The sequence below is a fragment of the Stylophora pistillata genome, chromosome 2 (assembly GCF_964205215.1).
Source record: "Stylophora pistillata chromosome 2, jaStyPist1.2, whole genome shotgun sequence".
NCBI classification, from domain to species: Eukaryota; Metazoa; Cnidaria; class Anthozoa; order Scleractinia; family Pocilloporidae; genus Stylophora; species Stylophora pistillata.
In genome coordinates, this window is record NC_142520.1 from 21,846,135 (window position 1) to 21,912,264 (window position 66,130).

The 66,130-nt window shown below is 38.4% G+C and overlaps 3 protein-coding genes and 4 pseudogenes across 4 annotated transcripts; 5 read left to right on the forward strand and 2 right to left on the reverse strand.

Annotated features, from left to right (window-relative positions):
* Window positions 1-14,357: 14,357 nt before the first annotated feature.
* On the forward strand, window positions 14,358-15,002 carry LOC148737761 (uncharacterized). The gene has a single exon (XM_088749338.1). The coding sequence runs from the start codon at window positions 14,376-14,378 to the stop codon at window positions 15,000-15,002; it is 627 nt and encodes a 208-aa protein (XP_088605464.1). The 5' UTR covers window positions 14,358-14,375.
* A 4,699-nt stretch (window positions 15,003-19,701) lies between these two features.
* On the forward strand, window positions 19,702-21,694 carry LOC148737762 (uncharacterized; annotated as a pseudogene).
* An 8,287-nt stretch (window positions 21,695-29,981) lies between these two features.
* LOC148737763 (uncharacterized) lies at window positions 29,982-31,898 on the forward strand (annotated as a pseudogene). The gene is made up of 2 exons (XR_015996787.1): window positions 29,982-30,801; window positions 31,497-31,898. The product of XR_015996787.1 is annotated as an uncharacterized LOC148737763 (transcript).
* On the forward strand, window positions 31,898-32,961 carry LOC148737764 (uncharacterized; annotated as a pseudogene).
* A 1,565-nt stretch (window positions 32,962-34,526) lies between these two features.
* LOC148737765 (uncharacterized) lies at window positions 34,527-38,769 on the forward strand. The gene is made up of 4 exons (XM_088748243.1): window positions 34,527-35,474; window positions 35,811-35,913; window positions 37,858-37,957; window positions 38,513-38,769. Exons 1-3 carry the CDS (start codon window positions 35,268-35,270, stop codon window positions 37,902-37,904), a joined length of 357 nt encoding a protein of 118 aa, XP_088604369.1. The 5' UTR covers window positions 34,527-35,267; the 3' UTR covers window positions 37,905-37,957; window positions 38,513-38,769.
* A 642-nt stretch (window positions 38,770-39,411) lies between these two features.
* Window positions 39,412-56,162, reverse strand: LOC148737766 (cubilin-like). Its single transcript, XM_088748231.1, has 5 exons — window positions 56,093-56,162; window positions 53,779-53,845; window positions 52,595-52,924; window positions 41,526-41,774; window positions 39,412-40,830 (listed from the first exon to the last, which is right to left on the reverse strand). The coding sequence occupies exons 2-5, from the start codon at window positions 53,822-53,824 to the stop codon at window positions 40,703-40,705; spliced, it is 753 nt and encodes a 250-aa protein (XP_088604357.1). The 5' UTR covers window positions 53,825-53,845; window positions 56,093-56,162; the 3' UTR covers window positions 39,412-40,702.
* LOC148737767 (uncharacterized) lies at window positions 46,021-47,159 on the reverse strand (annotated as a pseudogene).
* Window positions 56,163-66,130: the final 9,968 nt, after the last annotated feature.

The window sequence follows — 66,130 nt, forward strand, 5'->3', positions numbered from 1 at the left end:
GGTAAGATTAAGACTATTTCAACTAACTGCTTGCCTGGAACCTAGTGTTTATATCATCGCACAGTACCACATCACGCCATGGATACCTGGACAGGTTATATAAGTTAAATGTTTGTCATTTTTATGCAAAGTTTATCATCAGACAGAATACGTGGACGTCAATAATTATTCATTAACGATAAAGTGGAAAATTTGAACGTGAAGAGTCCTAAATTAGAGAAGAATGAGTCAAACTTAGCCTACAAGAGTTCGTAATTTCTGAGATAGCGATCACGAACTGGAGATTATTCAAATATAACTGAATCAGTTCACTTTTTTTTATTCAAGTTTGCATATCCGACTGTCAACGGAATGTCACTGTCAGGTTATATTTGTAATGCACCCGTGCTTAATTATTTCTGAGATGGCAATAAAGATGAGGAAGGAATTTATTAGACTCAAATAACTAGAGATTACTCAAATACAACTGAATCAGTTCCCTTTATATATTCACTTTTACATGTCGGACTGTCATCGTCGGACTGTCATCGCGCAACGATGACTCCGCAGCTTTATTAACTTTCCCGAAAATAATATCCAAGAAGACCCTGGCAGATAGATCGTTTAGTTGTGCCGCCCCTAGACTTTGAAATCTGCTTCCTACCACAATAAGATCTATTTCCAGTTTAGATATTTTTAAAATTAGACTTAAAACTTTTTTCTTTAATAGGGCGTTTAATTACTTACTATAGTTGTTATGATTAGATTGCATTATTGATGAATTATTTTATTTATTTATTTATAGAATTTTAGAAATGTAATTTTGAACTTCTATTTTATTTTTGATTTAATATTTATTGCAAGGCGCAGTTGAATATTTTTATAGAAACTGCGCGGTATAAGTTTAAATTTAATACTAATAATAATTAAGGGGAAAAGGGTTATTGATAGGAAAGGAGGAAGGATTATTGATAAAAAGAAAGCAATCTCCATTTATAACTTTTATGGACAGGTGGCTGCAGGAGAGGAAAGGATATAGGTAGAAAAGTAGCGGTCTTTATTTCTATTTTCCTTCTTGATAGGTGGCTGTAGGGGACGTGATGAAACACTATGTTAGGGGTTTTGAATTATAGATGTTTAATAAAGAGAATATGGAAGCGTCAACTCTTTTTCTGTGAGTTTTGGCGATGTTTACATCTAATTTTCTCAACCACAAAAGTTTGAGACAAATGGAAAGAACATGGCTTTGAACAAATGTTATCTTATTAGCAATATCCTGAAGAGAGCTAACACTTCTGGCTGTCCGCTTTTAATAGAAACTGATTAGCTCTCATGTAGGACTACTTGACCTAACTACAAACTTGTTTCTTAATTCAAGTAGATAGAATAAAAAAAACTAGTTGCCTTAGCTATTTGCCAGCACATGGATTTTGTAGAAGAGAGTCCAGTGAACGAATTCATAGTGAAGTTCGTTTCCTGCGGCTCAGTATATCCATTACCGAAACTGCTTTGAAAAATGGCAATTTTAGATCAGTGGTCTTCAGTATAGAGGCTGATTTTCAGTTTAATAAATCTCTTCGTTTGCTGCAGCAACAAAAACAACAAGATCTTCTCAAAAATGTAAAAATTCTGCCATATACACCATTAAAGAAAAGCAGCGTGCTAATCGGGAGCCCTTTTCCACTCAACACGGAGAGAAGTGCGGGTTGCCTGAAGTTTTTAGTCTTAGTGTTCAGTGAATTGTTCCAAGTGAAATCCTGCCGAGTTAAAGGCTATACATAGAAACTTGCAAGTTTTTTCACATGATAAATTGGAGAACAAGATGCTCGAGGCGTGTGTTTTATGAATAGACGACAGCTACAAAATATGCGAGTTTTTAGAACATTAAATTTCCAAGGGGCAACTATCAGACCGATAGTTCCGAGACATAAACACTCTATCGATTTTATTGTTCACTACTAAATTTTCTTCCGCGCCTACAGCTTGTCACAAATGTCAATAATTCGCAACCGTACATTGGCTAAATAATACGTTATACCTGTCAGAATTGAAAAGTCGCTGTTTTTTTTTAACTGCCTAACTTCACGGCCGTCAAACTATTCAAAACTTTTCACGGATGAGTACTATAAATCCAGGTATTTTCCGCGGACGGGCACTATCCATCCGGCTATTTTCCGCGGGCGGGCACTATGGGCTGATAGGGTCTCTCCACGGATGAACACTATCGCGTCACGTGATCGATTTAGTCCAATAATAACCGAAGAAAATTTAGTGGTGAAGTATAAAGGCTGATAGTTCGTAAAGAAACCGTTTGGGGCTGCGTCGGTGGGGTAACGAAATAATTTGGATATATGAACAAAGTTGAAATGGTAAATTGGCCACCGTAACGATTGCAAAAGCTGACGTTTTGAGCGTTAGCCCCTCGTCGGAGCGACTAGAGGAATTATGGGTTGTATGTCCTTTCAAAGGCAGAAAATGGAGCCACGTTATTGGTGGGAACATGGCAACGAGAAAAACACGAATAAATTAGTGGAATGAAAAGCGTTCGTTGATACCTGTGGGATTTAGACTGCCGGTTTGAAAGATGAGCTTTTGTTGAAGAGTTTTACGGCTTTCCGTGCTACCTAAGTATAAGGAAAGACCGCAGATTGCCATATGTTGCTTAGAATGATTATTACGAGAATAGTCTGGCAGTGCATTCCACTGCTTAGCTGAGAAGTAAGAAAAGGAATTAAGACCAAAGGTAGTTGTTTTAGGTTTACTAAGTGAAAGAATTTAGTTACGATGAAGATCATAGGAAGAGGACCGAAGTGAAAACATATTCTTCATATAAACAGGAAAATGAGCGAGAAACAAACTCTTAAAATAACAGTATGAGGAAATCATGAACGCGCTTCCAAAACTAGTGCTTATAGCGTATAGATTTTGAAAATAACAAGAGTTTTGATGGTTCTCATTTTTTGGTTCGGCCGGTGGAACCCTAATAAAATTGACGGCGTTTGTTTAACTGAATTACCAGCCTTCAAGCTTTCACAAACTGGACAAGGCTAAAAAAGATGTGAGGCTTTTTTGATATTCCTATTGGTTCCAGAGAGAATCGATCGATAGTGAAGTCGGAAAAAACAAAATATTTCCACCAATAGTCCGCCAATTCTCGCCAAAATCTAACAAAACTACATACCCTTTGAATTCGTTAACTGAAACAGACATCAAGTTTGCGGCCTCCAAAGAAATTTAGTTTAGGTTTTTGTCGAAAGTCAAGGGTAAAGTGTCAAGGGTTCAAGAAGAGTAATCGCTCTCTATTATCTATTCATTTAAGTTTTTTTCTTATCTTTACATTTCAGAAATGTCCGAAAGTTAACTCGCGCGTGTCTTCTTTTCTACTTGCACATGTTTCAGTGCGTTATAAAGTTCGAGGGGAAGGATTTTTGTCAGTGTGTTACTGTCTAATTAATCTTTGTTTCGATCTGTTGGATGTCTTTTCAAAGCTGGCATGCTAGATATTGAAAAGAAACTGGAGAATTTTGGGTCTGAAGTGACATTCAATCCGCCTGAATACGGAGATTGCTTCTATACCTCGGCTGCACAGACTCTGGGCATTGAAACCCAGAGATCAGTTAAAGAACATGACTCATATCTCAATGTTTTGGGAAACGTGATAAATCATGATTCCCTTCTTTTGTGCGGTGCAATACAACTGTTAACGAAATATATAAATCAAGGTCTTAGAAGAAAGTCCGGGAAAACCCTCAGAAATTGCCAGACTCAGTCCTAAAAAAGAAAACAACGTTTCACTGCAAACGCATCTCCGAGTTTGGAATTACGTTTGTTCAAAAAAAAAAAAAGAGGAAGAGAAATCAGTGAAATATTGTATATTTTTAGGACTGACTCTGAAAGTTTCCAATAAAGTAAAGACGAAACTAGAGGAGAGCGATACAAGTTATCCACGCTAGAAAAAGTTTTATCTCATCCATTACCGCCGCCCGTTTCATCTGTCGCCTGCTCATGAACACATGTTTCAGCTTCGCAAAAGGCTGTTATTGGGGAGCATTTGACCTATTTCGCGGTCTACATTACAGTAGAGTCCACATTAAGCTGATGCGAAAGATTGAGTGATATCAATTAACGATTATCTTCAGCAAAGCAGAAACTACTGTGACCAAGACGAATTAAACCAATTCACGTAATGATAAATGCGCCCGAAACCTACTTAACTCTCGCTTTTATTTACCCAGTTAAAAAGGAATCATCAAGTGAGAAGATTTAAAATGCGCTGTTACATAAAGCTTTCAACTTGCCCCCACCTCCTCTCCTCCCTCGCTTTCTTTAACGCAAATAAAACTTGTTTCTATCACCACTTTATCCTCAACTTTTTACAGCTGAATCTGCACAAGCTAATAATTTCTTAATAAGTTGCCACTCTTATAAAGCACCCTCATTCCGATAAGCTCTCCATAATTCATCCAAGATTTTGAAGAAGTGCTCAAGCGTTTATTCGAGGAAGTGCCTTAAACATAATTGGTTGACCAGGTTTGAAAGTAGCCATGCAACTTCTAAAGATAAGATTCCCTGATAAGATTAATATATTTACAAATAGGTCAAGATGTCACTGACTTTTTGCAACGCAGTTTGACACATTTACGCTTAAGAATTTTTGAGTAAATATGCCAGAATCACGCTCGATCCTCTGACCACGGTATTATACAGAAACTTATGCCGGTATGATTCATTTGAGCCTATCTGTGATCGTCAAATAGCTTGAATTAAGGTCTTTCAGATCTCACTATTTTCACTGGTCGTTAGTTCTGGATCTCAAAGACTCTTTTGATCTGAAGACTGCGTGGCCAGTCTCCAAATGTTTCTAAATATGCTAACTTTAAAATCATTCCTCGCCCAAACGCACATTTCATTTAGAAACACACCGTCTCTTCGCTTCTTACAATTAGAGTTTTCTCTGCCTAGCATACGAGAGAATCGCTCAGACTGGGTGTATATCATCCCCTCTGCGAATAAAGTGGCACGTATATCTGGGATATTAAAAGAAACGTCTTGCTATCTAATTTTTATTTGAATTAGCACTTTGCTAGGCTCAAACCGAAACAGTCACGACGGACAGCTTCCAAGAATCAAATTATAATTTGTTTCCTCTCAACTTTATAATTTGGCGATTAGCTACACCGTCCATAAATTACTTCTGATATCGCATGAGTTCGTTTCCAGTTTACTCAATAAAACTGCCGTTCCTAGTCTGTTACAACGCTGGTGACATAGCAAAAACTGCAAAGCTGACCTCGGGCAATTTTCGTGCCTGTGGATATTGTGTATCCGATACCAATGCGCGGGGTAGGATTACCTAAATGCAACTCTTTTTTGTGAAAACACCATTTCACAGGAGCGGTTTTGGAAATTGCTTGCTCCGAAGATCGAGAGTGATATGTCGGACACTGAAAATAGAATAGTTTTAAGCCGTTACCATGGCAGTCAGCCGCAAATGAAGTCCTTTCTCCTGTGTAGCTCTGTGTTACAACGAGCTGAGTTCCCCTAAATGCTAAAGCTCATTCCAGATTGTGGACTGTTGGGTTTTTGAGGCCTTCAGGATGTTGATACAACCATTTTACACACTGACCCACGCGCTCCTGTTCGAAGGTTGAATATTTCGTTCACAGCCAGATAGATTTCGTCGAAGTTAATAGGAAACAATCAATTTGAAGAAAGGTATATCGTGTGTGTAATTGACACTTCCCAATTTGGCTACACGTATTTATGTCTTACTGAGCAAGCGAGGCAGTAGCCAAGCTTTTAATAAGGTAACCTAGTCTAAAAAGTGTGAGAAGAGTAGTATTGAGAAGTGGCGTTTGAAACTTATATGCTGAAAAGGACCCCAAAACGTCTTTTTAAAGTAATAGAAACGCATTTGACACATTTACGGTAAAGAATGTTAGTATTCATACCGGAAGTATGTTAATCATTATTCCCCAAATTATGCCGGTAAAATTTATCTAAGCCTATCGGTGACCTTCAGACAGTTTCAATTCAGGTATTTCATGATCAGATCTCAGTATTTTTACTGCTCGTCACAAACAGTTCTAGATCTCGAGGACTCTTTGGATCTTAGATATAGAGAGTTAACCTCCAAATGTTTCCAAGTATACTTAATTTAAAGTCGTTCTCGGTATTATAATTTTCGTCCGAACGTATACTCTGAAAATGTTAAATGGCTTATTTCATTGAAAATGATCGGGAAACACATCATCTTTTCACTCCTTATAATTGTAATGTTTTCTTCGCCTAGCATATGAGAGAATCACCCACACTGGGTGTATATCATCCCCTTAACGAATAGCCGGTGACGAGTGTCTAGGATACTAGCTAGCTAGGATACTAGCTGGGAGGTCAGTCTCTAAATATGCTAACTTTAAAATCATTCTCCGTATTACAATTTTCGCCGAAACGCATACTTCATTGAGAAACACACCGTCTCTTCGCTTCTTACAATTAGAATATTTTTTGCGTAGCATATGAGAGAATCGCTCAGACTGGGTGTATATTATCCCCTCAGCGAATAAAGTGACACGTGTCTCTGGGATATTAAAAGAAACGTCTTGCAATCAAATTTTCAAATTGAATCAGCTCTTTGCTAGATTTAAAATCCGAAACAGTCACGGCGGAAAAATTCCAAGAATCAGCAAGATTCTTTTTGTAGGTTTTCTGATTTTAGCAAACAAAAGGCTCTAACTAATATTTCGTTGGTGATGGGTGTCAATCAGCCACAGTTTAAAAACCAGGCGGCGACAGTGTATTATGAAGGACAATGGAGTTACCGGCAGTTTGAATTCTCCGTTCTATTACCTCAAATCGCTTCTATACGAATTTGTTTCTGGATAAATGGCGATCGCTAAAAGTGCGAGAAAAACTCGTACAGATGTAGTTAAATGAAAAACTCTGATCTTTGAAGCCCAGTCTAAGACTTCAAGGGATCTCACCGTCAGGTTATTTTCGTGCGGCACCCGAACTAAATTATTTCTGAGATAGCGATCGAGAACTAGCGATTATTCAAATACAACTGAATCAATTCACCCTTTTTAAGGCCTTCACATATCGGACTGTCATCGGAATTTTACTGTCAGGTTATGGTTTTAGCCAGCCATATGATTCAATTTGGTTTAAACCAGTCCTTCTGAGATATGGCCAAGAAACAAACAGTTATTTTTATAAAAATCATACGAATAGAGTTAGGCAAGGTGAGAAAATGATCCACAGCCCTATCAAACCTTCAAGGTGTTGTTTTTCAAAATCTGTACGTCTACTTAAACGGTATTTTTCGAAATTCCTACGCTGGACATTTAGTTTCACATAGAAAATAGTGTCTAACAGATTTCACTTTCATCTTATTTTAGAGTTTATTGGTATTTCAAGGTGTTAATGATAACGATCTGGAATAGGGTCGTAAAGGTGGTTTTAACGTAAAACGTTTCTAATAGAATAGGAAAGTGGTTAAGATAGGCACTCGTCCTCTAGTTTCCCGCCTTTCGAATACGAGCATGCTCCTTGTTGCATACAATAACTTGACTTTTATCTCTCTTTGGTCAATATTGGCGGAAATTCTTTACACGTGGACGTGCTATTTCAGTGAAACAACTGTGAAACACGCAAGAATCTCTGAGTAGGGTGACGCTTGAGGCTCCGATTGGGTGGTTTCAATACGGAATAACCGAGGAATATCGCTCACAAGTTCAAGATTACAGAGTAAAGCTCGAGTCTTATACTTAACAATTATTCGCCGAAGGCGAGGTGAATATCGTCGAATAATCCCCGAGACGGAGTCGAGGGGTTTATTCGACATTATTATCCAACTAACCTAGACGAGTAAAAATAACGCCATAGACGAGTACAAATATCACGCGGTATTTGTACTCGTCTACTGTAGTACCGGTTAAACAGGTTTTCTCGCATCACGCAAGCGAAGAATGGGATTGTAGTTACGAAAAAAAAAAAAAAAATGGCGGACAATTTGAATCATATTTCCGACGACGAAGTGTCAGAATGGCTGAAAAATATAGGTCCAAGTTCATTAGATGAATCGAACGAAGAAAAACATCTTGACGACCAGAAAATTTCTTCATTTAATGAGGAAAATAGAAACAGCGACACAACAACGCGCCAATTCCGGTCCGCTTCGTATGATTCTGTCACGCACTCCCCGTAAATAAATATCTGCGAAATACGCTCTCACTGAGATAGCAGTTTGGCCTATTGGGTAATCATTATTTGTATTTTGAACCGCCCTATGGACTCGTCAAAATACGGCACAACTCGTAAAAATACTCAGCGATACTACATAACAAAACGTCTAATAAGATATATATATTCACCGAACCTAAGGCGAATAATTGTTTTAGTATAATTTCAAGGCTGAACAACAGAGAAATTTCTAAAATCATAACATTTTAGTAGCATTTATTAACATTTTATTTCAAAATTTTATGTAAACCGCGTGGAGCGGTTTATATAGCGTCATCTAGGGAACCGCTCGACCAATCAGATTGCTGGAAACCCTTTGCTCAGCTCTGAAGTTATACTAAAAGGTGTTAATCTACACCAGGTATTATGGAACATGATTCCTGTTGTATTTTCAGTTTTCAGTGTTTAGGAGATCAAATTGCTTCAGAAGCTGATGGATTTTCATATCGGTAAGATCTGAAGCAAGGCTTTTAGTGGACTCTGCAGGAATCAGACAGAGTAAAAAATTCCACTCTTAATGTGCAATCGACAAAGACACTGATCCACGCTTTTGTATCTTCGCAACTTAATTACTGTAACTCGCTTCTTTTTGTTCTAACTATATATCAGTTTCGCTTCGACGAAGGGCTAACGCTCGAAACGTCAGCTTTTGTAATCATTACGGTGGCCAATTTACCATTTCAACTTTGTTGATATATCCTAAATATCAGTTTGATCGTTTACAGAAACTTCAGAACGCCACAGCTGGGATCATTTTCTAGATTACGAAATTTGAACACATTACACCGGCTCTCATAGACCTACACGTGCTACCTGTATCATTCAGAGTTCAATTGAAAGTCTGCTTCTGTCTGTCTTTAAGTCGCTAGACAATCTGAGATCTGTTATCTCTAAAACCTGCCTCCAACTATGCTCTTGATTAGTCTACACAATATCATCTGTTCGTTCCACGGTCACGTGCTCTAGACTTGGGGATCGCACTTTTGCTAATGCTGCTCCTGCCTTATAGTACTTGTTGCCATGCGTTACCAATCAGATCCTTTAGCCACCTAGCTACTTTTCAGAAAGAACTCAAAACCGTTCTTTTTAGGAAAGCGTTCAGTACCAGTTTATAATACACGATAAAGCGCTTTTAAATGTATGCATAGTTTTTAGCAGCTATTTAAATGTTTTTTTTTTGGTCTATTTTATCAATTATAAGAGAGAACCCATTTACGATACGGGCAGAACAAAGCTCATCAGAACAAAAGTTTGTTTCACGCCTTCCTGCTTCTTTTCCTTCTTCTTTTTCGCTACTTTTAATGGATTTGTCGATGCGCCAGTTGGCATGTGGTTGTCTGCAACTTTATAATTTGGCGATTAGTTACGCCGCCCATAAATTACTTTTGATACCGCATGAGTTCGCTTCCAGTTTACTCAATAAAAGTGCCGTTCCTAATCTGTTACAACGCTGGTGACATGGTTACGACTGCAAGACTGAACTCAGACAGTTTTCGTTCTTGTGGATATTGTCTATCCGATACCAATCCGAGAGAAAGCACAATTAAGAATGGTGTCACTCATCTCAGGAAATTAGGGTACCAGGAGAGGATGCGATGAAATCAACCCGACATTGACACACATCAAGAGTGGCATTAACAAGAGTTGTGAGCTCATCTACCCAGTGTAATGGTTCATGTCCTTCGTGAGAATGCTTGTCACTTGACTTGTGCTAACCCTACTCTAACCCAACTGTAACCCTAACCCAACTGTAGCCTCAACCAACTGTAACCCTAACCCAACTGTAACCCTAACCCTAAACCCCAACCCTAACCCTAACCCTAAACCCTAGACCTTAATCCTCAGCGCTTTCGCTCAGGTATGTAAGGGATGATGTTTTCACTCAGTTTTGTTGGGGGTCCAAATCCGCTTAGAGGGTGGATTTGGACCGGGGGGTCCACAGAATATTGACCATGATTGGGTCATTTCCGCCAGGTAGTTGGGTCACTTGCATTTATTGGGTCATTTTTGCTAATGGCCACATGTCAGGTTCTGCTGTTTAAAAAAGTAAATGTCATTTGAAATGACTGGGTCATCTGAAACAGTTAGGTCACTGGAACAAATTTGGTCGTTTGAGGCAATTTAGTCATTTCAGGCGGTTGGATCATTCGAGGCAGTTGGCTTTAAATGACTGACTGGGTTATTAGAAGCAGTTGGGTCACTTAAAATAAAAGAAACAAAAAGCCATTTACTATAGTAAATGGCTTTTTCTTTACTATCTTATTGAATATAAATAATTTTTTTATTTGACAGAAAATGAAATTATTTCCTAAAGACAGAGTTCTCAATCGTATGTAGATCGGGAGTCGAAATAGAATCCAGTGCAGGAAGAGTGTTCATGGAGATGACCGATGTACTTGTGTTTTGGTTTAAAGCCTGCCTTTGTTCAACTTCCTTCTAAGAATGGCTGCTTCAAGATACAACTCCTACTTTTTATAGCAAACAGCATCTCAGTGAGCTATACCACAAGTACCCGAAGTTAATATTTGCATCACATCGAAGACAGCTTTATTGAGAGCTTCGAACTAAGGCTTCTTGTCCCTCTTTGCTTCATAGAATATTCAGGAAATGATTATTTTATTGAAAATATTTACTCTCTATGATCTTTTCGGATGCTCATTAGCATACAGAACAACGAGTAAAATAACGATGTCAGCTCTGTTCGTTTGACCCGACCCTGTTTTGAACTGTTGCAAGATATCCATACAATGTCGCCTTAACGTCTAAGTTTAAGCGAGAAAGCTTTCTTTTAATGAAGCATTATGCGGTATTTCTCTGGCTTATTGGAAACTTATCGCAGAAAACCTTGTGAAGGGCGAAATTTACCAGTGCAGTTGACTTGGTAAAGAGACTAATAGGAAAGAGGGGAGTGGTCTAATGGAAATGCTTTCCCAGCATTCTTCTCTTTACAACTGTTTTCTTTGATAATGTATGTAACGAACAGCAAATTTTCCTGGTCAAATGCATTTTTTATAGAGAATGTCCTAATCCAAGGGTTAATCAAGCTTTATTGGGTTGTAGAAACCACACTCTTAAACGCCTGTTTTTTTTTTCTGGTAAAGAGGGTCAGTTTGGCAAGAAAGTTTTTTTAATGTAGGAAAGAAATGAAAGTTACCTAGGTGAGGACTAACACCCGATGTTGAACTGAAGTAGCTAGAGGTGGGGACAAAGGAAAGGCAACATTTGTACCTTGCAACTGTTTTCATTTGGAGCTAATGTATCGCTGCTGTGATCTGCTGCTATTCTTAACAATACGAGTTGGATTCGAAGCATTCATTACACTTGTATTTTAGAATAATCCAAAATGTTCCTGAATGTTCCGTTGTTTGCATGGGTAGAGAGTCATAATGGTGCATTTCACGCACCCCTCCCCCTTCCTCAATTTTTAAGAAATCATTACAATTATTGCTTTTGTTTGTAGCTGATAAATTGTTGCCCTGATCTCCCAGTATTCTCACAAATGCGATATGCATTAGACGCGTTCCTTGCACAAATATAAAAGAATCCAAACTTTCAGCCACTGCAGCTGGGTATTGTTACTGAAAATGTCTGAGGGTAATTTCTTCAACTTGTTGTCACTCAATTCCCTACCAAAAATAAATTAAATGTAGGATCAATTGCATGGTTTTCGACAACAAAATTCAGAAATAAAGTATGCTTGAAAAAGTTGTATTTTTTTTTAACCTACTGTCATAAAGGACTAAAGTATGCACGTTATCAAACTAATGTTGTCCAAGAAGTCTTGTTATCTTTTTGGTTTGACATGTAAAGTCCCCGGAGAGGATATAAAACTATAATTTGGGAATAAACTAAATGAGGCACACTGGGTATGAGGCGCCAAAGTGGACAAAAATATGAGGCGCCAAAATGGACTAAAATGCCGTTTAGCAATTTTTCTTTCCAATTACATAAATATGTTTTAAACTCAAGATTTTGTCCTCAGTTTACATATTAGATGCTAACTTAGTGAAATATTTATACTCTTTTTCGCATTTATTTTCTAAACTCTTCAGTTGCATTCTAATTGCAAAGAAAATGAGTTACAAGTACAGAAAAAAATGATTCTAATTGAAATGTGTTTTAGATGTTCTAATGTTCTTATTATATTCTATTTTAAAAAATGAAGTATTCTAATAATGTGCTTTTCATGCAAAGTTTGAAAAAAACTCTGTACATTAGAATGATAAATTATCCTATTTTCAGTCAGAAAATACATGCCAATTGCAAAAAATACGTTGTAATTAGTATGCGAATTATTCTCAGTTGAACTTTTTCGTACTAATTAGAAGAAGCTTCTAGTTAACATGCAAATTTATGCTACACAAAGCGGTTTTGGACAAGGGATTCACGGACGCCGATGTAATTGACATTTACCCCTTTTTGTGCTAATTTTAAAGCTTTGAATTGAAGCCTATCTAGAAAAGGTACGATATGCCTTTATACCGTCGAGGAAGAGGCGACATAGAGATAGCTAGAGATATTCTTAGAAAATACTCAAGCAGTTCGCGGTCATATTGCTAGCTTCAGTACAATGGGAGACCCAGAATACAAACCTGGACGACTTAGAAAACGCTGTTGATCGAGTGACCGAGATCTGTACAACGTTTGGCGTTCTTCCACAGAGTGTACCCACTTACAGCGCTGCAAATAATTCAGTCTATTTACCTCATTATTTCGCGGACCCTCCAGTGCTGCACGTGCTGACCTCTGCTCCTCAATGCACCTAGCGTGCGACTCTGGCCAATATTGGGAGTAAAGCGATTTCACTGATTGAACGACAGCTGTAAGGTTGCTCTCTGAAATCTTAGTAAAACCGTCCGTTTCGAGTCTGTTACGAAAAATAATGTTGCGTGACATGCATGACCTTCTGGAAGGTTCGCGAAAGGTCATGGCCTGTTTATTTTAGTCAATTATGTAATCCTAATAAGCAAGGGTTTCTTAAAACTTTTGACGATAAAAATGAACGGTAAAACACGACGTTTCGACCGTGCTTCGGTCATTGTCAAGTGAATGGAATGAAATACAGTAAATATATGTACATATATACGTACGAAATATAAAAATTTTTTTGCAGGCGTAAACAAACAATAAAACTACAAAGAAAGTGCTAGTAAAAAGCTTATTAAAAACCTTAGCACGAATTGAATCAGACTGTACATTGAGAGCAGGTCTTAGCTTGTGAATAAAAAACATCTCATAGACGAGACAGTCAAATTTGTTCCTGCACTTCATTAAGGTGCTAAAGTTCTCTGTAAGATCCTTTGGAGTCAAAGAATGTTTGTCGCGAAAATGTTTTGCCAATTGACGAAGAGGAGTTTTTATGTTCTTCAATACGTTGGTGTAGATGACGGCGTGTGAAACCAACATAACCTGCATCGCACAGGTCACATTGAAATTTGTAAACAAGGCACTGTTGGTTCACAATCGGCGGCTTAGCCAAATTGCGAGCAGCAATTTTTCACCAAACGTGCAGATTTTCTTTGAACAGCTTCAATTTGATTTATGTGTTTGTCCTTCCAGGGATCCCAGACTGTGCTTGCATACTCGAGATGCGGTCGAACTAAGGATTTATATGACAGTTCTTTGATAGATTCAGGACATTTTCCAAGATTCCTTTTTAAGAAACCCAAAGTTCTGTTTGCCTTATTAGTCTTTATATCAATATGATGACTCCAGTCTAGTGAACTTGACAATTCACCCCTAGGTATGGATAGTGTGACGCAGACTCCAAAGTATGACCCATTAGCTTGTAATCGAAAATTATTGGATGAGATTTCCTGGTAACCCTCATAACAAAATGTTTGTTGGGGTTAAATTGCATGAGCCATTTTATTGCTCCTTGTTCAATTGTAGAAAGATCAAGTTGGAGTTGACCAGCGTCCAGAGTCGACTCAATGATACTATAGAGGATGGTATCATCAGCAATAAATCGTATAGCAGAATTGCAGTTATCCCCAATATTATTGATACAGAGAAGAAACATTTGTTAGTCCAATAAAAAGTTAGTCCAAGAACGCGATTCTTTAAGTTTTGCATTGCAAATCGTATCCAGAGAAGCAGGTACTCAATGCCGTTCAATGAGTAACACCTTTAACGAACATACCATTGTCCAAAATATGGATGAGTCAACACCTTGCGCCAACAAAGAACAAGGCTTCATTGTGAAATCAAAGAACAAAAGAAAGAAATCGAAAGGTAAAGGAGGTCCTAATAACACCCTGACAGGAAAAGAATCCGAACCCGAAAAACAACCAAAAGAGCGCACAACCCTGCTCATAGGAGATTCGATGATCTCAAGAATACCTGGAAAAGATCTGGGAGAAGCAGTTGGCCACAGGATTATAGTCAAGCCTTTCTCGGGCGCTACGACAATGGCCATGAATCACTATCTCAAGCCAAATCTGAAATCTTTGCCCAATGAAGTGATTTTACACATTGGGACTAATGATCTTAAAACCAGGGAACCAAAGGCTGTTGCGGAATCGATTGTGGATCTCGCGAGACAGATCGAGGGCACCTGCGATAGTACAGTTACGCTGTCGGAGCTTGTATGCAGAAAAGATAAGCTGGACCAGGCAGTGAAAACAGCCAACAAGCATCTAAAGAAGTTCTGCGATCAAAATGGATGGAAATTAATCCATCATGAGAACATATCTCATAGTGGACTCAACAAAGGTGGACCGCACTTAAATTTTAAAGGTAAGGAGCAGTTTTATAATAATTTTAAATCGCACCTAGAATGAGATAATGTGCTGTCCGTCAATGCCGTGCGGGATCAATTAAACAACCAAAAGGCCGAAAAATCTGTCTCAATATTGCCTCCTTTGCGCGGTTTTAGAATGGCATCACTCAATATTAATCAATTAATTACTCATGTAGACGAATTAAAAATCATATTAGCAAACAATGATATCGATATTGTTTCCATAAATGAAACGAACCTGAACGAGAGTATTCGAGATCAAGAAGTTCATATTCCGGGATACGAGATAGTTCGCCGCGATAGCCTAACAAAATGCGGCGGAGGGGTATGCTTCTATGTAAAAACTTCAATCAACTTTACAGTACGAAATGGCCTACACATGGATACACTAGAAAATCTTTGCTTGGAAATCCATAAGCCAAATTCAAAATCTTTTGTGATTTTTACTTGGTACAGACCACCTGACTCTCCTATTGGCATTTTTTCACCTTTTGAATCCCTAATTGGGAAACTGGATAGTGAAAATGTAGAATTTTTTGTACTGGGAGACATGAACTGTGACATGATCACTACTCGATATGACAATAACACATCCAAATTAAGGAGTATTGCTGATGTCTATGGACTCGAGCAGCTTATCTCTGAACCGACGAGGACAACACCCACCTCATCAACTCTAATTGATTTAATCTATACCAACTGCTCGGATAAGATTGCATGTTCGGGAGTTTGTCATATCGGAATAAGTGATCATAGCATGGTGTATGTATATAGAAAACTTGCCCTGAATGGGATGTCTAACGGACATAATTCTATTACATACAGAATCTTCCGAAATTTCGATCGCCAAAAGTTTCGTTATGATATTCTATCTCAATATTGGGATAATGTATACGAGTCTTCCAACCCAAACGTGATGTGGCCGCAATGGAAATGTACATTACTGGCTATCGCTGACAAACATGCCCCACTGAAAACGATTCGCGTTCGTTCACGGAGTTCTCCGTGGATTACCTCTGAGTTGAAAGACCTTATGCATAATAGAGACATATTAAAAATCAAAGCTAGCAAGACGAATGATCCTAACGATTGGGCATTATTTAAGAAACAAAGAAATATAGTCAATAAGCAAATACGCTCAGCTAAGCAAGTGTATTACCAAAATAGTTTTAAGAAGCAAACCAGCGACTCCCGAAAGACCTGGCAGACTATAAACGAGCTAACTTCTCGAAAATCTGGGAAAACGCCAGTGGCGTCACTAAAAGTGAACGGATTAACGATAACTAATCCGTTGGAGCTATCAAACGAATTCAATAACCACTTTGCTAATATTGGTCCAAAACTTGCCAGTGAGATAAATTGTGATAGTGGTAGCTATCAAAGATATCTTACCGCAACAGATAAACGATTTAAGCTCCAACCCACCAATCCAACTAAAGTATTTTCACTTTTAAATAAACTAGACAAGTCAAAGGCAACAGGCCTTGACAAAATATCTGCTAGGTTTATCAGGGAATGTGCTGATCTTATTTGTGTGCCGATATGTGATATTCTCAATCAATCTATTAGCCAAGGGACGTTCTCAGACGACTGGAAATATGCAAGGATTACCCCTCTTTATAAACAGGGTGACCGCGGTGATGCTAACAATTACCGCCCAATATCGGTGATTCCAATAATGGCTAAGGTGTTTGAAAGGATAGTTTATGAACAGTTATATGCCTATTTGGAAGAGCACGATATTTTATGTCAAAACCAATGAGGGTTTCGTGCTAATCATTCTACTGTAACAGCTTTAAACAACAACAAACATATGAAACATATGTATGAACTGCGGTTATGAAACGTATATATGCACGATCCTTCGCAGTAAAGCACTATTTGAGCAATAGTGAAAATCAGACCTGAAAAAAATTTCAGGCCTGTACTGGATTCGAACCACTGACCTCTGCGATACTAGTGCAGCGCTCTACCAATTGAGCTAACAAGCCAACTGGGAGCAGGCCATCAAATTAATTCGACATAAACCCGTAGAGGATAAATCAAACAACAACAAACATGTGAAACATATGTATGAACTGCGGTTATGAAACGTATATATGCACGATCCTTCGCAGTAAAGCACTATTTGAGCAATAGTGAAAATCAGACCAGAAAAAAATTTCAGGCCTGTACGGGATTCGAACCACTGACCTCTGCGATACTAGTGCAGCGCTCTACCAATTGAGCTAACAAGCCAACTGGGAGCAGGCCATCAAATTAATTCGACATAAACCCGTAGATGATAAATCAAACAACAACAAACATATGAAACATATGTATGAACTACGAAGTTCATACATATGTTTCATATGTTTGTTGTTGTTTGATTTATCATCTACAGGTTTATGTCGAATTGCTCAAATAGTGCTTTACCGCGAAGGATCGTGCATATATACGTTTCATAACCGCAGTTCATGCATATGTTTCACATGTTTGTTGTTGTTTGATTTATCCTCTACGGGTTTATGTCGAATTAATTTGATGGCCTGCTCCCAGTTGGCTTGTTAGCTCAATTGGTAGAGCGCTGCACTAGTATCGCAGAGGCCAGTGGTTCGAATCCCGTGCAGGCCTGAAATTATTTTTCAGGTCTGATTTTCACTATTGCTCAAATAGTGCTTTACTGCGAAGGATCCTGCATATATATGTAACAGCTTTGTTGGAAGCGACAGATTCTTGGGTATATAATATTGATAACGAGAAAATCAATGCAGTCATTTTTCTAGATTTGAAAAATGCTTTTGACACTGTTTATCATCAGATCCTTGCATCGAAACTAAACTATCATGGTATACATGGAAAATCTTTCAGATGGTTTCAGTCATATTTGGAAAACCGAACACAAAAATGCTCTCTCAACGGGTCGCTGTCCAGTAGCTACTCGTTGACTTGCGGCGTCCCTCAAGGGACCATCCTCGGTCCATTATTGTTCTTATTATATATCAACGATCTTCCAAATTGCTTATCAAATTGTAAACCGAGAATGTATGCCGATGACACGCACCTCACATATGCGGAAAGCAGTCTTGAGAACGTTCAGTTTTGTCTAAATGAAGACCTAGAAAACGTCTGCAACTGGCTACAAGCGAACAAACTCACGTTGAACATGACTAAAACTGAATTCATGCTAATAGGGTCGAGGCAGAGACTGAATACTCTCACAGCTTCACCAATAGTTAGAATGAACAATACTCAAGTGAGCCAGGTTACAGCTACAAATTCGCTTGGTGTGACAATGGACGATAAACTCGATTGGCATAGTCACATCGGAAAACTAACGAAAAAGATCGCCTCTGGTATCGGGGCCCTAAAGCGAATTAGGCACCTGACCCAGCATCAACCTTACATCTCATCTACCAAGCTTTAGTAAAACCTCACTTTGATTACTGTGACATTGTTTGGGGTAGCTGTGGGAAAACGCTACGAGACAAACTGCAGAAATTGCAGAATAGAGCAGCCCGTGTGTTGACATTCTCTAACTATGATGCTGATGCAACTGAGCTACTCGAGTTTTTAGGGTGGAAAAATCTTGCACGCCAGCAGGAAATCCATAAAGCAACCATGATGTTTAGATGTCTGCACGGGCTAGCTCCAAGGTATCTATATTCAAAGTTTACGTGGCGTGACTCTGCTTATGACCTTAGGGACTCTGAAAATAAGCTTAATGTTCCGCTAACGCGCACTAATAATTACAGAAAAAGCTTTAGCTACAGTGGCGCCACATTATGGAACAGGTTACTTCGCGATATGAGGAACACAGAGTCTCTGGGGTTATTCAAACGTAAGATCAATGACATTCTTTAAGTCTAACGCACGGCATTCACGGAAAACAGCTTTAGTGTTATAGTATGAGGTTTTAATTTTAAGTATCTTTGCGTATGAGATAGCGTATGTGTATTTTCATAGGCTGATGAATTGATCGTGTCTAAATAAAGATTACAATACAATACAATACAATACAATACAATTAGGGGACCTAGGACTGTCCCCTGGGGAACACCAGATGACACATGGACTGCAGGAGAGGATAGTAGGTCAGCCTTCCCAAGACTGTCAGTCACATCAGACAAAGATACATGAGATAATCAGATACATGAAATAATTAGATACATGAGATAAAGCAAATCCGTAACAACGCGGAGCAAGAAACCGTAAAGGCGATCATGTGCTTCCATGAACGTGAAATCGGTGGTTTTAAGACCGAAATAACGCAAAGAAAACGAGTCAAAACGGCCGGAACACTGAACACTAAGAACTGCAGTACGATCGAATCAGCGCGCGTGGCGCAAGCTGAACGATCGAGACAGTCAAAAATATAGCTGTTAATCTCCAGGAAGAAATCGCTCAGTTAGGCAGTAGGATGAAAAGATTAGGAACAGTGGAGAATAAAGAATTTGAAAAGTTTACACGTATATTCTCTGATTCCCAATACAAACATGGGGTCAAAAAACGAATTTCAAAAGCCAAGCGGGTAGCAACTAACAAGCGCAGGGAGCGCAGAAAAGTCAGACGCCAAACACGTTCAATTATCAAAATAGAGGCGAACAAAACGCTCATTAAAAAACCTCTCAAATAAAGAACTTACAAACGACCAGATTAATTTACTGGCAAAAGGGCTCAAATTCATTCCAACATCTGTTACAAAACAAAAACAGAACAGACAACAACTATTGCGTGACTTTAATCAGTTCGCAAGGAGAATGCGTCTGATTTACATATTCCGAGGGGAGGACAAAAAAACACGTCCCTGCCACGTCAAATCTGCATGGATACCACCAATACAAAAATCAGTCGCCCTTGAAAGCTATTTAGAAGAGGTTAAAAGTGACCTTTCAGAAATAGAAATAACAAAGCCAGAAGATAATTTCCTTCCGATCGAACGCAAGGCGCTCAGGGCCTTGAAACGCGACTCTGAGATAAACCTCAAAAAGGCCGACAAAGGAACAACGACCGTAGTCATAAACAAACGCGACAAAATTTTAGAAGGCCAAACTCTACTAGATGAGAAAGATAACTACAGGTCTCTTGCATCACCCATGGTTAAAGAGACGGACCATAACATCAGACAATTTATTGCAGACCTCTACAACGGTAATCATATAGACGACATGACTATAAAATAGCTCTGTCAAACCCCAAATCCGCCTCGAATTCCAGAATTCTACACCCTAACAAAAGTACACAAACTTTCCTCGGTCGGCAGACCGATAGTGTCATGGTGTGATAGCCCTACAGAGAAACTGTCATCATTTGTCGACAAACTCCTTCAGCCGATAGCACAAAAACAAAAGTCGTATCTTAAGGATACTACAGACTTCGTCAATTTCATAGAAAATACGAAAGTCCCGGAGAACGTAATACTTGTTTCAATGGACGTTCAGCTTTTATACAAATATACCACAAGAGGAGGGAATAGACACTGTATGCAGAGCATGCGAAGTATTCTACAGAAACGGAACTCCTATCCCTACACAACTACTAAAACAAGCGCTTAGGTTAATCAGTCTCCAAGAAAATTCTTTCCAGTTTAATGGAAAGCACTACCTTCAAACACATGGTACGGCCATGGGCACGAACATGGCACTTGCCTTTTCTAATATTTTCATGAACAAGGTAGAGACAGAAATCCTTGACAAAAGCCTTTTCAAACCGTTTGTTTGGAAACGTCATACATAGACGACATCTTCTCGCTAAGGAGTACAAACAAAGCAACAATAGAGCGTTTCCTAGAAAAAGCAAACAATCATCATTCAACAATGAAATTTGCGTCTGAAATTTCCGATAAGGAAACAACATTCCTGGACACCTACCTCTACAAAGGCGAACGATTCGAAAAAGACGCAATCCTTGATGTGCGTACTCATTTTAAACAAACTGAGACATTTCAGTATACACATTATAGTTCCTGTCACCCACAAGGAGTTAAAAGAGGCTTCATAAAAGGGGAGGCCCTTAGACCTCTCAGAACAAACTCCTCTCAAACAATATTCGAAGAGAAGGTTGCAAGTTTTAAAGCGCATTTGCTAAAGAGAGGCTACTCAGAGGACCTCATTAACACAACCCTCTCAGAGGTGTATTTCAAAAACAGGAAACTGGCTTCAACAGAAACAGAAGACGAACCAACGAATCTTGCCTTTTGTTACATAATACCAACCATCTGTGCCAAACCTAAAGCAAATTCTCATGAGAAACTGGCATTTAAAAGAAACGCAATCACTACTGAGCGAAATATAAAAAAATCCGCCCCTCGTATCTTACAAAAGAGGAAGGTCGCTCAAAGACATACTCGTGAGGGCCAAACTTTGAATAGGCTGTTCTAAACACGCGCTGAGGAGTCGTGTAGGCCTGTCAACCCCATTTTACATTGATACATATTTGGGTAGGCTGCGTTGGAAACTAGTAGTTACAATTGTGATTGCGTTACGCGGAAATACCATATTCGTCGATTTTGGTTCAAATTGCAACGAACGTGATCGGAAAGAGTGACTTAACGGATATATTTGTCAGTTTTAGAAATCACTCTCTTAATTAGATAAGACATGTTCACTTCATTGTTCTCTACGATGGACATGACCTTAAACCTTGCTTGGTCATGTCATTAGTGGCTAGCATCAACCAATCAGATTGTTTAGAATCAAGTATCGAAAAGGCGTTCTCTCCGTTTAGTTGTCAGAGTAGCTCTTTGCACACCCGTTGTAACAGAGTGAATTTCTGCAAAGAATAAAACAGTTAAACTCAGTCGACTCTGCAGATTGAGATCAGATCGTTAGGGTTAGATCCTCAGTAAACGAGGCAAAGGTTTACGAAAGCTGGAATACGAATAAATGAATCGTTCTCACGGTTAAAAGTGTCCTCCTAAAACGTGCTTTCGCGATACTATAACTCGGGGTGAAAAAACAAGCCTTCAAAAATTCAGGGCTCTCCGGGTAACTTCGGAAACCATCGAATAATATCCGGGTAACTTCGGAGACCTTCTGATAGTTTTCGGTTAATCATCGGAGTACACATTCGGAGCTCGTACACTCTTCCAAAAAATCTTGAAAAAAGAAAAAAGAAGAATTGAAAAAAACAAGCCTTCATAAATTCAGGGCTCTCTGAGTAACTTCAAAAACCATCGAATAATCTTTGGGTTAATCATCTGAGTATTTTCGAAGCTCACATACTCTTCGGAAAATCATCGGAGTCGTTTTGAACTGAAAAAACTGACGTTGAAAAATTCCGGCGGGATTAATTCCGAGTTTTCCAGACTACCTTTCACAAGTTTATTGAAGTTGGCGGAGGCCGTGTGTATTTTCAAGTTGATGGAAGTTTTCGGAGGCCGTGAAAGTTTACTGAGTTACGGGTTAGTGAAAAGTTTATCAAGTGAAAACTACGTTCATTTTGAAATAAACCTTCTTGTTGCTGTTCCGGTAACCCTGCGTTCTGTTTTGACGGGAAATCACCTGTCACTCAAACATCGAACTCGTAACAGATTCCAAATTCCTCTCTTCGTCTCCTAACGGTTCTCTCATGATCAGAAATTCCCAGTAATTTAGCAATGCTAGCCCATCGAAAGTGTTTACTTCGCAAGAATGCTAGTTGATCCATCATAACGAGGACGACCTTTTTCGCCTGCTCACTGGGCATTGGTATTTACAAGAACAGGCACGCTCTGTATTTAAACCTTTGAGTCTCGTACAAAGATGATGTGTTCCTATATCGTCTAAAATACTTGTCAGGCCAACAACTGAATTATTTGCCGCGCTGTTGGTGGGTACACTCTGATGAAGATCGCCAAACGTTGTACAGATCTCGGTCATTCGATCAACAGCGTTTTCTAAGTCGTCCAGGTTTGTATTCTGGGTCTTCCATTGTTGAGTGAAGCTAGCAATATGACCGAGAACTGCTTGGGTATATTCTAAGAATATCTCTAGCTGTCTCTATCTCGCCTCTTCCTCGACGATATAAAGGCATATCGAAGCTTTTCTAGATAGTCTTCAATTCATAGCTTCAAATTTAGCGCAAAAAGGGGGAAATGTCAATTACATCGGCGTCCGTGATTCCCTTGCCCAACACCGCTTTGTGTAGCATAAATTTGCATGTTAATTAGAAGCGTGTTTGAATTACCACGAAAAAATTTAACTGAGAATAATTCGCATACTAATCAGAACGTATTTTTTGCAATTGTCATGTATTTTCTGACTGAGAATAGGATAATGTATCATTCTTATGAGCAAAGTTTTTTTCAAACTTGGCATGAAAAGAACATTATTAGAATACTTAATTTAAAAAAAGAATGTAATAAGAACATTAGAACATCTGAAACACATTTCAATTAGAATAATTTCTCTGTACTTGTATCGTATTTTCTTTGCAATTAGAATGCAACTGAAGAGTTTAGAAAATAAATGCGAAAAAGTGCATAAATATTTCACTAAGTTAGTATCTAATAGGTAAACTGAAGACAAAAATCTTGAGTCTAGAGCATATTTATGCAATTGGAAAGAAAAATTGCTAAACGGCAGTTTTGTCCATTTCGGCGCCTCATACACTGTTTTTTTTTTATCAATTTATCTATATCAACATATATTTTTATATTCTTTTGAAATGGTTTTTCTTCCTCCTCTCATCACCTATCATCGTAATATTACAATATCTTGGTAATATAATGAGCTTTACATTATACATTGTCATGTACTATAGTTTTCGTAACAAGCCGGGCGACACTGACAAGATGATAAGGGTTGGGTAAATTAACAAGAAATGTTGGAATAATCACATGAAATGTCTTTATATATTGTTGAAGATTAAAGAAACCTGTTCCTTTGTGCAGGCACATATTCACATGCTACGTTCAGGCCTATATCTTAGGTAGTGACAGGAAATACAATCTGTACTATATTTTGCTTGAAAGAATTAGTCGAAAGTTGTATAAGGCAAACTTTGCATACTTTATTTTACCTCCGTGAAAGGGACCCGAAGTACTTTATTCCAACGGGTTATTATTCAGACTTAAACGTAACAACAGAACAAGAAGTTAATATTTTCCGAGAGATAAAAGGACCATCTGCTAGCATACAAAATTTAAAAGCGGTATTGCATCGCGTTGTAGCGTACGAAGTTGCTGAATTGAAGCTGCCTAATTTTCCATTGCTTTTAGGGCGGGACAACAACGGCCATTTGGGCGTTGTTTGAACTTTTCGATTAATCGGAGGAAAAAAAGGGAGGATAAAATTTTTTGATATAATCTTCGAAAAAGGTTCATCAAAAGGGTCCTTTAGAAAATATAAAACGAATTACGAAACTCTGCAACTGTCGGTGGATTCTCGATATTTATGGTCAGTGGCTCTTTTAAAGGTTTCTATTCTCTGCTAGGATCAGGACTTTAATTTAGTCTCCAAACCTCATCTTTGAAGTCCTCTGTTTGCTACCGCGCAACAAAGTGTTAATTTGTGACTGTGTAAAACACCTTAAAATGAACTTCAAAGTTGAAAAATTGACCAGTATACTTCTTCAGTTGGTATGTAACTCGCTCACTCGGAACGAGGAATGAAAGTCAGATTATTTAAACCAAAGTTTTATCGATGACTTCTTCTGCTCTGTTCCATGACTTGTTCAAAATTTCAACAGCTTGTCGATGAGCTCAAACTCAAACTCACGTAAAGACTCGTTTCTTTGATTTCAAAACTGTTGTATTTCGTTTAAATACTCAGGTACGGCTGTGTAAATTGCTTAGAGTTGGATTTTTATTCAGCTCCGGTTTTAAAGCGATGCACATTCATTTCATTTAAGCCGTTTTGGCCGTCAGAAGGATCTTTAAATTCGTTTTGGCATTAAAAAAGAACAAGTGAAAAAAAAATTAAAAATTAAGATGCGACAGCATTATGGAATAAAATTTGTATCTCTGCTAACTTAGCTGAAGCTTTTAAAATCAAAAGAAACCTGACATAGTAGTCTTGCATTCAAGCTGTATTAGACAAACTTTGCATATTTTATGATTAGTGATGTCCGCTCCTAAGGGTGGATAAGAAGATTATTCGAACACAGATTTGTCTAAATCAGAACAAGCAGAAAGTTTAAATCTTTTAAATATGGCTGCTTTCATATTTTATTCTATCCTGGGTTTTTTTTCCGCTATTGCTTTTGAAAGATTTTCTTTAAATTTACACCTAAATCTAAACAAAATATTTCTGGTTCAATATTGAACACCTTTTTTATTGCGTTGAATGTTTCTACCGCTCCGCGCAAAATTAAAACTTAAAAGTAAAAGGCTTGGAAAACAACAAAATAACTTATTATAAAAGGAAACAAGGTAACCAAGTTCTTCTTACACTGTGAGTTTAGAGTCTGAAAAAAGTGCAGTCAAGAGGCTTTCCTTTTGCCTACTATCGTTTATTTTGCCCAAGCATTATCGGGGCCACTATGTTGCATTCTTTTTTGAAAGCAAGTCACCTTTTTCTGCTCTGCCAGCCGCAGAACTCCCCTCCTCCACCCCTTACGAGTTTCTCGAGCCCAAATGATTGGTGATCTTTTTTTCCGTGTCTTCTGAAAACTCCCATACCAAAAACAACTAATCTTCTCACGCTGTATTTTTTTCGGTCATCACTTTAAATATTTTTTTTAGCAAGTAAGGAAATATTATTCGAAAAACTGTTCGCATTGTAACCAAAACGAAATATCCCACGCGGTATCACGGCTCTAATATAGTATGAAAGATGTAACATTTAATGACATTCTACTAGATATATACACTGTAAGTGTCATTGTCCCTGATAATATGTCCTTGGGCTGACTTTAAGTTGAGAAATTAAAATGTTATTAAACAATATCTCTTATATTACTAATTACATTCTTCTCATGAGAGTCTCAGATAGGTTTATTCAATTCAAATTGATTCTCTTTTTACCATAGTCACCTTATTTCTTGTCAAATTGAAAGACTCAAGTACCTCCCACGTATATATTTGGTCACAATATATCTGAAGCGTTAATTGATTAGCGTAATTCATTTTCTATTGGTAGAGATATTGGGCTACAGCCTCTCTTCCTTTGCACCTTCCACCCATGCCCCCTACAAAATACTTTGAATCCACAGCAGAAAGAGGATTATCATTCATTTCATGTCTTGTCCTGGTAACCCGTAAAGCTTTTTACCGCGAAAAGGACGCTAGAGAGTTCACGCCGGCAGAATCAAGCGGAAGTGGACGAGTTTCCTCCCCCCTAGGATGGAAGAAATAAGCCTCCAGTGGCTACGCAACTTTCCATATCCCGCCTCCTTCCTCCCACCCTAAAACTTGAAGGGTAACTAGGCTAAGAACCTGTGGACTGGGTTGATATACATATATCGTAACGATTGTCCGATTGACGACTACAAAGTGTGGCCTTATCTATCAATATGCTATTTTAAACAAGAGTACATTTTTTTTTTAACTTTGGTGAATATGTCTGATCATTTCAATTTAGTAACTGTTACAATTATCTCTTCAACACTTTCGTTTTCCCTGTGCATTGTCCTTTTACATTCCCTGCAGGACTAAAATTAGGAGGAATAGTCTTTCCTTTTGACTCACAGATATCTTAGGTTGGTATTCTTCATGAATATCTCTTTTGGTAAGTCCTCCAACTGGTTGTTGCTCAAAACCCTGTCAACAAATGATGGCAGTTAGTTTGTGTAACGGGCGTTCAGCTGCATTGCTGATATAAATGCATTATCGTATCATCAATACCTTCAAGTGGTGAGAAATGTTTTGGGTAAGAAGCAAAGCTACTGATACTGCAAGAGATTCCTATTTTGAGCCAAACGTGTCCACTGCATTATTACATTTCGTTGATCACGCGGAGCCGATATATCAGACATCCATCCATGCAACATGTATTAGCCAATCCTATTTCTGAGAATCCACAGGGCGTTCGTGCTTTCTTTGGTGGCATTTCTTTTACCATTAAGAAATGAACTGAGAACACAGTGGTTTTGTCAAGGAGCATTTGAAACAGTGTATCAATTTTTCGTAATAAGGTGCTGCGCAGTAATGCAAAATTAAAAGCCTAACCTTGTGGAGAGTAAGCTTTTTCTTTGCATTATGAAATGTAAGGAGTGATAATTTTTTCGCAATTTTTGTAATTTTTGCAATTAATATACAAATTTCATTATGGGCCAGCCAAAGACCAGCGCGTGGTAACGATGACTGAAACCAGATCAGGTAGAACCCGTGAATACATCACAGTGTCGGTGTGTTGATAATATATTTTTGTTTTGACATTTCGTGTACGCCAATTTGTTATCCCTTAGTTTAGAACTTTAAGAAGTTTTCGGGGTTTTCATTTAAGCCGAATGATCTGGTTACTTTACTAATCGCTTTTTTGTCTCTTGATAGTTTGGTTAGGTTGACGTCTCCGTGTTTAGTTAGTGCTTTTTAGATAGAAAATTATGGTTAGAGTTTTAGTCCAGGATAAGACACCGTCTAATCATGATCCTTTTTGGAATAAAAGAGAAGTCTAGATCGTAATTCTTGATAAAGTAATCACGATCCGCGAGCAACAGTAAGCATCATCTTGTAATACACTCAGGAGCTACGGATTTGCATGCATATGTATCGCATGTATTTCATTTATTCTAGGATATGCAGTTCTTATTTTGGATAAGATTAAGTGCGTAACGGACGTGAGTAAACGCTTTTCAATTTAACCGCGGTGTTGTACACCATGTTCGCACAATACTTTGGTAATTTCTTCAAGTATAGATTCCAGTTCTCCGCTTTCATACAAGAACGCTCCAAAGAATAGGATGAAAAGGAAAGAGAGAAAGATTCTTTGTTTGACGGTCTATCGCATATGCGTGTATCAACCCAGGAATCGAGATTCAATTCTAGCTTGAAAAGAAACATTTGCAGCAAAAATGAGTTTTCTTTTAACTTTTGTATAATATTTCCTTGATATATCAATCCGGAAAGTATTGAAACTACAGTGAATTTTATTTCAGGCCTACATGTATCCAGAATATAAATTTTCCTTTGGTCGGAGGGCACATTTATGCAAGTGAATTTTCTTGTATTTCCTGACGAGAAGTTATGACACATTCTAGTAATGAGCAATCATTTGTAATTTGACCAAGTAGATAAAGAGCTCATGTGCAAGAGTGTTCACACCAAGTTTGCAGATTTAAGGTAGCGCATACGGTTACGATAATTTCTACCCTTGTAATATGAACCCAGCTGCTGGCGATACATCTGGAGGTGAGCACATTCGAATAATCCCGCGGAGAAGCTCTTACGGTTCAGAACTTATCGCCGATCTTGTAGATCGAATCTTTGACAAGTTAAAAAGCAATATTGATACCAAACTTGGTGCCTTTAAGAGCAGTATTCATTTCCAAAGTATCATTTCCGGATAAGGATATTGTATCCTTTCCGGATACCTGTTGACATCGCCTTACTTTTCCCTAAGGATTTATGATTGCTTGACCCGTAATTGATTTAGGTAAACTTTATTACTTTGCGTCTCCATAGACAACCAAGTTCTGTGGAATCCTATCGTCTCTGTAGTACAAATGGAAATATTTCACCGAGTTTTTCTTTGGGAGACAAATTGTATCGAAGTGTTGTACGTAAGGGGAGGGGGGGGGGGGATGGAGAGAGGATGTTAACTTTGACAATTTACGATGAATCGTTCTCGATTTTGATGGTTGATTGTTTAATTCTAGGCCCTTGACAGCTGACTTTTAGTAGGAAGATATCAAAAGTTTCTGTTTTTTAACATAAATAACTTCTCCAAGGATCTTCAGATCAAGCATTTCTCTGGAGAAATGCATTGAGGCCTAAGTCGAAGACCTTTGACAATTGTTAGATCCAAACAATATCTTAATTCCCGAAAGCATAGTCACAGAATCAGATGACGAAAGAGATTAAAAAGCTGTGGAGGATTACCGTACGTGATCACAGGCTCGCGCCTGCACTCCTGCTCAAAAATTAATGGAAAACTAATGGAAAATTTAATGGAAGGGTTGAAAAATAAATAGACCCCGTTCTGGCCCGCTTGCTGGTATGTCGGATGATAATGTCCTTGGCTGAGAGATTATCTTCAAAATTTGATATTTTCCCTCGAAGCTTTGCTTCTCGGCTAAATATTCATTTTTCGGACAATCTCTCAGCCGCGGACATTATCAGCCGACATACCAGCCGCCCGCCCGAAGAGATTTATTTACTAAATGGCACAGGGATTTTTAAAATGAATAATTCAATGAGGGAGGTTGAACAGTGTACAATTATGATAAATTCTGGAAAGAAAATTCATAAATGTTTCATATTTCGCGCACCGTGCACTCTCGTGCTATCCCGGTATCTACTCTATTCGTGAGCTTTTGTGCTTAAAATATATTGGTGTAAAAAAAAAAAGAAAAAAAAAAAGATTGGAATAGTTTTCAGAATCTGCTCCCGGAAATATTGTAATCGTTGCTGATATAAAGTAGTAAAAATCACTTTTGTACAATTAATTAATTAATTAATTAAGCACGATGGCCGGTCGCTATATAAAATCCTCACGTTACTATCTTGGAGGTCACGTGACGACGCGTTCAGGGCTTGAGCAGGTTTAAACACAAAGGCGCGCTATAAATAGGTTGGCTCCGCCCCTTGACTTCAGCTCAAATGAAAGAATCATCCAATATTGCGACCAACGGTCTGGCCATAAGTGAAACGGTGTGCATGGAAGGCGCAGTAAAAGTATTATTTTGGGTCAAAAATTAGAAGATATTGAGTCTTGTTGACTCTCATTCCCATAATTTAGCTTATTTGGATTTTATTTGGCACCAAAACATCGCTCGGCCGTTCAAAGTGCGAGCTACGGTCGACTATGCAGTCGTACAGTTGTCTTTTCAAAATTCGCGCCGTTTAACTTCGGCTTACATCCCCAAGCCCCTTATACACATCGGTTGGCTGAGCCTTCAGATTATTCCCACTGAAACTAGCGGCGTCATAAATACTGCATGCGCAATATTATCGCCGACAATGCCTCTAAGTAAGTGCGATTATCAGCCAGAATTTCAGAACTCAAGTGGTTGTTCGGCAACATTCTTAGCTGTCGCTGCTCGAAGGATATTTATTGTGAATTTTGTGCGTTATGGCTGACGGAAATAACCCATCTATGCGCAAGAAAAAGCGTCCAACAGATCAAGGTCTTCAGTTCTCTTTCAACGGAGGGCTTCCTCAAGAGAGCAGACTTCTTGGCATCAGAGACCGCGTCAAAATGGCAAAAGACGCGCTAAATCTAACAAAAGTGACCTCAAGTATACAGAATGCGGATCTGATGGAGGCTCTTCTGTTGGGTTTTGAGGAGAAAATGGAGAGGAAAGGACTGACATTGAGCCAACTGACCTTAGCATCAACTGGAAGCACAGCTAGTCCGGACCCCTCTCTTGTTTCTACACCATCTACCACACGGTTTTCTTTTCCTTTTGCGTCTTCCACTCCATCTTCGTGTATTTCTTTGCCTTTCTCTGATGCTGTTTCTCCAATTTCCCCTCCACATGCAGAATATACACCACAAAAAATGCAGATCACTGCGCCTTCAGCAGAGAACAACCCCATATACATGGTGTATCTCTGCAGCGAGGAAGCTCTGCGAACTCTGTATTCTTTTTTTTTTTGGTAACACTCTCTCCACAGCATGCTGTTACTATGGAAAACTCATTGATTGCGATTTACTAATCTTCAGTCGACAAAGTCATGTTGTGTCCGTAACAGTTTCATGTGTATTTGGAGATTCATTCAAGTGGCTCTCCTCCTCTATCATGGGAGGATCTCCTCCAAAGTACTGTGTAAATTTGAGGTAAGTACCTTTTCGTTTTCTAGTGGAAATTTTCTGAAATTCACCCTCTCTATGTTCTTGTGTTTTGTTGTAACTGGTCACTTATCTGCCTCTGTTTTTCATAGATTGGCAATGCACTTTCTCTAATGCTCCTATGTTGTATTTCTTCTTGCAAGTAAATGGCAGTTAACAACAGTTTACAGCAAGCTAAATGATGATCTCTCCACCAAAATACTTCAAATGCACTGAGCAGTTTTTATTTGGTTTCTCTCTTACCTGAATTCTAAAATACCTTTTTTAAAATTACTTCAACAGTCTTGAAAAAGCATTGTTATGCAACCATTGTGAATAGGGTTTTCAATTGATGAGTCCATGTCTGCTGCCCAGGAAAAAGTGAGAAACACCCCTGATTATGTTGTAAATGGAGGGGTACAAGTTGATTTCAATTTTATTTTGTCTTTGGCCACATACTTATACACCAGTCTTAGAGTATGGGAGGTGCATGCTTGAATTTTGTTCAATTGTTCCTTTTTGCAAGCCAGGATGTCTGCAAGCAGTCAATTTGATGCATGGGATGTAGTAGAGTTCTGCAAAGTTCTGCTGACTAGCATAGCTAAGCATACAATATCTGATATCAAATTGTAAACCGTGAGAGATTTGTGAGTACAGAAATGTGTTCAATGTTTTGTTTTGATATCTACAATTTCTTCCTGTAGTGTGTTATTACAGATGCAGGGCATGATTCGAGTAGATCAGCAGCTCACACGATGGTGTCAGCCCTTTCTTTCTAGTAAGATGCGTTTGAACTCTTTCTATGATATATTGAACCTCGATACACTCAATGCTATTCCTAAAAATATTTTTATTTTTACTGATTCTGTTTAGAACCAAAAAAGTTTTAGGAGTCGTAAACTGGAGTAGGGCTAGTGAAACTTCAGCAGTGAGCCGTGAAGTCCCTATGACAAAAAAGCTGCTGACTTATCAAACTGAGACCCAAGGTATGATACATTTGCGTCCTCAATAATATTCTACCATTGATGTAATATGAGCATGGACGACAGAAAAATCCTTTATAGCGTCACTAAAGTAATTCTTTTTTTTTGTTTGTTTATTTATTTCTCATGTGTACTTCTGCATGAAGAACAGTCCACTCAGTGAGCAAGAATTTCATGCTAATCTGCTGATTGTTGCTGACCATTATCAGGTAATTTGAGTGACTGTTTATTGAGAAATGCATAGTAGTCATAAGGTACAAAGAGTTTTCTCAGGTTACTCCTTCAAAAGAACGATTTCACGAAACCAAAATTATTATTATTAATTTTTGTTGTTATGAACACATTGTGTTATGTAATTCCAACAAGACATAGCATAATTCATGAACTCAAAGATTACACAATTTTCTGTAAAAATGGAAAACCAGAAGCATTATACTTACTATTATTAATTCTGATCTATTAATTTGTTTTTCTATCATTTTCTTTATTTATGACTCAGGGAAATCATGTCAATTGCCATGCGGAGTCACGGTGCAAGCAGAATGGCTACCTAATGAGCATAAGGTTTTAACTAGACCTGAAGCTGTAGCTGCATATAGGAAAGCCATTATGGGCACCTCAATATATAGACATGCATATGATTACATGCAGGTAATTAATTGGCACATGCTACTGTATGTTTTCGTTTCTTTGCATGAAAAAGTTTGCCTTTTCCAAATTAGCGATGTTGCAGTAAAGGCCTTGAAAGAGTTGCAAAAAACTCTATATTCCAGTTACAGTAAAAGCCACTCAAAATCTGTTATCTTCTGCAGTGTAGGGAAACATACTGGATTAAATCTCTCCATTCAGTGATGCTCATTTATGCTGCTAAGTGGATCCATTATGGGAATGACACCTTCAACATGCACATGGAACTAGCCATTCTTGATTGGATAAAAGACTTATGCTGTTAATTGTTAATTCTGCATAATTGCTTTGGCACTTTTTGAATGGTATGCTTACTCTTTCTTATTGACTTATTTCTCTTGCAGAATGAAAAATTAATGTGAATAGATAAGTATTGTCTCTGCAGATGTACCAACATGCCAGGCATCCGAATCGTCCAGCAGAGATCAGGGTGCTTACTGCAACAACATTTAAATTCAGGAAAACCATCTGGTCTACCTTTTTTAATTTAAATAGCTGATGTCCATTCTGCTTACCAGTGATTCTGATTTCTTGCGATAACTTTAAATAGGAGCCCAAATGTCTTGTAAAAGATGTGAGGTAACTAGAGAAGAATAATTCCAGCAAGTGCTGGTACTAAGTAGTGAAGCATTCATGAGTATTAGGTATTACTCAAGGGACTTTCCATGCAGTTTTATTGATGTTTCCACCTCTTAATTTTCTTTTGACTGTATATGTTTCATGAACTTATTCAATTGTTATTTATAATTGCTCTCCTTGACATGGGCATTTGTATGATAATTTCCTTATTCCCTTTTATGCCCCATGTAAGGAATGCCTGGAGGGTGAGGAAACCTTGACCTCACATCTTTTATAACACAATTGGGCATCTTTTCCTGTGCTGCATTAACTTGGTCCCCAAGTTCCACTTTTCTAGCCTAGTAAATAGGGTCTTTCCAGAGCCCACACGTCTTTAGAGATCTCTAGTAAGTCTTATAATCTTTGTGACGTCGCACGTGATTTTCTGTGTGCGCTTCTCTATACTAAAGAGCTTTTTTCAGTTAGTTATTTCACATTGGAAAAAGCTTCCCAACCTTTTTCCTTTATATTCAGTGGTTATGGCCTTTCACTTCCATGGCAGAAGAAAGAAAAATCAGGCTTTTCGACTGACTGCTCCATGAAATGACTCATCTACGATAGGTAAGCTATTGGATAGGGCATGGGATTTTTTGGCTGCCAATGCAAGCTACGAAACCATTGACCACTTCATAAATGGCCGCTGGATTGATATTCTTAATAAATTTAAATTAGCCTTTCCGGCCTCGCTTGAGATAATGTATTCTTTTGAATTTTGTACTGGAGCCAATTTCTTCAGGGTATTTCTGAGAGAACCATTAATGATTATCAATATTCAGAAAATGTACTGAAACAGTCCGTGCCACTTAAAGATATAAATCTTGTCTGTAAAACACAAAGTTCATTTTTTTAATACTGAAAAAGAAGTCTGGGTGCTACGTAACATTAAATGTCTTGGAGTTGACTTAAGGTTACCTAAGCTCAGTTTCTCAGATGATAGTGTTGACAAGTTTGTTAAAAGCTTAGACATTGGTCAAGTCACACAGATCCCAGGGGCATCAGGTGTTTCTGATTATTGATTTGCACATGAGAGTTCCCCATCTTTCTTGTAAACTTGTCTGGTTAAATGAAAATGAAAATCATTTCATTTTTCAGTTGTCAGATGATGGAGCTCCTGAAACAAATGAGCTGACAATGTCAATTGGAAGTATGGTGTGCTGGAACTTTGGTGATCAGGTGTAAGTGTAAAAGAGAAAGATCAAATAATGCATGACCTCTGGAAGCAGCTCACTGAAGAGATGAAAATGTTAGAAGGTAATGTTGTGACTGTTTGTGATAAAGGGTTCACTGTTGAATGTCAGCCAGGAGCAGGCATGTCTTGGCAGAGCTGGGCTGCCAATGAACTCAACTAGGCAGCTACATATCCTTCCCCAAATGCAAATGTTCATAAAGAAAACATGAACACTAAGGGGGAGGGGGTAGTTTTGGAATGGGTAAAGATGACACCTGGAAACCTTGCACTAAGGAAATGAGAGCCTCTAATACTGATAAGGTAAACAATTTTCCTGCCTCTCTTTCCCCAAACCTTTCAGAAAAAAAAAATGAAATTCCAGAAAGTTACAGTTCATGGTTGAAAATGGCATCGGACAGTTTGGTCTTCCTAGGATTGGGCATTTTCCAGACAGGTTAAGGCCAGAACCCATGCATTGTATGATCAATGCCTGGCAACATTATATTGATCTCCTGTACTTAGAGGCAGTGGGAAGAGGAAAGTTTGATCCTTTTGTTTCTGCTCTGGGAGTGCCTATAGGGAATAGAGACTCTTTTGAGGGTTTCTGGTACAGACAGTGTTGGGGAGCGTGCTAGGAAGCAGGGGATGTTGCAGAAATCAGAGGTGGACCTAAAGCAATACCTGCAGAAGAGAAGTTTTCTTCATGTAAGGCATGCATCAGGTAGGGAGGGGGGGGGTGTGGACTAGGAGTGTCGACTGGGATACTTGGCTTCAAGAGTAAAAGAACATTTTAGTGATGAAGCAAACAGGTATAACAAGTTACCAGTCAGGCTTATTGGTAATCAAGCCATTGCATTGGCTAGATATTACTATCGTTTAGTTGACACTGAAGAAAGTCAATATGAAACAGAGGCACAAACAATCTGGCTCTTAGCAAGATTGGCGAGTATCTGAGGAATGTAGGGGGGCGTTTTAATAGAATAGAGACCAATTATACCCAGGTTGCAGAACCGCAAGAAATGTGTAGTATGTATTTTAACTTGATGTCTTTGCTTTTTTCATCCAGTGTTAATGTCACAACATGGACAGTTGGATATGCCATTCCCTATCACGCAAATTTGCTGTTGACTAGGTATAGGGTGGGTTATGGCACTGTCTCTTTGCAGGCTAAAGAGGCCAGGCATTCTAGAGTGAGGAAAGATTTGACCTTAACTAACCGGTCAAATGTAAGTACCACCACTGGTTAAGGGTGGCAAGTAATGCAAAGTGATTATGTTCGCTCATTTTACTTCCCAGAACATCAACCAATGCCCTCCTCTTATACCTCACACTACCAATCGCGTTCTCTGCCACACTGTTACAAATCAAATGTTTGCAAGTGTGGTGGAAATAAAGAAAATGATTTGCTCAGTTGTCAAGTTTGTTTGTCTAGTATTGACCTAGTGTCTTGTGTAAGCAGCAGAGGTGCGACAGAATCAGTGATGTGTGCACTAAAACCCAGCGTCTGTAAACAGTGCAATACTCACTTTGCTGATAACTTATCACTGTGGTCTCATCTATAGTTCTCCAATGCCACTGAGGCAAGAAGTGAAGCTATCAATCTAACTTTGATGACAGTACATGGTTTAAAGGAAGCTTTACGCAGTAGAGGATTAATCACTGGAGGTAATAAGGAAATTCTAGTTAAGCGCCTTGCAGGTGCATTGGCTTGGGAAGGGTACTTTAATTATTTTTTTAATCAAAAGTATAAATCTCCCAAAATATTTGATGTGAAGTGTATTTTTCTCGGTCAAGTTGGTGTACAATAATTATAGCATACTTGCTATGAGAACGATAACTAAGCTCTCAACAAATTCTGTGTACCAGTAATGTGAGTAATATGCCTACTTAATAAGAAAAATATTTTAAAATTGGTGCAAAATTGTTTAAATTAGCTATGTTTGCTAGAGAGGTTAAATGTGTCGGAATACAAAAGTACTGTTGTCACTGATATCACTTGGTATGCACTGATATATTACATAGAAAACTTTGCTGAAAAGGAGAATCTGTTTAACAGTCAAGAGCTTCTTTAGTTAGTAATTATTTGAAGCGAATGTACCATCCATGTTTTGCGATGATGGATGGTATTTACGAACTCATAAAGAATACTCAAATTAAAGTGTAAATATGGCGAACATGCTGATTTTGTGGTTCGTTAGCAGTTTCAATTTGTATCCGTCCCCGGCCGCTTCGAACAGGACGATTTTGCATTTTGGGTTGTTTTTGTTTCTAAAATAACCGCTAAAATTTTAAATATCAAGTAACCCGAACAGCGAAAACGACAGAAGTTGACCTAAATTAGCTTTCTATCCAGAGAAGAAACGATTTTTTCGCCCCCGAAGCGGCCTGAGGTCTTTTCAAAGCACGCATTGTTGATTTTTTCACCTCTAACTGCGTGACAAGGAATGGCGTATTTTGACCTCTATGTCACTTGTTTGGGGTCCTAAAATGTTATTGGAGTTTTGTGATGAAGAGGCCTTGTTCTTTCGCTGGATTAACTTGATATAATCCCATGCCATGTATTAAGGTGCGATTTTACCTTCTCAATATTTCTATTTGTTTTTGTCCGCCTAAATGAGTGGAATAATGAAAAAAAAAAAAAAGAACGCAGATTACCCAAAAATTCAGTTCGCGACAGAATTGGACAAATAGTACTTCAGAGTGCTCGTAAATACGTGTTCTTTTCATTGAAAAAAATCGTTACGTTGGTCACATTTACCGTTCTGTTTATTTTCAAACGACGCTCAAATAATGGGTTGTCTGGACCTTTTGAAGCTCACAGGAGAGCCACTAACCCGACTTTCGTGCCGTTCGCGTAAAAAAAAAAAATGCAAAGGAACTCAAAGTATTTTGTCTAAAAATATTTCATCCAGACCTATACTTTGGCAAGGTTTAGGGGTTTTCGATCTTTTCATATTTCGCACTTACATATATTAACTTTAATTTGATCGAAGAAAACCTTCGGCCAAAGTCGCTCACAATGTAAACTTTGTTTTAAACGATTCTAGTTTCGTATCCCATACTGATTTTGAACTGTTCTTTCCATATTACTTTCTTTCTATCTATATATATCCCAGGTTATAACCTCAAATTTCTAAAAAGAAAAATGCTTCTATCTGTTTAATGTTGTAAACTTTTTTTATCCACTAAATATTTCTATAATAATTTAAAAACAATTTTCAACTAAGAGACTTGGAAAAAGGACAAACTGGAAGCAACACACTAAACCCTCCACTGCACACTAATTCAAGCGCATCACTCAGTCCAGTTTAAGAGAAATATAAACAGCAGTAAATAGCTATAGTCAAATTCAAGTAAGATTATAAGGTACCGGGTGCTCCTATAAAGGCCTTAAAGAATCCGTGGGGGCTCGTGAGTTATCTAACACCGTCCTGTATTTTGTGATAATGTGCAGAGAAAAGAGCTGAGGTGTTGGTATTTTGTTACTACATTGAGCTGAGGAAACGTGATTCAGAGATACTAGAATGTGGGGTCTGGATTTAGTAAGGACTAGTACATGGGATTTGTACCCCCTCCACAGTATTCGGAACATTTTTATTTTTTTTTCAGATCAACAAAGTTGTAAATTCTGCGTACACAGTGATAATGTTTCATAGACGCTTGGAGAGAAATTAAACGAAATGACACAGTCATTCACAGTTGTTGGACGGTAAGTTTAAATAACTGGCTCATTTAGACTGAATTGTCACTATTGGTGTCACTAAAGCGTTTTTGGTGCAAAGAATAAACAAAAGAACAGGGTGAAACACAGACTTGAACACTGAACTACATAGAATAGGGGAGGAGGCGGTATGGAATAGAGTAATTACCAAAAAAAGTGGGAAAGGAGTTAAATATTATATTAACGATACAGAATGTCTCGATTGTTTTGTGAAAGATTGCATTCAGCTGCTTTTTACTGAGGATTTCTCGTCAGCCTTTAGGTTTGGTCATAATGGAAAATCTTAATTTTGTTTTGACGTCATCGTGTAAGAAATTACCATTAAAGATTTGCTTTTTTCCTTTTTTGGGGGGGGGGTACTTTATATGGCAAGTGACCGTTCGTTGCAAAATTCTGCATCAAATAACTATTTTCAAATGGACACTTATACTCATTATTTCAGATTTTTGTTTCATTGGAACCGGTATCTAAAGCTGATGGAACCCCCCCCCCATCCAAGAAAAAAAATGCCAGTGATTTATAGATTTTATGTATCTTTTTCAGAGTTAGTTGTCATTTCATCGAAAAATTCAAACTTGACAGCGGCAATCAAAAATGGAGATGTGAATCAACACGGCGTTCGTGCTTTCTCAAGTGGCATTTTCTTTACCTCTGAGAAATAAAGGGAGAAAAAAACCCAGTAATTATTTCTGAAAGAGCACGAGGTAGCTTAGCAATTTTTCGCAATAAGGTGTTTCTCAGTAATGGTAAGTTAACCACCTAACAACCAAAATTCGGAGAAAAAGTGCTCTTGGGGCTCGTGGGGGAACATGAGTAGTAACTTTTTTTTCAAAGAGGATTTGAATAATGCTCTTTGAAAAAAAGAGTGCATTTCACGTACACCTCACCCCCTCCATCCCTCTCCTACAATTCTCTGTGGTAAATGCTTTAGTTTGTTGCTGATAAATTGTTGCCCTGATCTGCTGGTATTTTCACAATTTAAATGCGATATGCATTAGACGCGTCCCTTGCGCAAATATGAAAGGCTTTAGACTTACAGCCCTCTCAACTGGGTATTGTTACTGAAAATGCCTGATGGTAATTTCTTCAACTGGTTGTTGTTCAACTCCCAACCAAAACTAAGTAAATGGAAAGTCGATTGCAGGATATTCGAGAACAAATTTCAGGGAATAAAGTATACTTGAAAAATTGTATTTTTTTTTCTTACGTACTGTTATGGGGGGCTACAATATACACGTTATTAAACTAATGTTGCCCAAGAACTCATGTTTTCTTTCTGGTTTGACATCTAAAGTCCCTAAAGAGGACAACACGCTATGATTTAAACAACAACAAACATATGAAACATATGTGTGAACTGTGGTTATGAGACGTATATGAGAACGATCCTTCGCAGTGCTTTACTGCGAAGGATCGTTCTCATTTACGCTATGATTTGGAACAAAATTAATTGAGTCACGCAAGTTTTTTTTTCTTTTTTCTTTTTGTATTCTTCGTTTTTAATTATTTTTGTTTTTAATTAGTTTTTTTTAATGCTTTTTCTCCCTCCTTCCATCACTCATTATGACATTGCACACTGCTGTGTACTTCCGTATTCGTAATAAGCCGGGCAGCACTGACTAGAGGATATAGGGTGAGTAAATTAACAAGAAAGGTTTGCAGCGGGAAATGTTGGAGTGATCACACAAAATGTCTTAATAAATTGTTTAAGATTATAGAACACCTGTTCATTTGTAAAGGCGCATAATCACATGCTACGTACATTCAGGCCTATATCGCAAGGTATGGACAGGAAATACAATCTGTATCACATTCTACTTGAAAGAATTGGTCGGTTGTATAAGGCAAACATTGCATATTTTAGTGAAGAGCATTCTTCGTGGTTTTAATCTCTCAGGGGGAGGATGAGTTGGATTATTCGTATATGGAGCTGCCCACAGCGGAGTAAAAAGAAAGTTTGTGCTTAATAAGGCTACTTCCATATTTTTTAGTCTATCCAATTTTTTTTATACTCTAGTCTTCTCGGATAGGGACGAATAAATGGAGGTCTTGTCTCCTGCAGGGTTAGGGGTAAGAGACGTTAATTTCCGACGCACGAGATTATTAGAAGGCAGTATGGTCGATCCGCCGCTCCCGGGTTCAGGTCCCGCCCTGGCCACTATCTGAATTTGTTTCACGGTAGACCCGAGTTCCAAATCCTTGGCCATGCTTGTAATTTTGCCAACTGGTTTGCTTTCGGCCAGTTGGGATTCTTAATAATGTTATTTTCAATTTGAAATATTTGTTTCAGTTGTTTGGTGAAAAACCTGTAAACTAGCCTCTAACTAAGTGTTTCTCCACGTTAAGAACTTTTAAATTTTTTTTTTTTATTTTATTTATTTTACTAGCTGAGTGATGGATGTCCTCCCCTGGGGTGTGATGGCTGGGTTTGTTGGAGCTTAAACCTCGAAGGGGACCTATGTCCTATTGTTTCTGTTCCAGTACTTTGTACAGATCCTTAAATACTCAAATAATCAATACCCATGACAATAATGAAATTATACTCCTATGTATTATTTGTTATTGAACAGATCATTATCAATCCCTATTACGATGCAGTTGCAGTTATGTGAAACAGATTTATTTAAACTGATCTAGAAGTAGCTACCATAAATGAGATTCACCTGCTCCATGATCTACACTTTACTATGCAACTAGCAGGGCACCTCAACATTCGATATCTCTCATTTATACTCACAAGCCTGCTGTTGCGAGGGGAATTTTCCATGGAAATGACATCAATTCTTTCCCATTGCAGTTCACTCGAAGCAGATTGTTGTTTGTTCCCTTTAAAATGCTGCACTCACAGGGGCCTGGGCACCCTGAATTTTAGACATAAAGGATCGTTCAATAAATTTAATGCCTTAAGAAAGCGTAATTATCATAATCACAGAGTTTGCGTTCCATCGGTAAAGAAATAATTTTAAAATCGAGGAAAATTTGCTTTAAGAGGAAAGGGAGATAGTCTCCAAAGAAAGACAAACACTACAAAAATGTTAGTCTGAAAATCAAACAAACAAAACAGTGGATGGTTCATGGTGGAGAGCAACGAGAGAAGATGATTAATTAAACTTTACAACTAAAACAAACATTCTCCTCAAACTGTAGCAATACAAAGGCGTTCAGTCCTCCTAGAGGCAAAAGAACATTGAATAACTCTGATAAATAGGTCTCATGCTCGGCTGGTGGGATAAGATTGATATTTAAATGGCGCAAAGCGACATGTGGATATATTAGAATCAGTGCCTTTAAACATCAGGTCTCAACTGATGGGAGGGAGGCAGACCAGTTGACAATATAATACCATAACAAATTAAGGGGCAACCAAGAACAAATTTCATAGTGTAGAACAGCGGGGCAGCTTGAGGGAGCCGCTACATCACGGGTGACGAGCCGGGGAGGAGAGTTGCTTAGAAATTTAACAAGATGCTACGCAATTCATTAAACAATACAGGTTAAGGCAATAAAATCAATCATTTATATAGTTATATCACACTGGTGTAAGAAAAAAGCTCACTTTCAATGTTGAGGCTGATTTCTCTCCATGATATCTTTTCACCTCTTCGTACCTCACAGCTGTAATTTGCAGTATTTTCGGCAGTTTCAAGAAGCTGATATCTGATACTGGTGCTATTTTGTACAACAACACCATTTTTTCTCCACACAATGTATGGAGCTGGCGCACCTTCCACTGGGCACCACAGGCTGGAAGTTCTGTTCAAAAGTACATACTGTGTCTTGGGTACCTCTTTCATTGTGAGTGTTGCTACATAAGGCAATTGATAAAAAAATATATATTTTAAGGCAAGTAACTGCTAGATTGATAATCTGTACCATACAGAACAAGCAAACTGTAGGCATGATACGCAAGTTCAAAACATTGTACGTGCAATTGAAAATATCATTGCAATATGAGAACTATTTATTTATTTATTGTTTTTTTTTTTGATGATAAAGTCATAAAGAACTTTGTCGATCGCTTTCTCTGTCTGTTTCTCTGCGTCTATCTGTGGCTGTTAGTCTGTCTATTTTCATCTAACAAATAGAAAACCCTTGTATGTGCTCTGTTCTAATGTAAAGCACGTAGGAAGCGGCTAGAGCACGAAAGGATTGAAAGGAGAAACACGAGACGTAGTTCAGTGTTTCTCCTTACCTCTTGAGAGCTCTCGCTTTCCTCCTGTGTGCTTCACAACAGAACACGGCATACCGCAATCGAATGCCTCTATTTATTTTACATTAAAGAATCTGTTAAATTTCCCACGCATGACCTTCAGTATCGAAGAAAATTTATTCTTAAAGCAAACAATAGTGTCAGAGTGCTCTGTACTTTCATAAAGCAGGCTACACTAAGCTAATCAGAATCTTTGTTAGAAAAGTTCAAGTAATCTGATTGGTTAAAACAGGACTTGAGAGCGACTTTTTTTCAAACCCGCGTGAGAGGTGGCACACCGACCGAAAAATGACTTTCGTCATAGCTCAGTCAGAGATGCCTGACAGTGAACTTAAAAACGTGGTAAGATTTCTTTCCAGACTTGCTTCTTTATCCTAGCAAATTCACGAAAACTGAAACGGGTTTCGGAAGCCGTGAAATGGCGGAAATCAGTGCCTCGAGTAAAGGCAATTGAGCTTTGTTTATGAAAAGCGTAAACGAAAGCAAGTTTGTATAAATTTGTATAACAAGGATTTAGGTATGGGTTAAGTCTAGAGCTGGACCATTCCATTTAATTTGGAGCTCACGGAACGCTTTCGAAAAATCACCAATACCTCAGATTCCTAATATCGCATTTCGCAGCAAATTTTCAATTATCTTTTTTCCTATGCGGTATGAGCCGGAATCTCTTCAGGTTACGCTAATGATAAGTGGACATAGTGTTGTTTTCGGGGATATAAAAAGTAGTTAGAGCTCTTCGTTTCCGCACGGGAAAACCAGCCTGAACTTTGTGAAAATCACAACATCGTTATTTACGTCACGACATAATATAATTAGGCGCTCCGTGGTCAAATTCTGAATTCCAAGCACATACATGTATTAGCAGTTAGCACCATGTTCGATCAGGAAATCAATACGAAAGCTAACCTTGCACAGCTAACGGCGGCAGATTGTTTTTGTTTTTGTCATTTATTTATTATTTTTTTATCCCTGCTTTCGTTTCAAATTCTAATGGCAAAATTATTTACAATAACACATCCCGTAAGCTATTTTTCTTTGCATATAATCGAATACAATAAAGCTTTAAGAAAGTTTTAGGATAGAACGGAGCGTCATTGTGGACTTAAAAGAGGAGAATCCAATCATTTAGACCGGTAGGTCAAATAGTCTTTGCCAAGGACGTTGAAGACGGGAAGTAAACTTAAACTAGTGCTGATGTGATACACAAGCATTTGTCACGTTCGACTGAAATTCTTCCAATCTTGTTCCCATCTTGTAGTTTTGCGGCCGCGAATATCCGTGAATAACGCTTTTAATAAACTCCTTTACATGATACTTTTTTTTAATCAGCTAGATATTGCTGTGAGATTTGTTAATTAAGTAGCGGGGATTTCATGCAGAGTTAAATGTCATAGAAAAATTACCTAAAAGAGCCAATAAGCAGAACACAAACCATCAAATAGCCATGGCAGAGGGAAAAAGCAAAAAATATAAATAAGAATAGTAAAATAAAAAAAAGATTAGGGAAAGTCAGAGTAAAGACGAAACAGAGGCAAAGTACAAAATAACTGAAACAGGAGAAGGGGGACACTAGGGGTATGTGGGGCTGGAAACAGAATGCTGTAAATAAGGTCAACAAGAATTGGAGGTAAATGTATAATGAATGGTGCGCCATTTGAAACATGCTTAGCTGAGCTTAGAGTTTTCTTCCCAAATTCCCAGTTTTAGTTAAAAAACTCGCGGAGATTGGTTGGGCTGGAAGCCAAAACATCTAAGTCGAGAAAAAGGTGATACTTTTGATACTTCAGCTCATATCGTGCTGTAAAACGTCATTTCTGAATACTTAAAGACTGTAAGCAGTACAGCCCATGCTGAGGCAGAAATATATCTTATTCTAGATCGAGCGACAATTCTTAACACACTTTTCAGCTATCGGATAAGTTCAGGGAATCACTGTTCCTTAGGCGGTGGATGGAGCGGGAGAGGGTCACACTGCCGTTGCAACTGTCCTCGTGCCTACGTTTTTCTGCTAGAAATTCATTGTAGAAAAGGAGTCACTCATGATAACAGGTTTGAATTTTTTTCTTGTCTTCTTATATGTGGTCTTTAACTCGCAGTTTTAACATCCGGTTCAACCCACGGGCTTTTGACTGTTGTCCTTTGAACTTTACCTTGGTGCGGTAGCGAATTTGAACGGGAAGTGTCAAGTCTTTCCAAGGGTACGCTGATGGTTTATCGTTAATATGGAAGTACTTAAAGCGAACTAATGGCTCTGAATATTGGTCTAGGTCTAGGTTTTGAAACTTTAGTAGTCAAGTTCCATCAACAGATGTGACAATCAAATGAGGGTCTCCATAGGCAGATGGCTCTTACGGCTAACGGTTAAAACTTTGGCAATTTTATTATGCTAATTCTTAATTTTTTATGGTTATTATTATTTTTTATGACTTGCGGTTAAAATACGTCAATTTTTATGCCTAACGGCTGATTTTTTTTCCCGATTTACGGCTAACAGTTAACCTCATCGAGACCCACAAAAAACTAGCACTTGGGAAAGGTAGTTGAACGAGATTTTGGCCTAGGGGGGCGGGAACCAATCTTCAAAAGTTAAATTCCCGGGGGGAGGCCATGTCGATGCTTTTCCCTGTAGTTAATCGGCGCATTATTTTTTATTCTAACGGAATAGTCTCAGTATCCCTCCATCTAACGATGACACCTTTAGTCACCGAAGAAACCCGTGCCAAAGTGTCTTCATTCACTCACAACTGAGTCTAATAATTATCCATCAAAAATAGTTATCAGAGGGGTTTTCAAGGGGTTGGGGGGGGGGGGGGTCCTCCTACAGTTGTAAAATGGATTTCAAAGTTTTCAAACACGGTCGGCAGTCGATCGAATTGAAGCGTTAGTCGGAAACGACCGGCTACGGCTTGAGGCGCTTCTCCTATCAGTTGACAGCAATGAGTGCGCTGAAGCGTGGACTTCTCATTTTCGATTTAACTTCGAAACTTGACTTTTCTCTCGTGGGCTAATGGCCTGCTGACTACTCTGTCGTCACAAAATCTGATTTTATAGTTAAGAGAAAGACATTCGAATAGAATCACACACTATGCTTACTACAAATACAGTATCAGTCTGAAGGAGAATTCGCCGAGCGGTCTAATGTTGCCTCGCCGATCTAGCGCCGATTTCTCGCCGACCGCAAATGATATATCGCTCAGTGTAAACGAGATATCGTTAGGCGGCAGCATCTCGTTGAATGTAAACGATGTATCAGGGAGGCGAAAACGATATATCGCTGAACTGTAGAGATATATCTCGCCCCACGTAAGATAATCCAAGAGAGTCTTGGATTCCGGATTCCACGCTGTGGATTTCGGATTCCATGTCTGTGTATTCCGGATTCCACATTCGTGGATTCCGGATTCCATACGTGGCTGGATTCCAGATTTCAATATTCTATTTTCCCTTTGTACTTGGTTTTCACAAAAAAAGCTTCTTCTTTTTACCCGAAGTGTACATTGTCTTATATAAAATATAGGTATAAAATATAGCTATTGGCCTTACCCGAGAGGATTGTGAATATATGAGCGGTTTCTGGAGTCCATTGAGTCCACATCGTTGAGGAAATACTAAAGAGGATGGGCTATTCTTATTTTAATAATAACAACGTTAACAGCGTCAACAAGAAAAAAGAGGCACGGTACACATTGCCAAAATCAGTGCTTTTCATGTTCAAACATAATTCGTCTCCGAATTTTTTAATTGCCACACAAAAATGTAACACTTCATTTACAGCTTACCAAAAAATAGCGTGAAGATAGTTCAATTACTATAATACTAGCTACGCTGGCAACAGAAACATTTATCTTGAAATAAACCATGTCGTCCTCCATTCTGATAAACTAACTCCCGGCAGTCTTATCGGCAGGGATACTTCTCTCTCATCCTTTCATTCTCATTGTCATCATCGTCACCATAGTCTCCATTAGCAATTCTACAGAGCCTGTTATCCTCCTCTGTTGTTAAAATGAAGTCTGATCTATTGGAAGAAAAGTCGAGTACTCGGGTTAGAATGCACTTAGGGGAATTCCCATTAGAGACATCACCGGAGGTGTATGTTAGTGAATCACTTGTCTGGTTTAGTCACTTTAGGGATACTCGTTGCTGCACAAAATTTCCACCATTCACTTCTATTTGTACATCCTCCAGAAGAACTGCTAGCCAGAAAGGGTAGATCTCTCTTCTACGATTGTGTCTTACTGCCAATATGTTGTCTTTCTGGTAAGTGGTTTGCACCCGCACAGCCGTACTCCGCAGTGCCACTTGGTAGGCTGTTGTTACGTCTTCACTTTCCTCTAACGAGGCTGTGAAGGTAGTGAGACACACACTAAGGGCATAAGGAAGGGTGCCAGTTAGCTCTTTCGTTTTTGAGCGGATATTTTCTTGTCTTACGTCTGTTCCATACTCCCCAGAAAATTCTAGCATCACAGTTTCTTACCTTGCGTCTTCTTCTTTGCTACCTGTTCCTTCAGTGATTTTATGACTGCTTGTTTGGTCGCGTCTTGATGTTTGGGAGTTCACCTTTGATAATTTTCTCTGAATAAAACGAATTGGGCCCAGTGAAATCCTTCTGATAAATGCGCAGCATATCGTCTTCTACGCAGCGCACTCTTCTGTAAGCGTACTTAGCCCCTGTAGGCATGTCGTAGTCTGCTTGCATCCCTTTCAAATAGCATTCCACGCCCAAAGTTGTCATGCTTTCGAAACAGATCCTGTCCAGAAGGTGACTATACCCAATCTCCGTGAGCGTGTTTGTAATGCTGGTCAGCGATTCCAGCACTATGAGGAAGGACTGTCGGGTGCATCGAGGTATGGTCATGTCGGGGCCGTTGGTATTCCGCTTGCCTGTCCTCTCCAGGGCTTCCTCTTCGTGGTTAGAGAGAAATGCAACCAACTCCTCGACAAACTTCACATGATCTTCAAATGTACGTGGTAGGTCTTCTTCTTGGGCTTTCTTGTCGAGTCGGAACACGTTTGCATATTACATCTTACTTTGTAGGGGGATCAGTCTCTTTGCTGACGTCAACATTCTTACTGCTTTGTTACCGGTATCGCATACGAAAACAGAGTTTCGATATACGCATAAAGCAGTGGGCTTGTTCCATCAACTTTGGACACCATCACGATGGCCTGCAGTTTCTCCACACACTTTTGTTAGGGTTTCTATAACCCCAAGCATCTCCTCTTCCCTCAAGCTGAACAGTGGGTGTTCTTTGCTGGAGGACAAGAACACGGTTCCACCATCTGCCACTGCAATACCCATGAGGCCTGAAATTACCGACACCGGAAATCGCCACCAAGGTTTGTATTCCAATTTTCCCGAGCCGGTGCCAATCACGTCTTGCGTAAAAACCTACGAAGCCTGCAAAGGGGAGTAGAACTATGGTGCCTACTTCTTCTTGCCGATATTATCTGTCGTTTAACTTAGAGGTCAGTAGATGTGACCAATTCTGCCGGGGGAAATTTTATTGTCTGGAGCTTCGACATGATCGAACTTGAGCTTTATGTGGGTTCTTAGTTTGATTCTTTGAAAACTGATCAGGTTTTAAAAAGGAACTGGCATGTCCACGTGCTATTCACTACCTCACCCCTCCCCCACTCGAAATATCTTTTAGGCAATCTTAAAAAAATTGCTTTTTTTTTTCTTTAATCATTTTAACATATTTTAGTTGAATTCGGTTTAATTTTTCTATCAATAAAAAAAAGAGGTACCCCCGAACCTCGAAAATTTTACCCTCTCCCTCGACATGAGCCCCTCGAACCTCGACGCTCGACAAAAAGTTAGACTGTACGTTCGTTTCTTTGATGAACTGCTCGATTTAATTAGAATTTCTGTAAAAGGTATGGAAACACTGTCACCTTCGAATGCAATTTTGATCACAGAAACGCTTCAGTAATAAGTGTTCGCACAACCACCGCTTGTTGAGCAGAGAACACGAACAGAACAAACAACGACAACTCCACAGACCTTGAACTTTTCTTTTCTTTCTCCGCTTTTCTTTCTTTCTTTCTTGGACTCCTATACATAAATTTGTAAGATAGTTAGCTCATGATTCTGATCATGATAGAAACAGACAGATAATAGCTGCTCGAAGCTATTTCTGTTTATTTCTGTTTCACACGCGCTGATCTATTCAAAACCACGCCGCCAAAACATTTCTATCACAAAGTCACAAACACAGAATTTATAGACGTACGTACCTTTCCGGCTCATGCTTATTCTTGCGCATCTCTATGCTGGCAAAGATTGATAACGATCTATTGAGAATTTATCCCATGTGATCTCTCGAGATGTCTGATTTCGAGTGATTGAATCTGGATTGAATGAAAAAGAGACCACGTCGACACCACGTGCAACATGTGACTCTTTGAGCGATACTAATGACATGTGCCTGAAGGAAGCCAGTAACTGCAACCACCGCGACTATTGAGACTACGACCTAGAATAAGGATACTTTATATTATCCTTCTTTGAAGTTACCTAAAATCCCAAACTTAGTTCCAATTGCGCCCAAACAGGAAAAGAATCCAAACCTCCGACTACAAAAGCGCAAAGGGGGAAAAAAGTCGAAAAGCCCGGTCGAAATGGTGTCTGACAAAGACCGATAAGAGGCCCTGGAACCATCACAACAGACTGGATTACATCAACCTGAATTGTGGATTACAATGATGGTTGGATTGCGGACTCCATTAGCTGCATTCCGGATTCCAAAGCCATGGATTCGGATTCCAGAGACGAAAATTACCTGGATTCCGGATTCCGGATTACCTTACATGGGGCGATATATCGCTGAGCTCAAACGATATATCACTCAGGGAAACGATGAGTCGCGAGGAGCTGAACGATTTATCGCCGATGTTAAAATAATACCACAGGATATAACGCCGATGTATCGTTTGAAACACTCTTCCAAGAAACATATTCTATACTATCTAATCAGCAAGTTAATCAAAAGTGTTATTTTCTTGACCGAAAACCATAAAACGTGTTTTTTCGACTGAGATAGTTTCTGTCCTGCGTGACAAACGCTTGAGTATGTTAAATCTGGAGTAGTATCAGACTGCTTCCCGTCTTCGACGTCTTAGGCAAAGAACATTCCACCTACTGGTTTAAAAGATTGAATTGTCGTCTTTCAAGTCCACAATTAAAATCATTTTAACCCTAGAACTTTTTTAAGATTTAAGTGAGTTCGGTTACCTGCAAAGAAAAACGGACGCCCTCCGCTAGCTTAGGTTAGTGTTATTGTGAACAATTACGCCATGGACGAGAATTAGAAACGGAAGCAAGGAATGTAGCTTTCGCCTTTAATCCATGTGCAGCGTTACAAGATAACGTACAAACGCTAAAGAAAGAGAAATCGCAATAACGATCGCAGTACAATCACGATCACAATCACGTTAAAGAAGTGTTTTGCTGACCAAAACAACTACGCGAAGATAAAACTCTCCCCAAAAAATCTCAAAGCATGTGCAATCCCACCAGAGATTGTCACGTGACACGAACGTAACGTAAAACCGGAAATAAAATTAAAACGGAAATGAAACGGTAGTCACACGGATAAAAACCAATCTGCCGTCGTTAGCTATGCGTGGTTAGCCTACTGTTTTAATTGCCTAATCAAACACGGTGCTTACCGCTAAAATGTGCTTAGAATTCTGGATTTAACCACGGGGTACCCAATGAGATTATGTGGTAACGTAAATAACGGTGTTACGATTTTCACAAAGTTCAGGCTGGTTTTTCCGTACGGAAATGAAAAGCAGTAAACTGATTTTACATCTCCTAAAACAAAACAGTTTCCACTTATTATGAGCCGAACATGGATTGATTCTAAGTTATACCGCGTAGGGAAAACGATTTTTGAAAGTCTGCTGGAATATATTGGTGAAATATTGAAATACTGGTGATTTTAGAAAGCTTTCCATAAGCTCCAAATTAAATGAAATGGTCCCGTTTAAGACTTGAGTCACACCTCAATCCTTCCTATACAAAAATATCAAACTGGTACGAGCTTGCTTTCTTTAATTTGCGTTTATTATGAACAAAGCTCATTTGGTTATATCCGAGGCACTGCTTTCATTTTACGGCTACCGACGCCCGTTTCAGTTTCGTGAATAATCTAGAAAGAAGCCAGTCTAAATTTCTAAGTTCACTTTAAGGTATCTCTGCGAAAAATATCAAGCCCCAAACAGTTTGTTTCCAAACTATCAGCCTTTATTCGAAAAATATCAAGGTTTTGGATTTTCGACTGTGTGCAACATTTTTCGATTTTCACTCGGTCAACTCAAAAATTCGCTCTTAAGCTGTCAAAATGTGAAACCATCAAAGTTCTCATTCTGCAATAGTTCACAACCAGAAATAGTTTGGCAAATTTATGGGTGAACGGCAGCCGAATTCACAGGAACATGAAGATTGCTCGGAGTGACAGCGCCATAAAACTCAGCTACTGAGACTGATGTGGCCTTCCACTCATACAGTAGCAGCAAAAACGATATCAGAGCAAGCTCTTAGTTCATTTCACTCGAAGGGCGGGTGACGTAATTTCTGAGGCTTGCTATACTGCGATGATCAGAGACTGCCGTGATGAGCTAGCCGCGATGAACCTCAGCCTGATTGCAGTCGCTCTGCCAACAACATTAGGATTTGCATGAATTTTAACATTTCTGCCAGTTTGTTTATACTTTTCATCATTCCAGTTTTGTTCTGTTTTGTTTTACTAACACGAAACCATGTATATTACATGGGTGTTAGCTGTGTTTTATTTTTATTACCGTACATCAGCTTACGATCGAACTGAGCGTGAAAACCTTCAAAACTTGGACTGTCCATTTCGTTTTCTCTTTGAGGATTTTCGTCTCTACTCACGTTATAAGAATGCAAATTACGGCGCCTGGCATGTTTACAACCTTTTTTTGGCTCTTCCGCTGTTGCTACTTGCCGGCTCGCTTGTTCCGAAATTTCACTTTCATTTAATGGAATAAAAAAAAAAATTAAAAAAATAGCATTTTCACTCACGTGACCAAATTTCTTTATCGTGATGGTAACCGACTTCATCCGCTATCTTGGTGTTCCATGATAACCAGCAGTGAGTATCGTGACAGTAAACTTTTGGAGCACATTTTACAGTTTTGAGAAGACGTTAGTGGAATATTTATATTTTCTTTACTATGGTTCTTTGCCATGTCATTAGTTGTACGAACAAAACAGGGAAGAAGCGGTCTAACGTCGAAAAAGTAAGGTTTTGTCGTGTCCCATGTGCTATAGTCAATCAAGGAGCCGGAGTGCACCGAAGAACTTACTTCTGAGCGATGAAGAATGTGGATCTCTGCGACAAGTAGAGATGACTTAACTGATGATATTTTAGAACGCGATAGGGTCTGCAGCCGGCACTTCGTTTCAGGAGAAGCTGCGAAAGATCGGTAGTCGTCAAATTGTTGATGGTTTCATCCAAATTTCGTTGAAGTTTCTTTGCTGACCGAAAATCAATGTCAGCTATTGGGGCATAAGGAACTTCTTTCACATCGGTTGGTTACAGCCAGGTGCATTTTACCTATGTATAGGCTAATTTTTCGTTTATCCGATTCCATGTCTCAATGTAGAGAAAAAAAATACTTGCGATGTGCGCGCAGCACTCCCCTTGACACGCCATGCATCCCACACAGTGAGCGAAGATAACCGTACCATTGTGTTCGGTTATTATCCAAAGAGCGACAAATAGATCGTTCATTCTTTGTGAGTGTCGGACTTTCTCAGACACTATGTATTTGCTGCCTATTTTTTGTTCTTTAACGCTACTTACAAACCGTAAAACCAATTGGTTATAAGACTGCAAACTTCAATACGCCTTAAATTGGTCCTTAGTGTAATAACTCGTGTCAAGCACCAAAAACAACAATAAATCCATGGATTCGACAGGAGGCAGGCACTCTGGATAGTATGTTTTGTCTGGTATCAAGACAGGATCGATTCCAACACAAGAAATCTTCTCTAAATAATGTTTTTTCACGTGGGGATCGAGCGTGTTCGCATAATCTGGAAAGTGTGGAACACCAACATGGCGACTAAACTTTCTCGCGAGAAATGTGACGTCATGTGAAAACGCCCTATGCAAATTGGCAGATGGCGAGAAAGCTTTTGCTCCGGTTCCGTGTTTTAATCACAGAAAGAGCACACTTTTTCCACCAACGCGCGTTGCATCTGAACTTAATCGTGAATATAAAGCCACTTGATAAGCTAATAGATACTGCCATATCCTTCTAGGCCATCGTCGGTTGCATTTCTTGAATATAATTTGATCTATATTGTGACGTTCCAGTTGAATCTAAAGCTTTTAACCGTGTGCCTTATACAGAAAATTACCTAAAGAACATCATACCTGTTTGATTGAAGGATCTTCCGATGTAGTATGCTCTAAAATAATACCCCCTATTGGGGAAAAATCTTAACCACATGTATCGTCCTCTGGATCGCACTACAGCGGTTTTGTGATCTCCACAGAACATTCGAAGAACATTGGCTGACTGATTAATGCCATCATGGATCTCAAGATAATAACCCCGAACACAAGGTGTCACAACCCATGACATGCTGTGTATGGTAAAGTCTAGTTCCACGTATTTTCCTTTTGGAACTGACAGAACTTTTGAATTCATAAACCAGGAGACTCTTTTCCATCCTTGTGCTTGTTGAGGATACTTCAACAAAACTGTAACAAATGCGACAAGTAAATTTCTCAATTTACAACAACAACAAAAACATGATAGATATCATAAATAAATTTTAAATTGATATCGACCCAGAAAAAGAGAAAGTCTAAAGAGGAAGTCCACATGCCAAGTTCCGCCATGTTAGTCCCAAGGTCTTCTCTGTACAAGCACTCTAAAACCACTAGTTAGACCCCAATCTATTGAAAAGATCTTATGTTGCAGTATTCTGCACAGTCCACTACATACGTACGCAAACGAGCAGGAAAAGAACCTCCCACATATGCCCTGACGATTCCAAACATTAACAGCAGATTGAGGAGCGTACCATTCCCAAACATACTGCAAGGGTAACCGTACAACTTAAATATTTAATGCAGGACAAATGTTAAACAACATTCGCACGTTAGTCGTTCCTTAGTGCATTTACCCAAAGGCCGAAAAGAATTCCTCTTTCAGGGCTTGAGTTCAATAATCTGATTAAGATCCAGTTAGCTTCTGCAAAACTGAGCTTCCCCCTCCAACTATGAAACTTCCGAATGATTTTCGTTTACAAGTTAGTTTTCCTTAAGCGAAGTGTTTTAAAGGATAAAGGAAAGTGGTTTATTGATGAAAAGAACATAACAATTAAATAGCATACCCTTGAGTCCCCACTCCGCCCCACTCTCCTCTCTTCCTTTCCTCTTTTCCTCCTTTTGCTCGCCCTTTCCCTGAACTCTCCAAACAAGTTACCCTTCCTCCCCTCCCACGACGGCTACCCATGGGGCTCCGTTCCCTCCCATTAGACAACAAATCATAATGCCTATCATTTTAGCTTATACTGTAGACAACAGTCGTGTTTAGCTGTGGTTCTTACAGAAAAAGAGGATGAAACTCCACTTAGCCACTGAAATTATCATCATCACGTGTTTTAAGTCTGCTTTCTGTAGAAGTAAGGTTAGCGTGTTTAATTTTGTCTCGTTTTGCATTGAGAATTAAAATTAAAATTAGATTTGAGAACAATCCGGCTTTTTCAAGTTCTCGAGTATATTTATAATGGAGATGATGTCATCACAAATAAACTGCTTCTCACTTTCCGCCTGGTGTTTTGCAGCTTCTGAACAGGAAATGTAGTGTTGCATTTAGAAATTTTGGAACACTCAACAAACTGAGTTGTATAGGTTATTTTTTTTCTCGCTCTCATACAAAAATTCCCTCACCCTGCAATTATATTTTTCATCGTTCACAAACTGACTTCTTCTTATCTGACATTTGTCAATGAATTTTACTTTAAAATTCTTGGCTCAATAAGTTAGCCGCCAAATTTTCTTCTTTTTTTTTTCTGTAGTTACGGTATGCGTTTTAAATGCAAAACACTAATTTAGGGAGGACGCTCTTATGCAGACTTTTCCACTGAAGAGTCCGAAGATCTTACCGCTAAATTTCCATGCATTTCGACATTTTAACGATTTGATTGTGGCTCGTGATTCTCACCAGTGGTTAACAAAACACTGTAGTAATGTTCATGGAGAAAAATAAACTTCTAATTAGTTTTACAGAAGCGCTATATTTCACTTATTTCATACCTTTTTTTGAAACCATGCAGGTAAATGCACAGTAGACTAATTTCTCTGTAATTTTATTGAACCTTAAGACACTAAACGGATCGATCGAATATTGACAGACTATACGTTCCACAGATAACTAGCAAAGAATAAATATTCCGTTAGAGTACAAAACAAACACGATGGACGTCTGTGGCAGCAATGGAGTTTTTTCGCATTACACAGAACAAATTACTCGCATCAGTTCAATGCGAGAGGAATGAATTAATTAACTACGTAGCGTAGAAGGGAAAGGTACAAAGCTATTACATTAAGCACCTGTAATTGAATATTGATCGTCCCTTTCCACTTTAAGAGTCTTAACGCATTTATCCAAATAGGTAGCGGAGAATTAATCGAGGGAAAAGCAAAGGTTTTTACAGCTGTTGTTAATTGTTTTTTTGTTTTTTGTTTTTTGTTTATTCAATAAATTGAAAGTTAAGACAAGAATTTCCATCACGTAATTCGTTAAACTCACACGTCCAACTAAAATAGAAAAGAAATTTTACTTTGGCTTGGAAGGAAGCGCTAATTATCACATGAAAAAATAACTGGAATAACTGGGTAATTGATGAAATGCTGCAGAAAAATGAAGACTTTTAAACACAAATTTGATACCTAATGACCATATCGAAAGATGACTATTATTCAGCAACTGACGTTTTCATTAGTTAACATCAGAACTCAATTTATAAATATAGATGATTCCATCAATGACACACAAACTTAGTTCTTTTTATAATTTTGAACATATCTAAAAAATAAATGATATTTTCGTTTGGTTGAAAATATTTTTGTACATAGGTGAATACCCCCTCAACAAAACAAAAGAGGGAAACAACGGTGGATTGAATTTGAATAATGATCATAACCATTATCATTATCATTTGCTGCTCCTATGTTTTAAAATAATTCTAAAATTCCTCATTGGGTGCAAAGCGTAACCCAGGTTGTTCTATCGAAATCTAACACTGAAAAAGTTGATAATATCCCAACTCTTGGCTCACAGAAAGGAAAAAAATTCCCACTATCAAACCTTTACATTTCGCGTCTTATTAATTGTTCGCCGCCTTTTTACTTTATGTTTAAATGTAAAACATCAGTAGAAAGAAGACAGTCTCATGTAGAGTTTTTCCTGAGTCCTACGATCTTACCACTACATCTCCATGTGTATCTAAGCATTTGAACATTTTAACGAATTGACTGTCGTTCTTGTTTCTCGTCAGTAATTTACGCAACATTATGGTAATGTTCATGGAGAAAAATTAAATTCTGATCAGTTTTACAGAAGTACCATGTTGCAATCATTTCATTATCCTTTCTTTTGAAACCACGTCGCAGCAAATGCATTGTTGAGAAAATGAAACGAATTGTACAACAAACTATACCTTTCAGAAATAAATAATGTAGAATAAATATTCGGTTAAGATACAAAACAAACACAACATCATATACAGGATCGACATCTGCAGCAGCAAGGAAGCTATTTTGCGATACACAGAACAAATAAAAGATTTTTACCGCAAGAGGGATAAAATAATTAACTACAAAAAGATGGGAAAGCAGCAAAGCTACTACATTAAGTACCTGAAAATCGATTGTCCCTTTTTCACTTTTACACCTTGCCCGATCGAATTTATCCACATAAGCAGCAGAAAATTAATCCACAGAAAAGCTAAGGTTTTTACAGCTGTTGTTTAATTGCAGTTTTTAATAATAAATTCAAAGTTAAGACAAAAATTTCCATCACGTAATTTGTTAAAGACACACGACCAACAAAAATAGAAAAGTGAATTTACAGTTTAGTTTTGAAGGAAGCGCTGATAACTTCATGGAAAAATAACTGGAATGACTGGACAATCGATAAAATGCTGCAGTGAAAATTTTTCAGCAACCGACATTTCATTTGTTCGCACCAGTGTTCAATTTATAAACCCAGGTGATCCCATCATTGACGCAGATATTTTCCACATCAAATATTATTGTATCATTTAGTTGTTTTTATTTTTTAAAACAGATCTCAAAAATAAAGATAAATGATATTTTCCCATGGTTGAGAATATTTTTTCTACATCAGTTACTCCTTCAATAAAACGAAAAAATTGAAACAACGGCGGACTGAGTTTGAATAATTATCATTGCCATTATCATTATCATTTACGTTACTACTCCTTCGTTAGTATCTGCAGCTTACCACGTATTTTAAAATGCTCTAAAAAATTTCCACATTGGGTGCAAAGCGTAACCTATTCTGATCTATTTGAATTTAACACTGAAAAATTTGATATCTTAATTAACTCTTTGCTAGCTAGAACCATCTTAAGAAAAAAAACAGAAAAAATTCCTCACCATCAGAAGTTTCGCGCTTTCATTTATAATTCGCCGACTTGACATGCCTATCACACAAGGAAAATAAGCTTCACCAGCCAACCAATAAGAGATTAAAACAAACAAACAAACAAACAAAAACCCTAAGGGTCCCTTCACACAAAGGGATGCTGTTTGTATTTTTATATTGCGGTCAAGAACCTCAGCAAAAAAAAAAACAGAAAGTATTCCGGAAAGTTAAAAAAGTATTTGTTTACATTTGATTTAATCGATGAAACTTTCACTCAGTCTTAATTCGATTATCCCTAATAATTTGTTCGTTGTAAAACGCTGAGCGAAGCTTTTTTGAGAAATACACTTTCGGTAAGCCTTTTGGACAAACTGCGCCCTCTTTGTTGAGTAGCGCCCTCGGCCAACGACCTCGACCCCGCCCTAGGAATAAGCCTAGCGATTCGGCAATTTGTACAAGACCATCATCATTTGAGTTTCCTCCAATTATACCTGAGCAATCTTCGCCACTGCAATGAGAGCTTGCTCTCACTCCAGCTTGTTTTTCATGGGTTCCACTGCCTCCCCTGAGCACCCACCACCTCTGCCTCATACACCATATTCTTCTGATCCCTCTCCCCCACCACTAAACCCTCCAACTGCTCCTGGCGCGGGACCACCGCTTGACCTCCAAAGCAAACATAATTTGTCATAATTGTGAGGCAACAGAGTATGCAACAGGACACTTTTTCCGAAAAATAGAGGTTCATAGTTGACAAAATTGGGAATATAAAAAAAAAATAATAATAGTAACAAATAAATAAAATAATAAAGGCTCTAGTGCAAGCATCTTATTAGGGCGAATTAAGCGTGCAATCGTTTATTAAACTTGCCATATTTTATTTGGAGTTAGAGTCAACGGTGGGGAAAAGAGGTGGGGAATGGGGAAAGGCGAAAAATATTCGTTCCCCCATTGACCTCCCCTCTCTTTTTGACCGCCGCTCGCTCGCCCCCTTTTGTAAATATTTATTTCTCTGTCCGCCTTCCGTTGCTGTAAAAACGTCAAAGATAACACTGAGCACTCGCCCGCCAAAATTACGCCTGCTAGCTAAATAAAAGGCAACACTGAAAGCATATTCCGTTGTTCTTACTTCACGCTTTGCGACACCAGCTTTCTCGTTCCAGATTTTGCTTCCTGCTATGCACCGCTGACTTCATTACAGTGGGCCTCACCTTTTCCATGTTCTGTAATGTGCAGTTATCACAAGTGTAACAAGTAAAGCAACATTAAGCACACTAAAATTGCACTTTTTTCTCTGGGAATGTCTTATATGGACAGTAACTGGAGGGATCTTGACGTAAGTGAAAAATGTTGGGTTTTATCTTTAGGCAGGAAATTTTGTTAACACGAGTCAACGTGTTATGCACAGTCATGGTATACTAAATAACGTTTCAGTCGTCATTTGATGTACGTAAGTGTGTCCTACCTCGTTTATCATTAGTTGGAAGATTTTGGGAGGAACAAACTGACGACAAGTTGAATAGACCTGAACTGAAATAAATGCGTTATTTGACCCCCGGTTCAGCGTGACCTAGCTCCTCTTGGAACTCGGAGCGAATATTTTTTGTTTATGTTTTGTTTTTATAGCATCTTACCCTTCACGGTTTCACTCTAATTTATTTTACCAAGTGCATATTATGATGTCCACTCCTTTCCGAAAGCTTCTTTCAAACTCCTTGAGAGACTTAATTAGGTGGTTGTCTTACGTACGAAGTTTGACAAGGGATCCCAAAAATTTCAAGTTGTCGGTGTTTTTAGTTGAAGAAATCTCATAATTTGGGCATACCATGCAATCACTGATGTCAAATTGCTTGATTTGGGAAAATCTGTCGTCTGATGTAGTTTTTAGAATCCCTCTGCATTTTTTAAACAAACGTGGAATACTATTTTTAGGTTTGCAGTGCCAGGCATTTAGCCTTTTTGGACCATTTGTCAGACCAATGCCTTATGTAATCATTACAAAAACACCTTGTTAATTTTATTTAATTTTTTTTAATTTTTTTAATTTTGGATGAAGACAGGCCACTGTTCCCTGCATTATAAACCCACTTAAATGATTGACTACTAATTTGACCTAGTGCTCCATTGGCTTATAAAGTTCAATTATGGTACTAATTTTTTATTAGCATTTTGATGGAGTGTGCAAATAACAAAATCAAAATAATGATAACAGACAATCAGAATATTCATTTAAAATAGACCATTTTACAGTTGTGTACTAATGGTTGCCAAGCCTTTGATTTGCAATGAGGCTAAAGGTGACCCTGTTGTGATAGAGACCAATATCTAGTTAGCATGATAACAAAAGATTAATTTTCATTTGAAAAGCAGCAATGTCTGTAACATAACAAGGTCACCCTTAGCCTCATGACTATTATAAGTTAAACATAACCACAGTAAAGTGTGTGCTCTGATTGGTCAACTTAGTAATTGCACCATTTGCCCATGGGTGTACGCTGCTGACATGAGCAAATGTAAAGACTAGTTTTCCACACACACTTGTTATTTTTTTTGGTTTCATGAGATTTGCTAATTAAAAGGGGGCTCTTTGCTGAAATGTATCAGTGTTACGTTATAAAACAAGTGGTAAACACCACAGCGTACATGTTGGAGGTTTGCTTAACCCAGAGTCTCTCTCAGCTATCACCTCACATGACTCTTATGCATCTTTTGTGCATAGCAACCTCCTGTGTGCATCAATAGTTAGAGTGTATGCTGTGGTGTTTACCATTTGTTAAATGGCAACCAACTATTGGCTAGGGGTCAATGAGAGCTTAAAGTAAAAACAAGCCAGTTGCCGTAAGAGCATGAATATGGGAGTGGCTGAGTTGTGTAATGCTTTTAGATTTTTTAGTCTTGTTGATGGAGAACATGGAACAAGTCTCTAGGACTTATCCCAGAGTGGGGTTAAGCGAAATCAAAGTGACAGGGGAATCTCACATGAAAACTGCTCCATTTTTATGTATCACTTTTTAAAATAATTTCTGGGAGGAGGTGGGTTTCCTTACCACTTAAAATCATGGAGTGGTTGCCAGGAATGAAAATGTTGGTCACCCAAAAAAACTGACACAGCATTGAATATTACTTGACAACTGAACCACACTGCTGATAGCCTAGAGTAAGTAGTGTAGTTGCTTGGATTTTGAAACTTGGGATAAGGAAGGTTTCAGTTATGAATTGGAAGCATGAAGATAATAATAAACCATTTGTTCTCTGTTTTTGTAGGCTTGGAGAAGTGAAGGATTACCACTGACAACAAGTAGCAATGATGCAGCAAAAATGTTTGATGCTATCCTAACACATGTTGGCTTTGGTTGAAAATTTATACAAGTGTCAGGGATAAAGTGAAATACCATAAGAATCAAACTACTAATTTCAACTGATACAGATATCTTAATTTTTATTTATTGTGCACAATTCTAGTATGGCAAGATATTAATTTGTTTTTATGATCAACTTGAAAAACCCTAATTAATATGTATGATTATCAATGTGAGAGAAGTGTAAATCTAGATTTTCCCTGCCTACAACCATTAATTGATAGCTACAAAATGAATAACAAGGAAAATCTTTATGAAGATATGAGCAACTTTATTTTTCTAAATAAAAATTAAGTTTAAATGGCTACTATAAAATTCCGAAAATATTAAGCCCCTCTGTGTACAAACCCCTCCATGTAGAAGCTCCCAAATTTGAAATGCAAAAATACCTCGTATAATAAGCACCTCTGAATATAACCCCCTGGGATTTGTATTTGGAAATTTAATCCTTGATAATACAAACCAAAGCAAACTACACATAACCACTTTTATCAGGAAGCCTTTTTAGTCATAAAAGAATGATTCCACGCACTAAAGCAATGAGGTCAACAAGTCTTCACTCGCGCCTTGAATTCATTTGGTCCGTAGACAAAGTATTTGCAAGGAAGTTCAATCCTGTCATCCTGTACCCAAACTCCCTCTGGTGCTCCACACTTTTCATAGTTATCATGAACTGTGAGCCTGAACTACGTTACTGTTTTTACTGTATTTCCATTCTAACAAAGTTCATTGCCATTGACTGTTTGAACTTGGCATTTTCAATGTGATTAATTTGTTATCATGAATCTCTAGCCAAAACCCTAATAATTACCAGTTGCACATTCAAAAATTTTGACACAAATTTCCCTCCAATTATAAGCCCAGCCAGTTGAAATGCAAATTTTCCTCCTATAATAAGCCCCTTGGAAAATAAGCTGCTTCCAAAAATAAGCTGCTTCCAAAAATAAGCTCCTTCCAAAAACAAGCTGCTTCCAAAAATAAGTTCCTTCCAAAAATAAGCTCCTTCTAAAAATAAGCTCCTTCCAAAAATAAACTCCTTCCAAAAATAAGCTCCTTCCAAAAATAAGCTCCTTCCAAAAATAAGCTGCTTCCAAAAATAAGTTCCTTCCAAAAATAAGCTCCTTCCAAAAATAAGCCCCTTCCAAAAATAAGCTCCTTCCAAAAATAAGTTCCTTCCAAAAATAAGCTCCTTCCAAAAATAAGCTCCTTCCAAAAATAAACTCCTTCCAAAAATAAGCTCCTTCCAAAAATAAGCTCCTAAAAGGTCCTTTGAAAAATATAAGCCCCAGGGCTTATTCAGAATTTTACAGTAATTCTCATAACCATTGACGAATAGCAGTGATGAGTTTGTATATAATCTATGGTGCTCTGTTAATGGGGGTAATTATTACAAGATAGATTGGTTTTAGTCAACTGAGTTGATCACCAATGGTAACTAATGATTGGGGTCATGCCATAACGTCCATGTAGCTTTTTCCTGAGAGATATGACAATTAAGCCTCGTGACAACTAATGTCCTTGTTGGAAAAAATGTATCTGGTTTATTTATTTGTTTGTTTGTTGTTTTTCTTTTTCTTTTGGTTTAATTCGTACGCAGGATGGTATGATTGACAACAGTGTCAATGGAATTGAGGAGTCTGTCTCCAAGATATTAGCAGCAGATCCCAACTTTGGCCAGTGAGAACTTTTCTATTCAGCACTTTAAATAACAATTATTATGCAACTTTTTATTGGCATGGACTGAAGAGAATTCTGGACAGAATAGTCTATTTATTGAAGAGATAAGATTTAGGTTGGATACCTGTGTCAAGGACATTGAATATAAAAAGAAATGTGAATTATTATTGTAATCATTTAAACAAATATTGAGTTAATTGAGTTGTTGAAAACTAATATCTCGTATGCAAAAATAAATATTCTTCCTTGGATATTCCCATTGCTATTTTAGTGATCAAGTCTATGCACTCCTTTTAGTTCCTATCAGTAAAATTGACTAAAGGCTGATAGTTTCGGAAGAAACTGTTTGGGGCTGCGTAGGTGGGAGTAACGAAATAATTTGGATATTGGAACATATTGACAGAGAGAAAAGCAATGAAAGAAATCGCTCCAATGACAGACCGACTCATGGGGCAGGCCCTTGCTTTACATGTGGAGCAAAGTCGGAAACAGACTCTTAAAAATTCAAAATCGGATGGATAACGCCAACACAGTCCGCGTCAAAATAATGGCTCCATAATATTCGTTTAAGGAATTCAATTCACGATAGTAATTCACCAGCTGGCCTGTAATTTCACTCTACGTTCATTTGTGTGTAGGAATTTTCCATTCAGTAAGTCGAAAGTGGTCCAGAGCTGAGATTGGTTCCTACGATTCTCTACTCACTGGTTGATCCTCATTGGTTGTCAATGGTTTTCTCGTGATCACCTTCGTTCTTAGGATACTCTCTCTTACCAGATAACCCTGGTAACAAGTTTGCTTTTGGATTTGATTTCTCGACATTCAGTCAAAAAGTACTCTTAGGTCGTAGCTCAAACTTTCTTGCATAACCACAACCATCTAACACCTTGTACAGTTTCCTGAGACAAAGTAAAATTTTATTTTGGTTGAGAAATCAGCGAACTCGTCGAATAAAGGATTATTAAACAAAAAGGAAACAACACCTTTATCTCTTTCCACATACGATAAATGGTTTGGTAAATAAGATAATTGAACCCGAACGTTCCTATACGTCCCTTGGAGCGTTGTGTTAAAAGATGTTTTGAACCCCTGTTAGATGTTTGACCGCCGCCTGGTTAGCTCAATTGGGAGAGCGCCGGACTGCTGTGCGGGAGGTCGAGAGTTCAATACCGGCCGGACCAACACTCAGGGTCTTAAAAATTAACTGAGAAGAATATGCTTCCTTTCTTTAACATCAAGAAATGGTTAGATATTCTAGTCTTCTCGGATAGGGACGAATAAATGGAGGTCCCGTCTCCTGCAGGGTTAGGGGCAGGAGACGTTAATTTCCCACGCACGAGATTACTGTGTGATGGATGTCCTCCCCTGGGGTGGTATGGGTGGGTAACAGGACCCCCGTTGATACCAGTGTTTACTACACTGAAGGGGCTATCCTGTATAAATATAAAATGTCTGTCTGTCTGTCTGTTAATTGGAGGTCTGCGGCCAAAGTCTAAAACTTGATTTGAATTTCTATGGTTTCATTAAGACCTTGTAACAAGGATTTTACACCTTATTAGAGGAGTAATTTCCTTACCATTATTTTGGTTTGTGTAACTCTGACAGCAAAACCATGTTTTCATGCTAAAAGTAAAATGCTAAGGTGCATTCAAGTTCCGCATTTAATTAGCATCGTGTGGGAAAATTTTGCTGAAATGCAGTTTAGTGAACTGGTCGCCGCCGTTGCTGATTTAATTAGGTTAGTTAGTAAGAGACATAGAGTCAATGAAGTCTTAATGAAAACATCGCAGTTCTTTTGCGATGGGGTAGTTAGATACATATATTTTGTATTCCTTCGTGCCATTTTGTGTCAAGTTTCTTCTGTAGCTCTACGAGCAGGATCAGCTTCTATGTCCTCTCGGCTTAAGTTGTGCAGGCCTGTTATTCACGTTTACACTGATTCAAAAACTTTCAAGGAAAAGCGAGCTGTAAGCTCGCTTGCTAGTGCAAGTTTCCCATCTGCAATAATTCCAGGTTTACATACACAAATATACGAATCAGGGGTATTTTGGCAAATAGCATACGGATCACAGACAGGTATCGAAGTTCAGCATTCATCACCATCTAATAACAAGCAATCAGATAATAAGTCAAGAAGCTAGAGTCGCTCTCAGCTATCGCCTCGTGCGACTCTTACGTTTCTTTCGTGCTTAGCAACCTCCCACGTGCATCCATAACTCAATAATGTACGCTGTGGTGTTAAAAAGAGAAGCTTATTACTTAGTGACTGTCCTATAAATATTTCATTTTATGCAAGATTAAGTATGAAATTACGAGAGTTTCGAAGCCACCATCATTCTGATACCCTAAGTATGAAAATATTGATCCATTCAGGACTTGCTGTTCCAAGAGGAACAAACAGATTTTGATCCACCTTTATCCGTAGAGTTACTGATGAATCGAACTGACGACAAGAAAACTTCAATTACACCTAATATAACAGTGATATATTACATATGTCTTATTAACCTAGCGCGAGGGCCGTACTAGGAGAATATCGGCCCGAGGTCTTGACAGTACGGACCGAGCGCAGCGAGGTCCGTACAAAAAAGACCTCGGGCCGATATTCTTCCAGTACGGTCCCGAGCAAGCTTGGGTACTAAGAGATTTATTATACGACTGAAGTTCAAAGGGACACAAGTGCGGTATCATTCGGGACCATTCGGGACAGTGCCCGGTCGAATACTTAGAGAATATTGGACCGGCAATAGAGCATTTTGATTGGTTGATTTTAGTTATTAGCCCTCTGACTCCCCGAGTCGTGTAATAAAAATTAATAATGACTCAGTCAAATCTGTGTCAATGGCCAACACACGGCATTTTTCAAATTTACACGGCCATCACGTAATAGTCTATTTACTTTATGAACGTCAATGAAATACCAATCAGCTCTCTGGTGAGATTTTTTTTCATTGCTTCTCTCCTTTTTGTACCTTGCAAAAAATTATATATTAACAAAGTTGAAGTCATAAATAGCGTTTTTCTTCGTAAGAATGTCAGTGCTATCCTCCGGCATATCTGTGAATCTGGACATAGGATTCTCTTCCACTACATGGTGAATAATTGGATCCAGTTAAATCGTCTGCCATTCAGAAATTGTGCAAAAGGCGCGAATCATTGCTTAACAAAAAAGTATTATTTTCATTTTTATCTGAAAGCTTACCCGGTATTTCATCGGTGTTTCTATACTAATTTGTTCTTATTGACTGGGTGAGAGAGCCAGATGTGAAAAATGTTTGGTTCTCGGCCATGACGCATGGACCTAATTTCAGTCAGTCCCTCAATACTATTTCTAAATGAGTATGACCATATGGCCAGGTCTTTAGACTAGTAACCGAGAAAAAAAAACATCATGCAAATAAACAAGCAAAAACCAGCAACCGTTACAACAACAACAGAGAAGCAAAATACCAAGCCAAATTTAAAAACAACAACAACAACACATCTCTATATCTGATATATTAGTTTTATAAATAGACTAGATATTGTGAACTGGCTACTGTCAGAAACACAAAAAAAAATGATAGAGCTGTCGTTTCGAACGTTCGTTAATCGTCAGCGCTAAGAACTGAAAATTTTCTAACGAAGGGCTAACGCCCGAAACGTTGACTTAAGAAACTTTTTTACGGTGGGTGATTCACACTATTAACTCAGTTGATAAAACCAGATTATCTTATAATAGCCCCCACCGACGCAGCACCACAGTTTCTTCGAAAAGCCACCAACTTTATAAAACTCCGTGTGCTATGTTAAAGCCGACAGAGAGAGCGATCTAAGTTCCTCCACCAAGATCGGCATCCAATTAAGACATTTCTGACCAGGGCGACACCAAAAAGAATATCTTTCTTTTCAGTGAAATCCTATCAGGTTGTAGCTTATAAAAACGCGCAAGTTTTTTTTCACATGACAATTAGAAAACAGACCACTCAAGGCGTGTGTTTGATGAAAGAACGCCGACAGCCGAATTCAAAGGAACAGGATGACAGCGGCAGAAAACCCGATTGCTCTAGCTGATATGGCCTTCTACTCAATGCATCGGAAAGGATAGCAGAAGAAGCCCCTAATTCTACCCACTCGGGCGGTGTAGTGTCTAAAAATGAAGAAGTATGCCACAAAAGGCAGCCACGAAGGCGAACAACAACAGTACACACAGTACACGTTTCTTTTATAATCTTCCCGCGCTCTCACTTTCCCGGATGTATACTTTTACAT

Bases quoted from the DNA above. Each gene is read 5' to 3' on its own strand.
- LOC148737761 (XM_088749338.1), top strand. From the start codon at position 14,376: ATGGATGAGTCAACACCTTGCGCCAACAAAGAACAAGGCTTCATTGTG.
- LOC148737765 (XM_088748243.1), top strand. From the start codon at position 35,268: ATGTGTAGTATGTATTTTAACTTGATGTCTTTGCTTTTTTCATCCAGT. The intron at 35,475-35,810 runs GTAAGTACCACC...TCTCATCTATAG, and splicing joins CCTTAACTAACCGGTCAAAT to TTCTCCAATGCCACTGAGGC. The intron at 35,914-37,857 runs GTAATAAGGAAA...TTTTTTTTTCAG, and splicing joins TAGAGGATTAATCACTGGAG to ATCAACAAAGTTGTAAATTC.
- LOC148737766 (XM_088748231.1), bottom strand. From the start codon at position 53,824: ATGATGATAATTTCAGTGGCTAAGTGGAGTTTCATCCTCTTTTTCT. The intron at 52,925-53,778 runs GTAAGAACCACA...CATTTGTTACAG, and splicing joins GAGTTTCATCCTCTTTTTCT to TTTTGTTGAAGTATCCTCAA. The intron at 40,831-41,525 runs GTGAGCTTTTTT...TCTAAAATTCAG, and splicing joins AATCAGCCTCAACATTGAAA to GGTGCCCAGGCCCCTGTGAG.